The 72,089-nt window shown below is 39.5% G+C and overlaps 2 protein-coding genes across 5 annotated transcripts in view; both read left to right on the top strand.

The window, feature by feature from the left end:
* The window catches only part of cnot1.S (CCR4-NOT transcription complex subunit 1 S homeolog), a 64,655-nt gene extending 38,165 nt beyond the window's left edge, over positions 1 to 26,490 (top strand). For 2 of the 3 annotated variants that reach the window (XM_018260628.2, XM_018260626.2), the window contains exons 27-50: positions 4,271 to 4,357; positions 4,459 to 4,569; positions 4,895 to 4,972; positions 5,289 to 5,541; positions 6,526 to 6,656; positions 7,016 to 7,312; positions 7,585 to 7,725; positions 7,886 to 7,990; positions 11,681 to 11,800; positions 11,895 to 12,089; positions 12,767 to 12,909; positions 13,000 to 13,108; positions 13,877 to 14,046; positions 14,703 to 14,934; positions 16,816 to 17,064; positions 17,357 to 17,520; positions 17,692 to 17,809; positions 17,897 to 17,998; positions 19,691 to 19,864; positions 20,761 to 20,910; positions 21,039 to 21,219; positions 22,116 to 22,248; positions 23,061 to 23,195; positions 25,351 to 26,490. In XM_018260628.2, coding sequence (XP_018116117.1) covers positions 4,271 to 4,357; positions 4,459 to 4,569; positions 4,895 to 4,972; positions 5,289 to 5,541; positions 6,526 to 6,656; positions 7,016 to 7,312; positions 7,585 to 7,725; positions 7,886 to 7,990; positions 11,681 to 11,800; positions 11,895 to 12,089; positions 12,767 to 12,909; positions 13,000 to 13,108; positions 13,877 to 14,046; positions 14,703 to 14,934; positions 16,816 to 17,064; positions 17,357 to 17,520; positions 17,692 to 17,809; positions 17,897 to 17,998; positions 19,691 to 19,864; positions 20,761 to 20,910; positions 21,039 to 21,219; positions 22,116 to 22,248; positions 23,061 to 23,195; positions 25,351 to 25,429 — 3,657 coding nt within the window. In that variant the 3' untranslated portion in view covers positions 25,430 to 26,490. The remainder of the gene's footprint in view (positions 1 to 4,270; positions 4,358 to 4,458; positions 4,570 to 4,894; positions 4,973 to 5,288; positions 5,542 to 6,525; positions 6,657 to 7,015; positions 7,313 to 7,584; positions 7,726 to 7,885; positions 7,991 to 11,680; positions 11,801 to 11,894; positions 12,090 to 12,766; positions 12,910 to 12,999; positions 13,109 to 13,876; positions 14,047 to 14,702; positions 14,935 to 16,815; positions 17,065 to 17,356; positions 17,521 to 17,691; positions 17,810 to 17,896; positions 17,999 to 19,690; positions 19,865 to 20,760; positions 20,911 to 21,038; positions 21,220 to 22,115; positions 22,249 to 23,060; positions 23,196 to 25,350) is intronic. The other variant, XM_018260629.2, reaches the window with a different exon arrangement.
* An 11,354-nt stretch (positions 26,491 to 37,844) lies between these two features.
* Positions 37,845 to 65,526, top strand: mmp15.S (matrix metallopeptidase 15 S homeolog). Of its 2 annotated transcripts, none has more exons than XM_018260625.2 (10): positions 37,845 to 38,055; positions 46,081 to 46,229; positions 50,126 to 50,248; positions 52,018 to 52,322; positions 53,586 to 53,747; positions 54,851 to 55,083; positions 55,671 to 55,809; positions 57,573 to 57,723; positions 59,159 to 59,274; positions 64,158 to 65,526. In XM_018260625.2, exons 2-10 carry the CDS (start codon positions 46,126 to 46,128, stop codon positions 64,589 to 64,591), a joined length of 1,767 nt encoding a protein of 588 aa, XP_018116114.1. In that variant the 5' UTR covers positions 37,845 to 38,055; positions 46,081 to 46,125; the 3' UTR covers positions 64,592 to 65,526. The 2 variants fall into 2 exon arrangements, with proteins under 2 accessions (XP_018116114.1, XP_018116113.1); XM_018260624.2 differs by lacking the exon at positions 37,845 to 38,055 and adding an exon at positions 38,626 to 39,137.
* The last annotated feature ends 6,563 nt before the right edge of the window (positions 65,527 to 72,089 follow it).

Below are 72,089 nucleotides of genomic sequence, written 5' to 3'. Positions count from 1 at the left end.
CCCCGCCTACCTCCTCAATCCTTCATTTTATTATCGAAGAAGAGATGACAAGCCCTACCAATTGCCCATGTGAAGAGAAGGAGCACCTCCCCAATGCAAGCTAAGCACCGTATGAACCACCTGCTGTTTGAACTTGTTCATATTTGAACAATAACAATTATATATGATATTAACTGAACAATGTTAACTTGAACTAACACAGGGAGGGTAGGCTTGTGTCCCCCAATGTAGGACAAGAGAAATTGATTTAACGGTAAGTACAAAAATCTATTTTTCTCGTGCCTAGATTTGGGGACACAGGCACCATGGGGAAGTCCCAAAGCTACCCATGAGGGCGGGACTTTTTACCCCTAGTGTTCAGGAGGGAATAACCGCCTGCATGCACCTTGTATGCACGTACCTTGTAGAATTTGGAAAAGGTGTGTGTGGATGACCACACTGCAGCCCTACAGACCTGTTCTGCTGAAGCCTGGTGGCGAAACGCCCAAGAAGTGCTGAGTGAACAAGTAGAATGAACTTTAACCCGGAAGGGTGTGGCCTTACCTCGTACCTCATAGGCCTTCAAGATTGCTGACCTAATCTATCTTGCAATGGTGGCCTTAAAGCCTTTCTGTGGTACTTCTGGTAAGACAAAGAGATTGTCCACCTTCCTTATGCTCCCTGGTAGCCCTGGTATATTTTCTGAATGAACGAACAACTTCTAGGTTGTGTAACTTCTGTTCCAACTTTGTCTTTGGTTCACGACAAAATTAAGGAACCACCAGGTCCTGGTTAAGATGGAATTCCGACACCACCTTAGGAAGAAAATCCGGGGTAGGTCTCAACACCGCCTTCTCCTTGTGAAAAATCAAAATTGGTGGACAACAGGATAGAGCTGCTAGTTCTGAAACTCGTCTAGCAGTAGTGATGGCTAGTAGAAAAACTACCTTCAGCAGAGGTAATGGAATTGAATCCAATGGCTCGAATGGTTGCTCCTGCAATACGGAAAGTACCATATTGAGATCCCAGGGAGGGATGGGATGGAGGTATCCTCCTCAATGCTCCCTGGATGATGATGATTGTCTTGATTTTGGGCAGCATTGCAAGCTGCTGCTGAAAAAGGATAGATAAGGCTGATACCTGAACCTTAAGTGAGCTGAGTGTCAGCCCTTTGTCTAAAAACCCTCCTGAAGGAATAACAATAATCTACCTTCGTCCCAAGATTGTGGGTCTTTGGCTTTAGATTCACACCAGGATATGAATGTCCTCCATACCCTGTGGTAGATGCGTGCTTTCTGCTAGACAGGCTTTCTGGCCCTTGGTAAGGTCGGTATGGCCTTTTTTTTGGAACTCCTGATCTGGTTAGGATTAGGGCTTCAAGTGCCACGCCGTTAAAGCCAGCCGTGGTGAACTCGGGTGGAGGATCGGTCTCTGAGATAACAGATCACTTCTGTCTTTGAGGTGGAATGGTGCGTCCACTGATAAACTTATGAGCTCTGCAAACCAGGTGCAGCATGGCCAGTAGGGTGCCACTAGAAGTGTTTCTACCCTTTCTTGTCTTATCTTCTTGATAACCTTTTGCAGAAGAACCAGCGGTGGGAAGACATATGCTAAGTGAAACTGCCACAGAACCACCAGGGCCAGTGGGCCGTTGCTTCCTGCGTTGAACCTCAGAGCTTTTTCTTGTACCTGGATGCCATTAAGTCTACTTCTGGAGTGCCCCAACTTTCCAGAATCAGTTGAAAAACCTCTGGGTGTAGGCTCCACTCGCCCTCATCTAAATTCTCTCGGCTGAGAAAATCTGCTATCCAATTGTCCACTCCTGGGATATGAACTGAGGAGATAGCTGTTACTGTGTTTTCCACCCATAGAAGAATTCGCTGTGCCCCTGCAAGGGCCGCTTCACTCCTTGTGCCTCCTTGGTGGTTGATGTAAGCCACCACTGTCACATTGTCTGACTGTATTCTTACAAGTTGATCTCGATATTTGTCTGACCAGTTGAGCAATGAGAGGTGAATCGCTCTTAATTCCAGGATGTTGATGACCAACGTCCCTGTACTGTTAGGTCTCCCAATACTCCTCCCCAACCTTGTAGACTGGCATCTGTTGTGATGACTGTCCACTGGTGATTGGGGAAGGCTTTTCCTCACTGAAGTGGTGTTGGTCGTCGCCACCAATTGATTGAGGTTCAAACTAGTTCTAATAGGGAAATCCTGCGGTTTAGGTCCTCTCGGTTCCTCCTCTGGTGTTGGGAGTATCCGTCTCTGTAAGGCTCTGGTGTGGAGCTGCGTGTATGGAATTGCGGGGGAAGGATGACACCATAGTCCCCCAGCTCACTCATGGCAGATCGTAAAGGTACCTGATCCACTTACTGCAGAGCTGACAGAAGCCCCTGCATTGAGGTGATCTTGGATTGGGGAAGGAAGGCTCTTCCCACTGAAGAATTTATGGCAAGCCCTAAATATTCTGTACTCTGAGAAGGTATGAGTCGAGATTTTTGGAAGTTTATCTACCAGCCTAACCGCATTCGTGTCTGGAGATGAGTTGCGGCCAGTGCCATGGAAGGGGCCTTTACCAGTAGATAGTCCAGGTATGGTATAACACTACCTGCAGTCGCAGGTCCTCTAGAGCCGCAGCCATGACCTTTGTGCATACCCTATAGAAGAGTTTCTAATGAAAATACCAGTTATACACCTGCAGGGCAACAGTACATTCTATTTCTATTACTTAGACACTTTAAGTTTTTGTTGTTACTGTTCCTTTAAGTTTACAAAAAACATTTAAACATTAATAAAGCCAAGGATAGGATAGGATTGTTTTTCCTTTAATAAGGATTCATTCTATATTAATTGGCATTAAAGGGATACTGTCATGGAAAAACATGTTTTTTCCAAAACACTTCAGTTAATACTGCACTGAAATCCATTTCTCAAATTTTCAAAATAAATCGGTTAATAGTGCTGCTCCAGCAGAATTTTGCACTGAAATCCATTTCTCAAAAGAGCAAACATATTTTTTTATATTCAATTTTGAAATCTGACATGGGGCTAGATATATTGTCACTTTCCCAGCAAAAAAACATGTTTTCCGATGACTGGATCCCTTTAATGTAACTGAATCAGTCTCAGTGGGACTTGGCTTTTACTATTAAAGGTGGCCATAGACACACAGATCCTATCGTACGAATCGAGGATTCGTCCGATTTTCGGATCGTGTGTGCCGACATCTTTCGTCCAGCGGAGATCGGTCGTTTGGGCAATCGGTCAGGTTTGATTTTGACCCGACCAATCCCGCCGGAGCCCACGGCACATCGTAATCGGATCGTTCGGCCATACGGCCGAACAATCAGATAACCCCCGATATAACCATTTTTGTTAATTGCATATCGGGGAAAGATTCGATCGTTTGGCGATGTGGCCAAACGAGCGGATCTTTGCATCTATGGCCACCTTAAGTGCTGTTCTTAGATCTTCCAGGGAGCTGTTATCTTGTTTTAGGGAGCTGCTATCTGGTTACCTTCCCATTGTTCTGTTGTTAGGCTTGCAGGGGGGGGGGGGGGTGATATCACTCAAACTTCAATCACTCTTTATTGCGGGACTGCAAGTTGATCAGAGCAGAAGTCACCTGACTGGAGGCAGCTGGGAAATTGACAATATGCCTAGCCCCATGTCAGATTTCAAAATTGAATATAACAAAATCTGTTTGCTCTTTTGATAAATGTATTTCAGTGTAGAATTCTGATGGAGCAGCACTATTAACTGATGAAAAAAACATGTTTTCCCATGACAGCATCTCTTTTAAGTACCTGTACAAAGTACTGTTTTTTTTATTACAGAGAAAGGTAAATTACTTTTAAACTTGAATGAATTCATTAAAATTGCATGTGTGGGAAGAAAGCTTTCCCATAATTTGCTTTCTGGATAACTGGTTTCCAGATAATGAATCCCATGCCTGTAGTAACACTTTTTATGGCAGTCAGTGGGTCTGCTTCTCTTCCTGTGGATTGGCAATTGGTGTACAAGGCCATACTCACAACCATCATCAGGTGAAGAAACTGATTTCTGATGTAATTTGTTTAGAATTTCCATGCAGTTGTCACCATAAGTAAGCATGACGTACGTGCTGCGGTAAGTTACACATGTATTTCCTCGTTGGTGCCAATACTGTTTTTTTTTTTTTTCCCCTGCACTGTAATGAATGGAATCCTTGACACTTGTAACCACGTTATTGAGGAGAGTATATAAGCAACACTCCACATGACTCTTAATGTAAACCTTTGACACATCCCTAGGCAGCAAATGTTACCAATGGGTCAATATACCCTTCCGGCAAGATGGAAGTTAAAAGCGCTCTCCATAGGGAATACTCCCCTTCTGAGGTTTTTTTTTTTCTGTTTCTATAAATCCATTATAATCCATATAATGTTTTGAAGAAAAGTTGAACAATTATGGCTTTTGTCTTTTCACCTTCTTCACCCAGGACTTGGATGTAAAATCATTGCTGCTAGAAGCTTATGTGAAGGGACAACAGGAGCTTCTCTACGTTGTGCCTTTTGTTGCCAAAGTCTTGGAGTCTAGCATTAGAAGTGTGGTAAGTATGGCAGCTGTCCAGTGAGGTGCTTTTGTTTGACAGGATTTTCTAATTGGGAGGATGTGTTTTTCTAGTAATGTTCTTACGAGGTCGGATTCCTCCTCCACCTCCTGTCCACCTTTGCATATTGCTTACTCTTGGTTGTATAAGTAATGACACCAGATTGGATTGGTTTAGAGTTCCCAAAGGGCTGATTAGGGTCAGATGCAGGCCAACTTTATCTGCTTGCACGTCACAACTTTGATCAGTTGGCTACTAGACATGAAAGCAAACTCCTGTTTCTCTGAAGGCATAATAAGCTTTTTTAACTTGCAATTGTTTCCAGGTTTTCCGACCACCAAATCCTTGGACAATGGCAATAATGAATGTGTTAGCAGAGCTTCATCAAGAACATGACTTGAAGGTAATATATCCTTAAAGTAGCCATACAGGCACGTGTTTGGCCAATTGTGGCCTTACTGTCCAATGGCCGGTGAATAACATTGAGTCAACCTGTTTTGCTTCCTTTGAATCGTTAATGCTGTGTCATTTTAAATATTGACACACTGGCAGGGTCAAATAGGCTTTTTATTGTTTATACTCTGCTTACTAAATGTTTGCCTTTTAATAATATGCAAATAAGGGCATAACCGTGTTAAGTTGTTGTACAGTCTAAATTTATGGAAGGACCTGCAATGATTCATTATCACAATTTTAAGTATAATATTTATTTTGATTAGCTAAATCTGAAATTTGAGATTGAAGTCTTGTGTAAAAATCTGGCCATGGACATAAATGACTTGAAGCCTGGCAGCCTACTGAAAGACCAGGATCGACTGAAAAGTTTGGATGAACAACTTTCAGCTCCCAAAAAGGATGTGAAACAGCCCGAGGAACTACCTCCAATGACTAGTGCCAGCGAGTATGCCATTCGAACTGCTGGCAAGCTTTGGGCCTCCGTGGAAAAGCAGGAATCTGATGCAGTTTTTACAGGTACATTTTTTAATGTACAGGTTCATTTTTGAAAATGGTCAGAGTTAGGAGCCTAAAAAACAATGGCAGGCCATAATCTACCTGCCGCTGTGTATTTCCGCTCTATGTGACTTTAGTTTTGGTTAAACCATACTTGATCACTTAGAAATAAAAAGAATAAAAAAAACTGTTCGCTGTAATTCTTTATGGTCTGTGCTTTTAAAGGGGCTGTAAAGGCAAAAAATAAAATCCCATTTTTACTTTAATGAAAAAATAGATCTGCAATTTCCCTTTATCTAAAAATGTGTACCGTTTTTTTAAGAAACCATGACTGTATGCACTAAAATTACCCCTTCCTTTTACTTGCTCTAACTGCTGCAGATGGAAAACGGTCCCTAGCTACTCTGCAGGGAAACGATTATACTTTCAAACCCCCAATCTTATTTCCCAACCGTGCAGAACTCAAACAGCTTTGTTTATTTCACTGTAGAGCAGACGATGACAGTGTCCGTAGATCCAGTGCAGTCTGCATATTGTGATTATTAATCAGTCTTGCTGTATCTGCTTCTATGGCAGGAATTATTTGACTTGTGCTGTTTTTTGATCATTTATGAAGATCCCTAAGCTTAGCCTCCCAACAGCAGCCCTGACCATATTGAGCATGTGCATGGGCTTGGTCTTGCAAAGATGTTTAAAAAAGTTACAAGATGACTTGTAACTTGTGGCCGACTTTGAAAGCATAAATCATTTTTTTAATTAGGCTTGTGTATGTGTGGATTCCACAGATTGGAATGCACTTGCAGTGTAATGCAGCTACACACCTTAATTGTGAAGTGTTTTCTTGGGTTCATCTGCTTTCCAAAGAATCTAAAGCACACATTTCAGGTTCCAGAAAAGTCTTAGTCAGGGTTTTTTTGGGGTTTTTTTTAGTTGTTTTTTTTTTTTTTTTTTTTTACACATGTCCAACTGAATGAGCTTGTGTTCTAACTTTTTCTGATTTTTCAGCAACAGCTACTGCTCCACCACCAACCACAACATGCACTGCAACTGTTCCACCTCAGCCTCAGTATAGCTACCATGACATTCATGTTTACTCCTTGGCAGGCCTTGCTCCTCATATAACACTTAATCCCACAGTAAGTATGCAGATTTAATTGGTTTATTAATCATTGTTTGATAACGAGGAGCAACTTTGAATAATTAAATCATAATTACCATTTAATACCAGTGAATTATTTCTTGACTACAAACATTAAATAGAAGTTGGCCTTCAGTTCTTTGTTATGGTGCAGTTTGATGCTTTTTTTGACTGCCAGTTTTTTTTTAAATTTGTATATCTGAGAGCAATGAGCCACCCTAGACACTATCTGCTATCTGTAAGCTAATTATTAAATTATTTTTGGTGAACCTGTAATAATTAGCATCCATACATAATGGAGCTTTTCATGGGGATCTATTTGTAATGCTTAACATTCTCACCTTCCCCCCACCTCAGATTCCTTTGTTTCAAGCCCACCCACAGTTGAAGCAGTGCGTACGACAAGCAATAGAGAGAGCAGTCCAGGAACTTGTTCACCCTGTAGTTGATCGGTCCATTAAGATTGCAATGACAACCTGTGAGCAGATTGTACGCAAAGACTTTGCATTAGATTCTGAAGAGTCTCGTATGAGAATTGCTGCTCATCATATGATGCGTAACCTGACTGCTGGTATGGCTATGATTACATGCCGTGAGCCTCTGCTCATGAGTATTGCCACCAACCTGAAGAATAGTTTTGCAACAGCTATGCGGGTAAGATTAATGCAACTAGCTTTTTTTCTTTTTTTTTTTTTCTTTTATTGAGCTGTCAGAAAATAGACCCTTTAAAATTCTTAAATGCTAATTCAAGCTTTAAACTAAGACCAAAGCATGAACATGTAGTTACTCACTAATTTCAGTATGCATTCTATGTTCCTCTAAACATTATTACTTAAGCTGCATCTGTACTAGAGTTTACATTAGATCAGACATTGCTATAAGATACATTTATATCCACTAATTTGGTCATGTTTCTTACTTTTAAGGCTGCTTCCCCTCAGCAGCGGGAAATGATGGAGCAGGCTGCTGCACAGCTTGCTCAGGACAACTGTGAATTAGCCTGTTGTTTTATACAGAAGACTGCAGTGGAAAAGGCTGGACCTGAAATGGACAAGAGACTGGCAACTGTATGTTTATTTATTTTTTTTTTTTTAAATACATCCCTTTTCCTCATAGTAACTTTCATAACTAAAGGTGTCGTCATTTGCTTAACCGCAGAAAAGTAAACCTCTCAATCTCTGTTCTACTGCAGCTAAATAGGTTTTTGTTTTGGTTTTTTTTGAGCAGGAATTTGAACTGCGAAAGCATGCAAGACAAGAAGGCCGTCGTTACTGTGATCCTGTAGTATTAACATACCAGGCAGAACGTATGCCAGAGCAGATACGTTTGAAGGTGAGTGTGAAAACATTAAACTGTGCAACCTACCTGTGTTGAAGGTCCATAGGACCTGTTTTGAGGTGCAGCCTTCTCATTGCCCAAAATTACCTTTCTGCTCTATTAAATAGAAAGACTTTAGAATGGCTCACATTTTCCTTTAGATAGTATTTATGGGATGCCTGCTTAGTGTAATGCCATATGCAGTAGTTTCTCATTCACCATAATGGGAAGCTGCAGCTGACAAGAAAGGGATTTATTTTACCTTAGAGACCCATGTACTGTAATCCGAACTGCGCTATTAAGCTTTCATTTAATGAACAGATACTGTCTGTAGTTTATTCTGCTTGTTAGGCCAATCATATTTTATATAACTTCATCAAGCTGCTAGTAATAAAAACCAACACATACATATAAAACAAATCGGATGAACTACATTTAATGACTAAAAAATATATGGTTATCACATGTAAAGGCAAAAAATAAAATCTTTTTACTTTAATGAAAAACAATCCTATCTCCAATATACTTTAATTAAATAGTTTACCGTTTTATAGGAAACCTGACTATGCAGTGAAATTCTCCCTTCATTTACTGCTGTGGATAGGAATTGTCAGATGGTCCCTAACTGCTCTGCAGGGAAACAATCATACTTATGAACAGCAGGGGGAGCCCCCACATTACTTCCCAGCCATGCAGAACTCGAGCAACTTTCTTTGTTTCCCTGTAGAGCAGTTGGCAACTGTGTAGAGGTTTGTATTAGATTTTATTTTTGCCTTTACATCCCCTTTACAGTTTCCAGCTGCAGGGACAAAGATCATGGAGCCAGATTTAAACAGATAAACTGGGATTCTATTTGGAGGGTTATATTGCTGCAGCCATTGGTTCTGCAGAGTTGGAGAAAGTTTGTTTTAAACAATACAAAAATTATAAAATCCACATTAGATTACATGACAACACAGGACCCAGTGCAGTCTGCCGATTCTGATCTGATATTAATCAGTCTTGCTGTATCAGCTTCTGGCAGATATTATTTGAATTGTGCGGTTTTGATAATTTATGACGATCCCTAAGCAGCCCAGACCACACTGAGCATGTGCATGGTCTTTGTCTTGCAAAGATGTTTAACAAAGTTACAAGATGGTGACCCCCTGTGGCCAACTTTGAAAGCATAAATCATGTGTTTGGTTAAGCTGGCCATAGACGCAAAGATCTGATCGTACGAATCGAGGATTCGTACGATTTTCGAACCGTGTGTGGAGAGTCCCGACATTTTTCGTCCGGCGGAGATCGGTCGTTTGGTCAATTGGACAGGTTAGAAAATTTCTGTCGGCTGCCGATAATATCTCTGCGTGTATTGCCGATCGTACGATTTTCAGTGGGAGACTGTCACTAGCTTTGGTTGGACATAGATATCGTACGATTGCTGTCAGGGGCAGAACATTGCTGATCTGTTCTTTAACTAATCTGACTGGTAAGACTTTGATCTGAATGGTTAGTGGCGGGTTGGGAGATGGGAAAGTCCGATCGTACGATGATTCGTACGATCGGATCTTTGCATCTATGGCCAGCTTTAGGCTTGTGGTACAGTGAGTTTGTTTAGTATACAAAATTCAGTTCTTCTATTTTAGACTGTACTTGTTTTCTTCAAACCACATACAGTAATATAGCTCCAGCAGAATAGTGCACTAAAATCTGTTTATCAAAAGAGCAAACAAGGTTTTGTTAAATCTGACATGGGGTTCAACATATTAATTTCCCAGGTGCTCTTGGACATGTCTTGTGCTCATCTGTCGCTCTTTACTGCAAGTAGGAGTGTTATCACCCCCCCAGAACTATATTCATGCTTGTGTTGCTCTACAACTTTCCAAATTATTAATTTTATTTTAATTTTTATATTTTTTGTAGCTCATGGTTAAAAAAGTTTTGGGTTTATATAAACAAGCTGCTATATAGCCATGGGGGCAGCTATTCAAGCACAGGATACAACGCAGTTAAGCTATGTAGTATACAATGGGATTCTCTGTAATATACAATGGGATTCTAAATAGCTTATCTGTTATCCACTGGGTAACCTGTGCCTCTTCAGCTTTTTCAGCTTTGGCTGCCCCATGACAATAAAGAAGCCTAATCATATAAACGATAGTGGACTTTCTGAAGTATATACAGCAGTTGTACAAGCGCAGAGCTACAGTACATCATATTTTAATTACTTTAAAACTATTGAAACAGAGTTGATAATATTGTTTTAACTCTGTGCCAGTTATCTGATTATAATCAGGGCCAAGGGCTGCTCTTCAAAATTTGGGACCTCCTAACCTGCCCAATTAAATATGTGGACAATTTATGCTCAAATAATGGTGCAACAGACCATTGGGAGGGTCAAGTAGGCGGGTATTTTGGCATGTGTATTGCCAAGATATTGAGAGCACTGCAAGTTTAGTTTGTTTGCTAGACCTAATTTAAAGAGGGTGCTTTTCTGTTAAGCTTTTTATAACTTCCACTTTACTAATCAAGGCAAGTCACATGAATCTTCAAAGATGCTGTAAAGATTAAGTGACAGAACAATTGTGTTTCAAATGGAGAATGGGATTGCCAAAAGAGTAATTATGTGATGAGGATAGCACTTTAAAAAAACACTTTACCCGAGAAACACACTGCTTGCTCAGCCATTTCTCCGGCTGGCTTTTGAGTTCTAGGAAAGGATGAAACAAGCACACTAGTCACCAACACATATTTTATACAAGATAGGGGACACAAAGTAAAAATAAAACCTTGTCTGAACATTCATTAAGGTAAAATAAAAGGTTTATCAACATCACTTATAAACACTGGCCAGTCAACCCTGCCCATTTATGGGTCTAAATACGATGTTGATTCAGCCCTTCAAGGCCAGGTTGGAAATTTTTGGCCCATGTACTTGGGACTACCTGAAAGCTTGGACCATTAATATGTAGCAAAAAACTGGCAGAATTAAAATCCATTTGATAAGGATTGCATTAGAATGTTGGTGAGATCCTCTCTGGGTGGGGCTCCATAGACTCTTAGATCCAATTTAGGATCATAGACTTGTAGATCCAATTTAGGACCCAGCTTGAGGATGACCAAATGTTTTCAACGTGTTTGGCCAGCTTAACCCATTTGCAGACAATATAGTGTTTTCTTTAAACAGCCTGCCGCAAGTGAGATCATTAAAACATTGTTGTTAAGCTGTGGGTGATGCATAATGCAAACCGTGTTTTAAATTGATCTTTGAAAGATGGGTTGTTTTTTTTTTTTTTTTTTCTTTGTTTTTTCTTTCTTGCTCACTAGCTATTGTGTGTTGCAATGTGTGCCCATTTTTAGGACTGATAGGTGTAATTAAAACCCGTATAATCAAATTGTGCCTCATGTCTACCCATTAAGCAAGGATGCATGTAAGACAGGGATCCCCAACCTTTAGAACCCGTGGGCAACATTCAGAAGTAAAAGGAGTTGGGGAGCAACACAAGCATGAAAAATGTTCCTGGGTGCCAAATAAGGACTTTAATTGGCCATTTAGTAGCCCTATGTGGATTGTCAACCTACATTGAGGCTCTGTTTGGCAGTACACCTGGTTTTTATGCAACCAAAACTTGCCTCCAAGCCTGGATGCTCAAAAGCTACTGGTTGGGGACCACTGATGAAAGGCATGACTTGACTTTAATTACCAATAATGTTTTCTGTCAGGTTGGAGGTGTGGATCCTAAACAGCTGGCTGTTTATGAGGAATTTGCACGTAATGTTCCTGGATTCCTACCCACGAATGACCTAACCCAGCCCACAGGGTTTCTGGCGCAACCTATGAAGGTATGACAAAATACAGGGTTTTGTTAAATATTTTTAGAAAACTTGTGTATATATTTGTGTGTGTATTTATTATATCTCACCATCTTGTTTCAAGCAACAAGCCTGGGCCACAGATGACGTTGCACAGATTTATGACAAGTGCATAACGGAGTTAGAGCAGCATTTACATGCAATCCCACCTGCACTGTCGATAAACCCGCAGTCTCAAGCCCTGCGAAGTCTTCTGGAAGCTGTAGCTGTTGCCCGAAATTCAAGGGATGCCATAGCTGCACTAGGACTTTTACAAAAGGTAAGAATGTTTAAATTTTTTGTATAGCTGTCAATAAAGTATCTCATTAAAAGATATCGTCCACATTTGTATAATTATGCAAACAGTTGTAATGAGCAACTTTTAATTGAGTTAAAATGTTTAATGTATGTTGGAAGCCTAGGAAACTCAGGGCTGGGACTGGGGTAGACACTAACCTAAGTTGGGGGGGTACAATGTTGAATTTTGAAATCAACTTAAGGAGAAGTGAGGCAATGACGGAGTAACATAGTGAGAGGGGGGTGGAAGTAAGAGAAAATCTGGAAGCAGCAATGGTGACAGTGCTTGCGGGGGGGGGGGGGTTAGAGAATAGAGTGAAAGTGGCTGCAGCTTTTTGTAGTATTGGGGTTATTAATCTGAGCTGGTGGTTGTGGGCCCAGTCAAGTAGTATTGCCTTGGTTGACCATTCTACTTGATCCAGATCTGAGAAAACCCACTTAAAAGGACAATGAAAGGTAAATTTACTGGGGGCTGTCAATATTGGGCACACAGCCCCCCACCCAGTGAATACGACTACGTTTTTACTAGAATGTATAGCAGTTATCTTGTGTTGGTCCTTCTTTCATCAAAAGGGAATTCACTTTACTGATTCTTTTGGTTGTCAATTGTTAACATTTTTTATTTTTCCTGTTTACATCAATGTTCTCATGTTTGGATAGGCTGTTGAAGGGCTGCTAGATGCCACAAGTGGAGCAGATGCAGACCTTCTTCTACGCTATCGGGAATGTCACCTTCTGGTATTAAAGGCTTTGCAGGATGGACGTGCTTATGGTTCTCCTTGGTGCAACAAGCAAATAACTAGGTTTGTAAATACTGAAACTGTTTAACTGATATTTATCTGAAATGTTAAATGTCACTGATGATCTCTTCTTATTTGGGAATTCCTGCCTAGGTGTTTAATAGAGTGCCGAGATGAATATAAATATAATGTGGAAGCCGTAGAACTTCTGATCCGAAACCACCTGGTGAACATGCAGCAATATGACCTCCATTTGGCTCAGGTAAAGCAGCTAAATATGTATAGGCTGTAGATGATCAGCTTTCTCGTATAATATAAACTTTCAATTGTGAGCCTGAGGCATAATTCTTCTGCCTTTCCTTAAGGCAGCCATAAACAGACCATGGGCGTAACAGACCGTTTACAGGGAGCCATACACTGTGTCTGGCATTCTATTCTGATTGGGCAAACAGCCTGAAAGATTGGGCAGCACTAAAGTGGAGGAATTCCAACTCTGTTTCATTTGCTGATGCATCTTGCTCTGGCTGACGTGGTATCTGCAGATTACATTTTTAAATCTGACATATCCCTGAACTTAACAATATGAATACAATTTTAAATTCTTATTGTACTCTTGATTAAGAAAAGGTGTATGTTTATAGGAATACACAGCCCCTTTAAGATCCTTTGCTGAAATTGTAACAAATAGAACTCCTGTTCATCAACTGTGAACAGGAATGGCTGTTGTGAATGGCTGTTGTGTGATCCATGATGTGTGTATATCCACTTGAAGATCTAGCCAGTGCAAGCTATAGCCAGTATTCCACTATGCAAGTGTGCGTATTACACTGTCTAATATGTAATAGTACTCACCCTCCCCCCCTTTCCTGGACCTTTTTATAGTTCAGGAAAGGGACTATAAAAAGGTCCTGTTTTATAGTCCATAAATCTAACATTATACAACAATAGTGATGTGTCCTCTTTATATAAATATTTTTTCTTAGCTTTCCTTACCACACTCTTATTTGACTACATTTATTCTTTTGTGTAGTCCATGGAGAATGGGTTGAACTATATGGCTGTGGCCTTTGCGATGCAGTTAGTTAAGATACTGCTTGTGGATGAACGAAGTGTGAGCCATGTGACAGAGGCTGAATTTTTCCACACTATTGAGACTCTGATGCGTATTAATGCACACTCAAGAGGCAATGCTCCTGAAGGGTGAGTTAAATGTGTTGTGTTTGTATTAACCGTAATAGTTTTGAAATAAAAGTATCCGTGAAATGTTTGATGGGAACAATTTTGTGCATGATCACACAGCTGTTTATAGTAAATCATTTTTGTTTAAGCAATCTGCAATTTTTGGTAGATTTCCTTCAAGGGATGTTTGTTGAAGTACCACTTTTTTCATTGATGTAGCAACCTGATAACAGCAGTGCTAAAAACGTATTTTGGGCTATAGATAGACATGGATGAGTAGGAACATATTGGTTAAGCATCACACAAAAATGGTAGATACTTTTTAGCAATCAGCTAAAATGCAACTGCAATTTTTTCAAAGAGAAGTTGTTTAGCCTTTTTAAATGATATATAGTGCTTCTAACTGGCCTTTATCTCACCTATGTGATGGCTATGCTAAATTTGATTGTGGAGTGGCAGATGTATTACAACAGTGATTCAGTAAGAGCTAAAATTGTTCTTTAGCAATGAATAGTACAGTTCCCACCTCCTCTAATCCTATACATTATGAAGTAATCAATACTATGTTGATGTCTTTTTAGACTAGCTCACTGCATATTCCATTCTTAGTAGATTAGTTGGCCATTGTTAATGCCAGGCAGAACTGATCTGTATATTGGACATCTTCTTAATTTCAGACTTCCCCAGCTAATGGATGTTCTTCGCTCCAATTTTGATGCAATGATGGAACGGGCCCATGGGGGTCCTAACTTTATGATGCACTCTGGCATCTCCCAAGCTTCAGAGTACGATGACCCACCCGGCCTGAGGGAGAAGGCAGAGTACCTATTAAGAGAGTGGGTTAATCTATATCATTCTGCTGCTGCTGGACGTGATAGTACCAAAGCTTTCTCTGCATTTGTTGGCCAAGTAAGTATAAAAGCATTTTAAATTGTGGGAAGTATTGAGTATTCACAAGTGTTCATGTGGTTGATAAAGCCATTCTCTGTAAAGTGGTTGCCTAACCCTTTCAGTGCTGTATAACTTATAGTCTCTCCATGATTAGTTCAAACCGCCATGTTTTTGCACCATCTTTTAAACCTGTGTCATGTTGTAGGCAGAGGTTACGCTGTGGTGCTAAAGAATCCCCAGCTTCCCAGATTTATTTGCTTTCTACTTAGCAGCATAATACTGGGGACTGGAAACAATTTGAAATTTATAAAATTGTAGCACTTCTACTACCTCTAGCCTGGGACCTTGGGTGCTCTGTATTAACAGCATCATTGTTCTGTATTTGGGGTGTAATGCGTTTGTTGGGCAGGTTGTTCCGCTATATGTTAGCTAGATCATCAAGGTCGCACCAGGTGCCCTATTAGATCCTCTTTTCATATTCGTTTATATAATGGGATCATTTTGTTCACTGTTTGTTTCCAGGCCTTCAGTGTAGGAGGTAAGTTTCCCATCCAGTGCACAGCTACTGTTTTTTGGTTTTTTTGGCATACAAAAGTAAAAATTTAAATAGACAAGTGTTTCGGTGGGACTGTTATCTAAAGTGCCCAAGAGGCATATTGTTGCAGTGCCCACATTGGGAAAGGCTGTTATTCGCCAGAAGTTCTGTTACTGCAGACCAAAATCTGTAGGACTGTGGACAGAACCAAATCGTGTGGGGAAAAAAAATCAGCCGAGGTGCTTCTGCATCTAGGGTAGGAGTTAGTAGGTGATGGAAAGTTTAGTATTGAATAAACCTGTCTCTTATTGAAATAAGGGTATTATAAATGTTGTCAGTCGCCTCTTCCATGTTATCAAAGGTGAGTTTGGGGATATGACAGGACTACCATTCCTCTGTTGATCGAAATAGTTTTAGACCTGTTAACATGAGGTTTTTTTAATGTTGACGTTCGTTTAACAGGGGTAGAGGATGTCCTATTGTGAGAGAGAATAGATGAAGGGTGAGTGTGGCAAATTGAGCTTGCAATGCATACTTTAGCTGGAAATATTTATAGACAGGTAGTTGCGGTTTCTGGGTCTTATCTCGAATTTGCGTGTATGACGATCTGCTTGTAAAGGCTCCCACACAGGAGCAAGCCAGCAATCACACCTCTCGGGTTCTACAGACCTTAACGCAGTTGGGGTGGCTGATCAACCACAAGTCCAAACTAATCCCGACACAGAGCATAGAATACTTAGAGTTAATATTGGACTCCCGAAGGAACAGAGCATTTCTACCAGGAGAAAAGATCAACACTCTGAAAAGACGAATTGTATCTATCCAAACAGTATCCACAGTCACACTTCAGTCAGCAATGCAAACGCTGGGAACGATGGTATCAACCTTTCCGACGATACCTTATGCCCAACTCCACACGTCAGTTAATAGTTCTACTCCAGCAGACTTCTACACTGAAATCCATTTTTCAAAAGCGCAAACTGATTTGTTATATATTTAATTTTGAAATCTGATATGGGGTAGACATATTGTCCGTTTCCCAGGTGCCCCCAGTCGTGACTTGTGCTCTGATAAACTTCAGTCACTCTTTACTGCTAACACTGCAAGTTGGAGTGATATCATCCCCCTCCCTTCTCCCCCAGCAGCCCATCAGCATGGTTTCTTTATCTTGAAGCCTGCTATTTAGTCTAGTTTCTAGACAAAACAAAAACAAAAACTTGTTCTGTACAAAATTAAGTAACTCAAGCATCATATTAGTCATTAGTTAAAAGTTAGTTAGTAAAAACTTAGTTTTTTTTGTGTGCATTTCTGTCTGTCCCCTATCTGTAATCTGTTTAATGTAAAGTTTTGTTGCTTCTGATTAGATGCATCAACAAGGGATTCTGAAGACAGATGACCTCATCACACGGTTCTTTCGCTTGTGCACAGAGATGTGTGTGGAGATAAGTTACCGGGCTCAAGCTGAGCAGCAGCACAACCCATCTGCTAATCCCACAATGATTCGGGCAAAATGTTACCACAATTTAGATGCTTTTGTGCGTCTTATTGCTCTGCTGGTCAAGCATTCTGGAGAAGCCACAAACACAGTTACAAAAATAAATCTTTTGAACAAGGTGGGCAACAATTTCATGTATATACAATAGAACCCCCGCATTTTACGTTTTTCAGGGGACCAGAAAAAATGGTGTAAAATCTCCAATATTGGTTAGATTACAAAAAATGGTGTTAAGTGACTGAAATCTTAAAAAAAAGTTACATTTATGTTAAATTTAGTAGTACCTATTTCATACTTGCAAACATTCCCCTTTAAAATGTGAATTTTTGTTTTAAAATTTTTTTTTTAAGCTGTTCAGGGTTATCCATATATACAAAATGCCTGTTCATTAGTATCTATCTTTTTGGCAGGTACTTGGTATTGTTGTTGGAGTACTTCTACAAGACCACGAAGTGCGACAAAGCGAGTTTCAGCAGTTACCTTACCATCGAATTTTCATTATGTTGTTGTTGGAGTTAAATGCCCCTGAGCATGTTCTAGAAACAATCAATTTTCAGACACTGACTGCATTTTGGTACGTTTTTAATAGTGTAATATTTTGCTTTGTTGTAAGCTCCTGTTTGAAGTCTGTAACTTTCCCAGTCATAGCTTATAAGAAAGTTTAGTTTTTGTATTAGACATTCAACAAATAGTCCCAGGAAAATTTTCGTCTGAAAACACTTTTTTTCCTTTTCGTTTTCTTTAGCAATACTTTTCACATTCTCAGACCAACTAAAGCTCCAGGCTTTGTCTATGCATGGCTTGAACTAATTTCCCATCGAATATTTATTGCCCGAATGTTGGCTCACACACCCCAACAAAAGGTGAGTCAACCTGTGCCGGGCATGTGTTCTAAGGTTAGCTTAAGTTTCCATTGTGCAAGAAAGTAAAATGATTGTTTTTATTTGCAGGGCTGGCCAATGTATGCACAGCTGTTAATTGATCTTTTTAAGTACCTGGCACCTTTTTTGAGGAACGTAGAACTGACAAAACCTATGCAGATTCTCTACAAGGTAGGCTTTGTGCAAGATGGGAGGGTATTTACCTGTGAACATCATGTAACAGAAGGTTTGTTATAAATGTGCCCAATTTCCTAAGATTAAGTAGTGCTTGTAGAAACAGAAGTCTGGGTAACTTGGGTACAGTCCGGGCATGCACCAGAAATGTTTATTTGGCCATTCATAAATTGAGAATGTTTCAAAATTTGTATTAGCCATTCAACAAATAGTCCCAAGAATATTTAGTCTAAATCATAGTTTAACTATGAATGGTGAATTGAATCTACATCCTAATTTGCATATTTAAATGTGAGAAATTAAAAAAAAATGTCATCTGTTGTGATCAAAAATTGTTGTGCTCTGTTGCACAGCTCACAAGTCACATTACTTTAAGGGGGCCATGTTCATTCTGGGAGGGGGGCAGTGAAGGTCGATGAATAGAATTGTCAACACCATTGAAAGTGGAATGAGTGTAATTGAGCATCTGTTCAGGTGTTGTAAATATCAAATGTAATTTGCTTATCTTGCCTGAAATTTTTTTACATTTAATAATAATATAAATGTAATAAAATACTTATAAAGGTGCAGCTTTAGTACAGGTATAGGGTCCATTATCTGGAAAGTGGTTATCTAGAAAGCTTCACATTCTCCCTATCCCATAAAATTCATATTGATCTAATAAAGTTTTAAAATTTATCCTTGATATCTCTAATACATTAGTACCTTGATCCCAACTAATATATAATTGATCCTTATTGAAGGGGAAACAATCTTATTGGGGTTTTCATGCTTAAATGATTTAAGTAAACATAGGAGCCTATTTATCATTCTGTATAAAACATTACCAGTGATTTAGCCCATAGCAACCATCAGATATTTGCTTTTGTTTTCTAACATGTAGTCAGGGCCGGAACTAGGGGTAGGCAAAGTAGGCACGTGCCTAGGGCGCAAAGCTGGAGGGGCGCCAGGCGCGTACCTTCCATGCTGCCTTCCTACCCCATATCCGGTCCCCTCTCTTCTGTAGAGTTGGCTTGCGTGTCCATTGACGCATGCGCGCCAGCATCTGTTAGGACATACACGCTAGCGTCCATTTGCGCATGCGCGTCAGCGTCCGTGCACACGTCTGTTTGCGCATGCGCGAGCCAAGTCGGCGCTGTTGCGAGCCAGGTTGCCTAGGGTTGCTGGCTGGACCCAGCTCTGCTTGTAGTTGACTGTTGAAATCTAAATGCTGATTGGTTGCTATGGGCACATTACTGGTAAAGTTTTACACTGTTTTTTACACAGTATGTGAAATAGGCCTTTTAATGTATAATTAATATCATGTGATTACACTTACAAATACTACAGAGTTGTCTGCACTGTGCAGATTCCTGCTCTTTTCTACATGATGAAAAAAAGCAGAAGGCTGGCAGCCACCAAGTCTGCCTGTGTCTCTTCCAGTCCCTGGTGCTGAATAGGAGCATGAACCCTGGAAGCTGATCAATCTTAATAGTCAATTAATTAATAAACTGTACCTTATTTAATCCTTTGTTACCTCATTTTTGTTTGGTAAAACTGTCCAAATATATCAATTCATTTTAATAGTCCAGTCATAATAGACTTCATTACTCTTTTTTTAGTTATGATTCAGTTTTTGCATAATTTGATATGCTTGTCAAGAACATTATCACTCTATTGAATGCTTACCATATATTCTTTGCTATCTAGGGCACCCTTCGTGTGCTTCTTGTTTTGCTTCATGACTTTCCAGAGTTCCTTTGTGATTATCATTATGGTTTTTGTGATGTGATTCCACCAAACTGCATACAGCTGAGGAATCTAATTCTGAGTGCCTTCCCACGTAATATGAGACTGCCAGATCCCTTCACTCCCAATCTTAAGGTACTTTATCATTTTTTTTGAAAGATTATAGAAATGTTCTTGAAAAAAATAGTACAGATTTAAAGGAAAGTCTTGTTATTTTTAATTAATTTCATCTGCTTATGGGATATTTTAGTAATTTATAATAGTATTTGCACTGAATCATTGGTATGTCCGTTATTTACTCTGGTTATCTGAGATTAGTTTCCACCATGACTACCTGCATGTAGTCTTTCATACATGCAATTCTGTTTTCCACCAAATATCAGCAGAGATATGTTCAATTCTGTAGCCAGATAAATCTTCCCATGCTGTTATGACCCGTTTTATACAGAGTTTTTCCTTCACATAAAATGTATTAACGAGGAGCACAAATTCTTGATTTCCAAACTGATTCCCAGCCCTGGTATGGGTCCTGAGAGAATAGGTTAAATTATGATCACAAATCACTAATTTTGGCATGCTTACCCGTCTATTTACTGTAGAACTTTCAGAAACCATAACACAAAAAAGGTGGTTTAAAAAAAAAAAAAAAAACTTATCTTGCTCTGGTACATACTGAGTTTAACTTCAGAAAATAGTTTCTATAAACAAGGCAGCCTTGTTGTCTGCAATTTTACACTTATATATTGGAAAATATTTCTGTACAGTATAGGGTTGTTTCAGCCAAAATTTATTTAGAACTACTAGGCAAAAGTTAGTGTTAATAAAATATTTTCACTTGCTGTGTTACTGGCCTTTTGAATGCAATGGCAATATCTTAATTTTCTCTAGCATAGTAGTGCTCTTGAAGCTCTTTTCTATACAAAATGTTATAATTTCTGAGATTTTCCCTTTAGAACATTTAATTACTTTTTCCATTCTAAATTCTTGTTTTGTTTTACCGTATGGGTTCCAACTTTCTTCATGTTTAACAGGTGGATATGTTAAGTGAGATAAACATTGCTCCACGTATACTTACAAATTTCACTGGAGTAATGCCTCCACAGTTCAAAAAGGATTTGGACTCTTATCTCAAGACTCGTTCACCTGTTACATTTCTCTCTGAGCTCCGCAGCAACTTGCAGGTAATTCCTTATTATATGCTGCTATAAAAAAAAAATATTTTAACCATTTTGCTTGAGTGATTTCTCAGTACAGATTAGGCCCTTATTTCTGTTTTTGTTTTTCTCCTCTCCATCTACTCATCCATTAGGTTTCAAATGAGCCTGGTAATCGCTACAATATCCAGCTGATTAATGCATTAGTACTATATGTGGGGACTCAGGCTATTGCTCATATTCACAATAAGGGTAGCACGCCATCCATGAGCACCATTACCCACTCTGCACATATGGACATCTTCCAGAACCTGGCTGTGGACCTAGACACTGAAGGTGAGATGAGAACCAAATAAAAGCAATAAACTTATATAATGCATAATAATCAAACAACCAACCAGTGCTCTAAATCTGTAACACATGCAACTCATGTCACCTTGGGAGCACAGGAGCTTCAGATTATATATGTTACTAAGAGTCAGGACTCATAGGCTAGTGTATTAACATGCCACTGCACCTGTATAATGAGCAACATTCAGCCGCTGTTGGTGACGTGGATGAGTTTTTAATGGTATAGCTTGTGTTTTAATTTAGATTGTGAGAATTATTTGCACTGTACAGTTGTCACTAATTATTGGTTTACGTGGTAAATATTTAATGTATCAAATACCAGAACCATTTTTTTATAATTTGTATGTTTTAAGTTTTCACATTACTAAAGTTAATACATGCTTTACATTTTTTGTTGTGAATAGTGATGAGCGAATCTTAGCCATTTTGCTTTGCCAAAAATTCATGGAATGGCGCAAATTCGCTAAAATGCATGTCTATGGGCGTCAATTTTGTCACTCAATGCGTCGCATCAATTTTTTTTTTTTTTGCTGCACCATTTTTTTCACCCATTGGGTGTCATTTTTGTGGCTAAACTGGGCAAAAAATTTCGCTCATCGCTAGTTGATCTAGTTTATTCTGGACAGGGAGCATTATTTACTTGTGAATTGTGTAGTTTTGTAAATGGTAGTAACCACTATGCTATTGTCTGGCTAAATGGTCATGTAAAGTATTAAAATAATTTGTTTTGGCTTTCCAAAAGAATATTAACTTTCAGATAGGAATCTTTCAGCCATGGGACGACTATTGTTCTATTCAAAAGCACTGGAAAACCTGCTTTTTCTGAATTCAGAACTAGTCTGCAAAAGTCTTTAACACAGCCAACATCTTGACTTTTCCAGGACGCTACCTCTTTTTGAATGCTATTGCCAATCAACTGCGATATCCCAACAGTCATACTCACTACTTTAGCTGCACAATGCTTTATCTATTTGCTGAAGCAAACACTGAGGCGATACAGGAACAAATAACAAGGTAATGTTGTCTGAGACTTATTAGTTGATCTTTTAGTAACATTTAGTATGCTTTGTTCTTAGCAACTTTACAGTTTTTATTTCTTTTTTTTGTTTTTGAATTATTTGCTTTCCTCTTTCCTGTTGGAAACTATTGCTCTGAGACAACAATATGAGTGTTTCTCTTTTTTTTTATTTATATTCAGACTTATTCATGTCTCTCAAAGTGCTGCCTTGTTACTATGGTACATAGGATCCCAGATAGCTGTTGCAATATCAAACTGGACAGCTACTGAACAAAAACTAAAATAATTAAAAAAAAGAAAAAAAAAACAGAATTGGAAGACCAATTGCACATTTTGAGAATGAGTCTACTTCATGGTTAATTTTGATGGTGGACTGCTTTATGAGGGGAGTCTTCTGCTCACCAGATTGTTTGGTTCAGTGTGATGCAATCTGCAGATTTTCACTATTCCACTATCAATCTGTCTCTGAATGCATATTGACTCCTGTGAAAATAGACTGAATTCTCAGAGGGCAATACTGGAAAGTAACAGGACAGAGATTCTACAGAATTTGTAATTAGTTATATACAGTATGCTTCATCTCATGGAAAAAGTATTTGTAAATATAACATTTTAATATTCTAAATAGGTCCTTTATTACCTTTTCTTGTAGAAATCTGTGCTGGAATTGTAATTAGGCTGTTTATCTGTAACTTCATATTCATAATGGCCCCTAATGTATCAGCTGGCCACATTTTCTCTGTAGTATATAAATGTGTATAGATTTTTTTAACTTGCATATTCAAGTTCTCTGTGCTTTGGGTTTTAGAGTTCTTCTAGAAAGGTTGATTGTAAATAGACCACATCCTTGGGGACTCCTTATAACATTCATCGAGCTTATTAAAAATCCTGCATTCAAGTTCTGGAACCATGAGTTTGTACATTGCGCACCGGAAATTGAAAAGTGAGTACCTTTCACAGATGTTTTTTAAAATTCCCTAGCATTTTTTGTGGAGTTAAACCTTGAAATTGAAGCTCCTACATGTATGGTCCTTGCATGATAGATAATCTCTTCCTTCACTTGTCACTATCTTGTAAGCGGGAGTCCATTATGTAGCAGTATTATCTGTGCACTGGTAATTCATCTACAGCTTCAGCCCCTAATGATTATATACCACAACTTAAATCCCAACAAGTTAAATAGAACATTGTAAGGCTATAGATACACATGCGGAGATCCGGCGCGTCGCGTAAATACGCATATCCGTTTTAGGCAAAGGTAACTTCTGCTAGCGTTTTTAAAACCTGTGGTGAAAACGTGGCGGATCTCCGCATATGTGTCTGGGTATTGTATAAAGGATGAAAGCTCAGGAAATGTGTGTAAAGAGACAACTGTGGCGCACACAAGAATACAGAAATAGGACATGGATGGAACTAAGGAGGATTACAGAGTATTAATTTAAAGTAGAATAGAAATCTTAACTTGCAGCGGCTGCATGCAGAATTTAACTTCAACTCTGTGTTTAATTAGATATGGATTCCAAAGTAAAGGAATGGGCAATGTGCTACTGCCCAAACAGACATACATATTTAGGAAGGCACCAGTTAAAATTAAAAAACAAAATACAACTTTTGCAAGCTTAGAGGCCTGTCACAATATTAGAATGTAGGGTTGCCCTCCTCTTCACCCTTCTGTCATGGATTTTAAACACTGATGTGCTTACTATACCAACTTAATATAAGCAACTTAATTTAAGGCGCTGCACTAAGTGATGGCAAAATGACTGTATAGCAAATAATCTGTTTTGCGCAGTGCTGCAGATGAGCTGCCAATAATCTGTTTGCACTGTGACTCCTGAGGGGTTGTTACCACATTTTTAAATTGATTGCAATTTAAATTATGGATTATAAAACAAAAATGTTATTTTATAGTAACTAATTATAAAACGATTTTATTACGTGTAGCGAGACACATTTTACACTCTCGCTACACCTAATTATTGATGGTTATACACGGTTATTTAAGTATAAAACACATTTAACCGATGGAGCTAGTTAGGAGCTAGTTAGAGGCCAGCACAACTGTAATGGCAAATGCCACATAAAGGGGATGTAAAGGCAAACAATTAAACCCATTTTTACTTTCTTTAATGAAAAAGAAACCTATCTCTAATATACTTTGATGTAAAATGTCTACAGTTTTATAATAAATTTGACTGTATGCAGTGAAATTCCCCCTTCCTTTACTCTCTCTGACTGATGCGGGTAGTAAACTTCAGATGGTCCCTAACTGCTCTGCAGGGAAACAATCATACTTTCAAATGGCTGGGGGAGAGACTGCCCAAAACTCTAACAGCTTTGTTTCCCTGTAGAACAACCGGTGACCATGTAGAGATTCATATCTGCAGCAGTCAGAGCAAGAAAATGAAGGGGGAATTTCACTGCACACAGTCATGTTTCTTATAAAAATTGGCCATAGGTTTCTTTTTCAGTTGAAGTAAAAATGTGATTTTATGTTTGCCTTTACATCCTGTAATGTTTACAAGTCCAGCTGCACGGACAAAATTCATGGAGCCAGATTTAAGCAGATAAACAGGGATTCCATTTGGAGGATTTTTTTTGCTGCAGCCACTGTTTCTGCAGAGTTGGAGAAAGTTTGTATTAAAGAATACAAAAACTATAAAATCCACATTGGGTTACATGACAGCACAGGACCCAGTGCAGTCTGTATATTCTGACTATTAATCAGTCTGTATTGGCTTCTGGCAGATATTATTTGACTTAGGCTGTTTTGATCATTTATGACAATCCCTAAATTTAGCCTCCCGATAGCAGCCCAGACCACACTGAGCATGTTGCATAGTCTTGCAAAGATGTTTAACAAAGTAACCAGATAGTGACCCCCTGTGGCCAACTTTGAAAGCATAAATCATTTGTTTAATTAGCCTTGTGGTGCTGTAAATTTGTTTAGTATACATAATACAGCATTTCTAGCCTTATTCTATTTTAGACTTTAGTTTCCCTTTATTATTGTTTTAGAATTTACAACTGGCTTGTGTTTGGTTTTTGTAAAAGCCTTAAAATGTATGCCCTTTTAAACTGCTCTTTTCTGTATTCAGGTTGTTCCAGTCTGTTGCCCAGTGCTGCATGGGGCAAAAACAGGCCCAGCAAGTCATGGAAGGCACAGGAGCCAGCTAAGAACCAGGGATCATTGACTTTTTTATCTGTGCTGGATTTATGCTGATAGAGCAAACCCAAGGAACCAATTTCTGCAATGTGAAGACTGGATTTTGTTTCTTGCCCAACAGTTGTATCCGTTCATGGCACAAATTCCCGGCTGGGAGCATAATGTTTTAACATATCTTGTTTTGATGGGAGATTTCCTGAATTTGGCAAATTATGGGGATTTTTTTTCCAGCTCTACATTTTGGCCAAAAAAACACAAAGAACATGTGAATATATATTATATTTTTTTTCTGGATCTCTTGTAAATACTGATCTGAAATGCAACTCCAAAAAAAAAAGGAATCTAGTCTGGCCTTGTATTTTTCATTGGTGTACATGTCATTTTGAACTGGGTGGGTTGTTAAGGGTATTAGTTACTGATGTGGTTTTCTTGGTTCTTTTGTCTGACTGGGTAGGGCTTCTGGATACCAAGCACTTGTGTGGAAACAGGGTGGGATAGGGAATAGCTGTCATAACTCATGGTTATTGAAAGGTCACACAGCTCAGATCTGTGCAGAGCTTCTGAACATAAAGTGATTTTTACTGTACATTTCTCTACTCTTTGTTTACAATCTGCATGCTATATGAAAGTTGGATGCTACCATTCTTCTAGTTTTCTAGTGGCTTCTAGTTCTAATGCTAGAGAACGTGTACAGTCCTTGCTTTGCAACACACTTGAGAGCAAAACTCGTGTAAAGACTGTTTCCTTGGTGTTTCAACCATTGTAAAGAAAGAATCCCTTTTATTTTTGACACTTGTAAATAATTTATCCAGGAAATGGTCTACGAGAGGTATGAGCTGCTGCCCCTTCCTCTTTAATCCCCAGCCTTGAGTTTGTAGTAAAAATTTAAAATAAAATAATAACAAACGTCTGGACCAATACAGGCAATTTTGTAAGAAATTTGAATGTTTTGTAAATGTATTGGTCCTGTGTTGTATTTGTAGGCTTTCTAGTTTTTATCTGGGCCTTCAATTTCTCCCACATGTATGTATGGTTTCTGTAGTTACACATTAAAGTCATGACATGCAGCAAATGCCACATCTCTTGTTTTTTGCACACCTTTTGGGTTGTTCTTTGGTTTCTCCTAAAACTTGCATTACCTTTTTGTTGCCCTTTACTACAATAGTTCAAGCGGTTACTATCTTGTACAGTCCATTAATGTGGTTAGAAATTAAAATTGTCCATGCCTTTTGTCTGGCTTCTCCTACACTCTCACCTTTCCTGTTGCCTTCTAAGTTTCATCCTTTGTGACTTCTTGTAAAAGAAATGTACAAGTGCCTTCAAAGATGCTTCGAAGTTAAGCAAATGGCCAAATACGCATTCATGGTGTCTGGTCTAGGCAGTGTCGGACTGGCCCACCGGGATACCAGGAAAACTCCCGGTGGGCCCAGGTGTCAGTGGACCTCCTGCTTCTAAACATTTGGCCTATTTCATGGTAATTAACTATTTCTATGAGAACAAAGAGGCTAAATAGATGCAATAATAGATTATAGTATGTAAAGAAAAGAGACTAGAAGAGACTGAGGAGAGGAAAAAAATAGTGCGGAGAGTGGGCCCCTGGTTGAACGTTTTTTGGTGGGCCCCTGGTGTCTCAGTCCGACACTGGGTCTAGGCTATGCTTAGACAAAATGCCAGGAATTGAAGAATGGCCTCACTCTTATGGCACGCACATGCAATTATAAAATGCAGATGGTTACCCTTTGGTGGAGATGCTTTGATTCTAGCTTAGTCTGTAGCTTAACTTCAATTTCAGACAGGTTTACATTTTTGTAGTTTATTTTTAGTTGCTGAATTGCATTGTTTCTGACTCCATGTATTAAAAAAACGGCAATTTGTTTTTATTTTATTTTTTTATAAAAAAAAGGTTTTGGTTTGCCACCATAATGTGGATATGGTCTAACATTTTTTTTTTTGTGATAAATCGCCCTCCACTATGTTTGCCAGAAAATTTTTGGCCCTAGAACCACAGAAGTTGGACAGCACTGCTCTAAGGAGACTTGTTTATCATAATAGAAGAATAATCCCGTGTCATGTAATACATTATTTCTCAATCCACAACAGCGATGAAGCATCAGTTCATTCATCGTCGCCATGGTAAAAATCTTGAAAGACCAACTTTGATTAGACATGTCGGTCTCTGGTACGTATGAAGCACTTCAATAGCTGTACCCTGTACCTCATTCAACATGAATGATCCCTTTAACATTAAACCCAGTTAACTTCTTGTCTATGAAGTTATAATAAGTAAAATGCATAGATCTATTCTCACATGTTTAAGCAGGTATATTCATGTGGCATTTCAAGATGGATCCAAGCAACTATTCAACTGGATTTTTATGTCCCTCCAATATATCCTTTAAATGCTCCAATTCTCAGTATGGCTCTCATTTTATATGTTTGGATTACCCTGGGAACTTTCCACTGGTCTCTGAACTGCCTTAATACTATTAGTACAATGTATCTGCACTGTCATTCCTGCTGATAGCCTGGCTTACAAAAGCAAATACATCTTAGAGTACATCAACCTGAGAAATCTGGAGCAGTATGCCTCCATATGGCCTCACTATGTAACAGCATAAAATACAGTTGTGTAAAGAATAGCAGTGTGTTTAAAAAAAGTGAATAAAGCTCAAAATTCTTGTAAAAATCTTTATTTCTATAAACCCAAGATGTTGCTCGTTTACTGGTGTTTTTGGGGTCTTGATTCCAATTTCAAGGGCATTTCCTCTTTGGCATAAGGCAACATGACCTCTTCAAGTATTTTGATGTATTGAAACTGATCCATGATCCCTAGTATGTTATAAATAGGCCCAACACCAGAGTATGAGAAACATCCCCATATCATGATGCTTGTGCCACAATGTTTCACTGTCTTCACAGAGTACTGTGGCTTGAATTCAGTGTTTGGGGGTCATCTGACAAACTCATGCAGCCCCTAGACCTAAAATAATCAGTCCACAAGATATTTTGCCATTTCTAATTGTCGGTTTATTTATTTATTTTTTTTCAACAATGGGATTTTTCAGGGGCTTCTTGCTGATAGTTTGGCTTCACATAGGCGTCTTCTAATTGTAACAGTATCACAGGTAACTTTAGACTTTCTTTGATCTTCCTGGAGCTGATCATTGGCAGAGTCCTTGCCATTTTGGCTATTCTTCTATCCATTCGAATGGTAGTTTTCAGTTTTCTTCCACATCTTTCCGGTGTTGGTTGCCATTTTAAAGCGTTTGAGATCATTTTAGCTGAGCAACCTTTTGTTTCCTGCACTTTGTGTTTTCCCCTTCAACCACCTTTTTAATCAAAGTATACTGTTCTTGTGAACAATGTCTGGAACAACCCATTTTACTCAGATTTTAAGAGAAATGCACTATAACCAGCATGCACAACATTTATTGCCTTCATTAAATAAGGGCCATAATTGACACCTGTTTTTTTTTTTTCACAGAATGAATGAGCTCACTAATTTAACTCCACGCTGCTATTATTTGGAACAAGCTGTTATTTTGAACAAACCTTTATTAAAGATTAAATTACACAGAATCAGCAGCATTACATGTCATACTGTAACTCTGATTTTGTATTACCCTACTACACCTACTAGTAAATTATTTGCCATGTAGAAATATAATTTTTACCAAAACCAGTGATTTAGCAGGTTAGTGATGTCTGACTGCTATTATTCTGAACACAGCTGTATTTACCAAAAGGAAACTGAACAAGTGCAACATTGGTCTTTAATCCCATTTATCAAAGGCAAAAGAACCTCAAAGATTTAGATGGATGTAAGGTTCCATCACTATGGTTTGCCTGGATGATATCTTTCTCCTTGCCACCATGTGATGTGTGTCAGAACCTGGTAAAATGTTAATATTTCTTCTGGTTTGCCACTTAAAGGGATTCTGTCATGATTTTTATGGTGTAGTTTATATTTCCAAATTACTCTTTACACTGCAAACAATTCACTCTACACTTTCTCTTGTTTCTCCTTCTCGATTTAACTGAGGGAGTCTCAGTGGAAGATGGATTTTTACTGTTGAATGTTCTTCTATCTACCAGGGAGCTGTTATCTGGTTACCTTCCCATTGTTCTGCTGATGGACCAAGGGAGGGGTGATGTCACTCCAACTTGCAGTGCAGCAGTAAAGAGTGACTAAGGTTTATCCATGCACAAGTCACATGACTGGGGGCAGCTGGGAAACTGACAATATGTCTAGCCCCATGTCAGATTTTAAAATTAAATATAAAGAAAAATCTGTTTGCTCTTTTTAAAAACTCATTTCAGTGCAGAAGTCTACTGATGCATTTTGGATGACATATCCCTTTTTTCCACAGCTCCATCATATTAGTTTTATCTGTACTATGTTTATTACTAGTTACTACCCCTTTTGTTAGAGCTAAACTACATGGTATATTTAAATCAGATTTTGTGGGTCAGATGTTATCTGATCTTGACAAACAACACCACAACACTTTGTTGGATCCTACAAAATCCAGTTCCTATAACTAATGTAAAGTTGGATCGGACAAAGTCCGATGTTGAACAAATGAGAACAAAAAGCCGAATGATGCCACCAGATTTTATCTCCTCCGCTGAAGACATAACATGCAGTGTTTGCATCTGACAGTGTTGCCATGTAGTTTCCACATCAGACCCATTATATTTTGACCCATAGAACTACATCCAACTTGTAGAATGCGTTCTGATATTATGACACCTTCCTACAAAATATCCAGTGTAGTTTAGCCTTTAGACAAAACTGGCTTTATTGGGTGAAGGAAGAGGAGTTGTCTTTGAGTGCCCTGCCTCCTGGTGGTGGATGTTATACCTCATGCTCATTGTGTCTGTATAGAAAAGGATTTAACAGTGTCTCTCACAAACTCCCTTTTTATTTTCTTTGCATAATGAAAGATGTAATTTTCAGCTGCTTTCTAATATGTATTATTTGAAATGGTACATTAAATTGCAATTAAAAGCAGTTTGGCCTTTCTGACAGATTGTAGAGACCATGTCAAAGAAATGATCCCCAAGGCTTGATTCCAGTTCCAGCAATACCTTCATAACTTGAGAATTGAGGTGTTGGCTAGAGTTGCTATTGATAGTAGTCAAGTAAAAAAGCAATTGTAAGAGACAAACTGCTTTCAGTTAGATCTGCAAAAAAAATTGATGAGTTAATGTCTTCTCAGCTGCTGCATAACCACCACATTACCTGCATATGATTTGTGGTAAAAGCCGCAAAAATTACACATTCTGACAAATTTAAAATGTACAAATGTCGCTTTATTCCAAATAACGAAACTGCAAATCTACGCTGAAGTTAGCCGTTTCTGTAACATTTCTAAAATTAGCCATTGAGCTTGCACATTATAGTATCTTTTTCCCCCCCCAAAAAATGTTTATTTTCTTATGCTTTACAAATGAAATAATATAAAGCAAATGAATTAGAATAAAATAAACAAACAAATGTCAAGTACGAATCAGCTGGTGACAAACATCTCTAGATCTTGCCAAAGTGACTATAGTTTTAAAACAACTTTATTGGTTTACTTCATGTAGTTAGTGAAGCTAGTTACTAGTGTTTTATAGTTACAGCAAAGGACTTGTGAGCAGTCTGTTGAGGTAATGATTCCTGGGGGGGTTCCCACTGTAGTTCGTTGTTTTAGATTTTCTGCACTCAAATAGTTGTTCCGCTTCCTGGACAAGTGCGGGTCCCTCTTAGTAGTTCTGATTCATACCAATTGGTATGTTGGAAAGTATGTGTAACATTATAGTATCTTATCTCTTACATATCACTGTAAAAAAGATAAAACATACTATAAATACGAATGCCAAGGGGTCTTCAGAACAGTGGCAAATCCAAAAGGAATTTTTATGGCTGCAGAATCAACTAGGGATGCACTGAATCCACTATTTTGGATTTGGCCATCCTTTGTGAAAGATTCAGGCAAATACTGAATCCTAATTTGCATATGTAAATTAGGGGTGGGAAGGGGGAAACATTTTTACTTCCTTGTTTTGCAGCAAAAATTCACGCAATTTCCTTCTCCCTATCTTAATTTGCATATGCAAATTAGGATTCGGTTCGGCTGGGCAGAAGGATTCGGCCGAATCCTGCTGAAAAAAAAGCTTGAATGCTGAATTTGGCGCATCCCCAAAATCAACCCATCATGCTTTTTATGCCTTATAACAGACCCAAGTACAAAAAGTAAACACCTACCACTCTGAACCTATTACTTTATTTCCATCTGTCAGAACAGGATCTAAGGCCACGCCACAGATGACGAGCAAAATATTTAGCTGGGAAAAAAAAGGCCATAGACTATAATGGATAGTAAAAAAAAAAAGTTACCCTGTTTAAAAAAAAAAAATGCAAACGCCCATTCACTTCAGGCAATTTTTTTTGCAAATTTTTAGTAAGATTTTGATGTATAGTATTTTAATAATATACCTCCACCCTCTTACAAGGGTCTACAATTCTTTTGAGCAAGCAGACAAATAATCCACGTCAATAAATTAATCTTAAAGTGATTATAATGCATAATAAATCAATGGATTGTTACACTAAAAACATTTACACCAAAACAATATTTACAGTTAAATGTTTGTTATAGTCTACATTGTTGATACTAGGCCCTTATTGCATCTCTGTCTGGGTCATCTCCTGCTCCCAGGCTGCTTCTCTCTTCATCTCTCCCCCAGGCACCTTCCTCCTCCAGGCTCCCCTTCACTACTGTCCAGTGTTTTGGGTTTTGTTTTTTTTTTTTATCCCGATTTGTGACTCCTGCCCCCACAGCTCCCATCTTACATGCGACAATAAAATCCCCAACTTGCCCACATCCAGCTGGGTGAGTTCTCACATACAAAAATGGGTTCTATGGCTCCAGTAGCAACACACGGCCCCTTTTCAACACTAGGAAACTCCTATGTATAATTTGGGTAAGGGTGTGGCTTGGAATGTAAGTAGTGATGGGCGAATTTGCATCGTTTCACTTTGCCAAAACATTTGTGAACTTTCTGCAAAACGGCGCCGGCGTCTCGTTTTTGATGCCGGCGTCAAATTATATTCGCCAGCGAATTTTCGCAGGTGTTTCGCAAATTTATTCGCCGCTGGCGAATCGCGCAAATTAGCAGCAAATTCGCCCATCACTAAATGTAAGCCATACCTCCGAACTGTCCTGTTTTCAGAGGGATAGTCTTGCTTTTGACAGCTCAACCCGCAGTCCCGTGTTTGTACTGGAAAGTCCTGATTTTCTCTGCACTGAACAGCTAAAAAAGATACAATTTTTTTTTTAACTTAATTGGCCTTTGGCAGAGAGCCCAGAACAGCCACAGGTGTAGATAAGATACTTTTATAACCAGTTTCAGATAAGCAAATAAGTATTATCACTCACAGCTTAAAGGGCAATTCACCTTCATTAGTAAAACTGTAATTGAAAAAAAAAAAAACATGTTCAAACTTTCATAACCTGCCAAATGTTGAACATGGTAATTAGGGGGTGTGGCCAGAAATGGGCATGGTCAAAGGTATGTGTAAACTGCCTGGAATAACTGACTCTATAGTCAACCCGCCATATACAGTGGATGACACATAAATACAAATATGGCGGCAAATGCATAAACATAACATAACTATCCTGACTCCTGTATGAAGAAAGGAATAGTGAAGATTTCAGAAACTGTACAGAATTTCTTATTGATTATGTTTAGAAAATGTCTTATTTTGGTACGATGAAGCCTATATTATTAAATTGTCATTTTCATGACCGTTTCCTTTTAAGAAAAGAGAACATTTTAACAAGTGAGAAACGAGCTGTCTGTCTATAGGAAGCGCATGTATCGTCTCTGTAAACAGCACTGCCATGGATGGATGGATGGATTACTTTGTCTCAATCTGTGTTTAGTTTGCCTGGAATAAAAGAAATGTAATTACACAGAAATTTAGAGACTATTAGAATTCCTTTCAGAATGTGTCTTGACAAATGTATTGGAAGAAGACTATGGCTGTTTCAGCATGTGCTGGTAAAGAAATATCTCCAGCAGCTGATCAGGTGGTTGCTGCTACTCATAGGAGGTGCCCTTTCAGTTGGGATGTGCTGACAGTATCCAGTCTTTGAGAAGTTTTTTTTTTTTTTTTGGCTGATGTAAATGATTGGCAGCAGGTTAGTAATTTGAAATGCAAAGAGAGGGATCTGCTTGATTCTGTAATGTTTTATATGAATGGAACTACTTTGAGAAAGCTATTGTTTTTCCCATTCTTATTGTACTTCAGTATGACCCGGGTTATGCTCCCTAGTCCCACCTAGTGGTAGACATGAGATTAGCACCCAAGTAGGAACAAGTAGGGTTTTATTAGCAATGCAAACAAATCCTTCAGCAGAGGTGTCAGAGAGCTGGTTAGCTGCCTGCTGTTCTGTTGATAGGCTGCTGATGGGCAGGAAGGGATATCACTTAAACTTGGATTATAGCAGTAACAAGTGACGGTATTCAAACCACAAGTCACATGGTCAGGGCCACCTGGGAAATGGGCATCATGTCAACCCTCATGCCAAATTTCAAAATGAAATATAAAACATACCTCCCAACTGCCCTGTTTTGAGCGGGACATTCCCGCTTTAGAACATCTCAACCCGCTGTCACGGATTTATACTAAGTCCCGAGATTCTCTTCTCTTTGAGCAATTAGGCAGAGTTACTGACATGCTCCCTGATCACCAGGCCTGGATTTGTGGAAAGGCCACCAAGGCCCGGGCCTGGGGTGGCATGCTGCCCAACCACACCTACATTTGTTCAAAAACCCTGGGGATGCGCTGGAGATACATTCATTTTTTTACATTTCCCGTGCGCCAATCACCCATTGCTCCAGTCCAGATGATAAAAATTTGCACAAATAAAGGGAAGGGGACAGGGGCGACGAACGGCAGCGGGCCTAGGGGTGCCTACTATGTAAATCCGGCACTGCTGATCACATTCCAGGAACTACCAACCTTCATACAGAGGGTGACAGTTTCTTTAAAAATCGTTCTTTTCCAATTCATTTGATTGCTGAATTACTGCAAAATTCAGACTGACAAAATATTTAGAAAGGTAGGTCCAATGACATCACACTACACATTTTACATTAACAAGAAAGTGAATATGACAAACATTTGAACTGTTTCTCTTTCATCACTGTACTTGACAAACTAGCTAACCCTCCCCAACCAAGATTCATTAGAAGTTAGACAATGTGAATGGTTTATTTTCAAAAGCATTGAGAACAAAACTATGACTTCAGTCTATATCTCCCATAAATCTATGAATTAACTTTTTTTTTCATCCATCAAAAACAGGAATCAATATCAGATAACAAGCTTTTGTACCTGTATTGATTGTGATGTATGTAACTCCATAAGTTCTATGCATATAATTCATGTGATATAGTTGTATAATCACATTTACTTTACAGTGCTATGCAATATGTTGGTGCTATATAAATACATGTTAATAATAATCATTGGCCCACCCCTCGCTGTCTTGCCTCTAAGCCTTAGAAGGTGGCAACCCTAGCATTAGCAAATATAATGATGTGCCAAGGCAATGCTGTTGGCAGAACATATGTGTGTCTCTGCCTAAAATGTTGTTGAACCAAATGTTAACTACAAGACAGTGCTGTATGCCACAACTCATGTGTGACATTTATTGTATCACAGCAAGTCAAATCTCTGCCAGGTACCCAGGCCCGGATTTGTGGCTAGGCCACATAGGCCCGGGCCTAGGGCGGCACATTTTTGGGGGCGGCATGCCGCCCAGTCGCTCTGTGGGGAGCCTGTGCTCTGGTGCTCGCACGCTGGCACTTTTGCACCAGCGTGTGGTAGTGCGGGCGCTAGGACCACGCGGAGCGCACGGCCTAGGGGCGCCTGCCCAGCGAATCCGGCGCTGCAGGTACCCAATCGAGCACAACTGTACAAATGAGCAATTCATTGCCAACAATATCAATAATACAATAACAGAGCACTTGAGAAAGGGCAAGTGATGCCCAAAACATTGAGTGTGGACTCAAGGCATTCTGTTAGTCCTTCCTTCTCAACTTCTGCTCCATCTACTCTGTCATCCAGTTTTCACCCACTAGAGGTCACCAAAGCCCCCCTAAAAATCCATTAACAAGCATAAAAAGCATTTTGTCAGCATATCCAACTGTCAGTACATTAAAGAAAGAAAGAGGTAAGATAAATATTGGCACACTTAACAAAAAGTCCAACAATAATATGGTGGACCATTTTTGGGGTTATTCCAGCGAGCAACACAGAGTAATTGTCTTCCTGCTTCTTCTTTCTTCATATATCCAGGGGCAGACGCATGCACAGTAGAAAGAAATAGACGACTTCTTTGTAAAAGTTCGGCTTTTCATTCTACTGAGCATGCTCAGTCGCGAGAAGAAATAAGAAGCAGGAAGACGACGATCAATTCATGGTGCTCGCTGGAATAACCCTGGCTGGTGCAGTTTTCTCCTAATACAAACAATGGACCGGGGTTTCATTTAAGTAAATACAATTATTTGGGGGTGCCTAACTTTTGGCACCCCAAGTATAACATGCCTTTGCCTTCCTTTAAACACTAGGCTTAGCCATGTCTGGTTACTTTAAAAACTGAATTTCCATATCAAACTGAAATTCATCTCTTCTAGTGCAAGAGGCTTAGCAATGGAGCTGGTGCTGTACATGTGAATATGTCCTTGGTGCTTTATGTACATGGGACAAACAAGGGTGTGATTAAAAAGTACTGTTAAACATTACTACCCAGGGAATGCGGAAGTAAAGATAAAGAAAAATATAGAAGAAAAAAAAACTTACCAGGTGAGGAACTTCACTGAGAATAGACAAACATGTGGGTGTCTAGCCTAGAGATGGAGAATATGATTACAAAGAGAAGCTTTTTGGATCCGGTTACTTAATTACTTAAACAGCCTAATGCTTTGCATGAAAATTAGAACCAAAATGGTTTTCTGAACAACATTGTTGTATTTTTCTAGATATGGAGTTGTTGGGAAGAAAGAAACATAAATGTTTGGGTTTTGTTTCGATATTTCGTTTTTTAGTGGATCAGTAGGGGTAGCGGGAGTTAGTTCAGATTACCGAAATGCTGATGAAGTTGTGTTTTCACTATATTTAATAATTCTTAGTAAAAAAGACACAAAGAAATACACTATAAATACAAGTTTCGGACGTCGTTAGAGAAAACGTTTCACTGTTTCTGCTGCATTTTTTTTTATTTTCCCTGGTTCACATAGGGGAGGATTTGTTTGTATTCACCGGAAATACTATATAGACTGCAGCTCTCCCGCTGGCTTTTAAAGCACAATTAAGGTTGCCACCTTTTTCTGGAAAAAATACCAGCCTTCCTATATATTTATCTTTTTTTTCCCTATTAATAACATTGGGATCAACCATCATTTTTACCAGCCAGGCCGGTGGCAACCATAAGCACAATCAGGGCAGTTACTGAGCAGACCCTAACTACAGGCCAGTTTATTCCTTATCGGGGCTCATCAAATCAGCATGGCTAATGAGTAATGGCTACAATTCCCATGATCCCTTGTGAATCCACATGTTAGATTTTTATAGCTTCTATCTGAGAATGAACTGATGTCCATTATAGTAGACATTTAGCTTTGAATTGTAGCTGCCATCATATATATAAATATATATATATATTATATATAAAAGTCACATGCTATAACTCAAGATCGCTTTAGTTATAAAGTCTGTATAAGTTTGCAGGCTGACACTTTATCATTGTTAAATTGGAGTCTCAACATGAACTGTTTGTTTAAGAAAAAGATGTAGTATGGATTGTCACAAGGGATCATGGAAATTGTAGTTCTTTCAATAGATTGCTACAAAGAGCGTTTGTGCTCCACAGGTTTGAATTGATAATCATGTGTATAACTACACTTTATATGGCAGTACTATAGCACTTTGAATTTTGAGAGTTGTAGTCCATCTAAATCATGTAAATCCACAGAAAGAAGGCATGGATTCTGCACACTGACACCTCATCACTGTTATACTGGAGTCTGGCCATGTAATCATGTGCCTAAATATACTAGCAGGCCGGAACTGAGGGTAGGCACAAGACAAGAGGCACGTGCCTAGGGCGCCAGGCACTTCCCTTATATGCAGCCTACCCCTAGTCCGGCAAGTGTTACCATGTTGAAAACTGGGTGCGCACTGGAAAGTCGAAGTGCTTTGCGCACCACCACGCACGCGCAGCCGTTGCGCACGCGCGTCCTTGGTTGCGCACGATTACGCACGTGCGTCCTCGGTTGCGCACAGTTACGCACAATTACGCGCGCGCGTCCTCGGTTGCGCACAGTTACGCACGTAAGTCCTAGGTTGCGCGCTGTTGCGCACAGCTGGGGTGGGGACCGAAGTTGCTAACGGCCAGCTGGGTTGCCTGGTCCAACTGACAGAACTGGCCCGGCACTGTATACTAGTAAAATGTTTAATACCACAACACCATTGTTATTTTTTGAGAGTTGAAGTCCATCGAGATCATGTTGCCCCACAGATAGAAGACCCCCCCCCCTTTTGCACATGGATTTAAAGGGGTAGTTCAACTTTAAGGTAACTTTTATTATGTTATAGAATGACCGATTCTAAGCAACTTTTCAATTGGTCTTCATTGTCTATTTTTTTTTATAGTTTTATAGTTATTTGCCTTTTTCTTCTGACTCTTTGCAGCTTTCAAATGGGCGTTCCTGACCCCTTCTAAAAAACAAATGCTCTGTAAGGCTAAACATGTATTGTTATTGTTACTTTGTATTACTGATACTTCTATTAAGCCCCCTCTCCTATTCATATTCCAGTCTCTTATTCAAGTGAGTGCATGGTTGCTAGGGTAATTGCACCCTAGCAACCAGATAATGAAAGCCAATTGCAAATTGTCTCAAAATATCTTTCTCTACATCATACCAAAAGGTGAACAATCCCTTTAAAGGTTTGTTACGCCGAATGTGAGGCTTGATCATAAGGGCTGTTGTAAAGGCCGAAACGTCTCGTATTTGTGGTGAATAAAACACTGCTTGTTCACTACATGAGCGTGCAGCGAGAATGGAGCTCTTAGGAGCGATACTGGGCTTCCTTCCCAGGAAGGGAGGGCAATACCAAATGAGGAGGGTTGTGTGGGGGAGGAGGAGGCGGCAGGGGGAGGGCTGAGGACTCATTGACGGGGACTCATGGCAAACTGTTCCAGTGGCTGAGCGCCGCTATGTGCTAAACTCCAGCATGACCTAATATGTTCGCTCCTTTGCTCTCCGCCATAAGCCATGGCCATAGTGACTATGCACACTAACAGTGCGGGCTCTCTAATGGCTGCTGAAAGTGGATTGAGCCCTGTGCAAGGAGATTAAAGACTGGGACTCTGAGCGCTGACTGGCGGAGAAGAACTGCCCTTTGCTACTCTGGATCGTGCTCAGTCACTTCTGGCTTAGGGAGTGTCACCCAAGTAGCAGCTTCAAGACGGGGCGAAGAAAAACAAAAGGGGAGAAAGTGTGCCCCCCAAAAATATGGCAGATGGTTTGTTCTGGGGGAGACCTCGCTGGACAGAGCGGGGAGGGGCTGCAAGACTTCTGCTGGGATGGAGCTTTCTATTCATCTGCTGTCAGCAGGGATGCGCCGCTTCTAGTGACTGGGATTCAAAAGCTGAGGTATTATATGTGCATGGGATGTGCTACTGGGCAAACGTGCTGTGGCTACAATTGTGTAAATGTGCCCCCCCCACCCCAAATACTGCTTTACTGTGTTGGCTGCACAGGTGCATTGGTCCTTAGAAGTCAGGTAGTTCCTTGTCCATCCCAGTCTCCACTCCTGAGTTGTGTACAGCTAATAGCATGTCATCCTCTGGTATCACCATTCCATCAGCAACACTCTTCATTCACAGTGTCTTCATTCACAGTACAAACTCTGCCTTGACACATGAAAATATGTTGCACTTAAATGCAAGGTTACCAACTTGCAGTCATTCTGTTCTTGCTAAATGACAACACTCCTGACAATAGCTGCAGACCATTTGTGTCATTATTCAACTTTGCGACCAAAACATATATATACGTTTGCAATGGGAGTGAGACAAAACTGATGATTTTTATGATTTCAACGTCTCGTATATATACTTTATTGTGTGTTTAACTAGTACTGCTGGTGGATTGCTTCATGTTTAAATAGCCCAAAATTACGTCTTGTCATTTCCTAAAGAACAGACTGGCTTTTGCTATTATGGTTTGTTATCTTTCATATGTTTCTAGATTCATATAGCACCAACCTTATACTCTGTACTTTTACAGACAATGGGGCTCATTTATCAACACTGGGCAAATTTGCCCATGGGCAGTTACCTATAGCAACCAATCAGTGATTAGCCTTTTAAAGCCAGCTGGAAGTAGAACAATGAATGCAGCAATTTGATTGGTTTCCATGGGATACTGGCGATGGGCAAATTTGCCCAGTGTTGATAAATGACCCCCAATGTTTGGAGTTTACCTGGAAATTCAGGTAACCCATTGGCTGGCATTTTTATTCAACCTACAGGTGCTGTTTGGGCCTCATTATACTTTTATATAATTTATTAGGAATGTCAATTTCATACATGATCTGAGACACACCAATGTGCCCACGGTTGGGTTTGTTTCATCAGTGGAATTCCCACATTTAAACAATGGAGCATTGTGCTTCCATGATTGGGTGCTGCAACTTATCTTTGTCCAAAATAAACACGGCAGCTCACTAAAATTCATCTTTATTCTTTGATCATTGCATATGAAAGTTTTAATGTTTTTTCCCTTATGGATCATTGGATAGAATAAAAAAAAATACTCATTAGTAAACCAGAACATAAAGAAACTATTAAAAAAAAAAACCTGCTTTAAATAATTCATAATTCTGGGAGGGGTTTCTGAATTTGCTACCAGCTTATTCAGCATTTTCTGTTTTAACTCCTAAGCTCAAGAACAACCCGTCATGCTGAGCCCACAGAAAAAAAAAAACGTTTTTTTTGCCCTATCCCTTGAAAAGGGACATCACAGCAGCATTGGACACTGATAAATCCTAATGCTCCATCTTTTTATAACCTACCATATTATGTATTAACATAGTATGCCACATTCATTGACAAATGTATTTTCAGTGAGGCTCCATACTTGGGTGTAGCCAAGATTCACAGGCATCTGTCTTTCCAAGTACCTTCCCTAATAAACATGAAACCGATTCAGTGGTTTTAAAGCTATATGTAATTGTGATTGCAGAAGTGATTCTGCTTCTGACTCCCAAAACAATGTTGCAAGCCAGCTAATTGAAAGACATAGAGAAGAACTGACTCCTCTTTCCATTGTTTGAGTCCCAGAAAACAAAAAAGTGTTAAACAAATACGGCTTTTAATAGCCATTCCATTTACCAATAACTTTAATACCACTGGAAATCTTTAATGAATGCTTGGAATTGCATTTTGTTTGTTTCATTATGCATTTGTGCTAGTTTTGTTGTGTTGCTTAGTTTTGGTACAGTATATCTTTTTTTGTAGGAAAGGCCCCTTTCATCAGTTCAAGATTTTTTTTCTAAATCAGGTTTGGGCCATTTTAAGACCACCCATATGCTTTGTCATGCCAACTTGGGGGGGGGGGGTTAGTTATTATATGTTCACTAAGGCTGGGGATGGAATTGACTACTGTAGCTATAATAGAGCTCTATAATCTACTTGTATTTCATTTGTCAAGATGTTACTGGGCCTCACAGCAAAACCTTTTTATGCCTACCTACATCAGCTTCCACGGTACTTGAGGATAATCTGTGTGAAATCCACCAGGGCCCTCACTGTACCCTTTTATAACCAGTAGCCTGATATCTCTGATATCCCCTGGCGGTGAGCAAGCACTTTAGGGCTGAATTAAGCTCCCAAATAGGCGTGTCAGTTGTTAAGGGTACTATATATTTGCACTTGCTTTTTTGAACAGGTCCATTTCTACCTCTGGTTGTTTTTTTGTATGTTATCTGTATGTTCAATATAAACGCCTATTTATTGTAGAACTGGCACTTTATAAATGTGTTTAAAATAATAATGATACATAAAAAATAGTTTCTATATATAAGTGAAGCGAAGATCAGGGTGTGGTGGCATCTAACACTGCTGCTGTAGGCTGATACACACAGTTCTGGCAGCTGTCTGAATGCCATACTTATAAGAACTCTGTTATATGTCCTGCCTTGCATCATTTCAGTATAGAAATCAACAGAATATTGTCGTTTTAGAAACACAAATGAAATGGAGGGAATGTCCCAACTAGAATAAAAACACAAGGTTCCAGGTGCAACTCCTAGGCTAAGCTAGAGATGGGGATTTTAGTATGGTTGATATGGTTGATGGTTTTCAAGAAATTATTTCATAAATTGCCCTGCGATACCTCAAAAATCTATATAGCAAAACTAGTATAAAGCTGGAAACCAGCCCCTTCATTACGTATTTAGCATAATTTACGTGCACTAGGAGTGTCTGCTGCATTGCTCCCACCCTGTGTCCTTGGTTTTTTCAATGTGTTCTTATCGGAGGCCTAGCTTGGAAAGGGCTTCTATTTCCAGCTGCAGCTCCTGACTTGGGAGAGACTGACCTTAAAGGGATTCTAATGCTTCGTTTGCTCTTACATGAAACAGCAATTTTAATGTTCAGTTTGACATGAGTGACAATCATGTTAGAAGCAGAATGGTTGGTATGTTACCATTGGCACCCAACAGATTGGACAGCTCTGAAATAAAGTGTTACTAGTATTGTGGCCACGTTTTGTTAGAGATTACATTGGGCGGTAGGGAGAATGCAATTCACAATGATGTAAGTGACAAGTTGTGCCATACGGGGGAGAAGCAGGGCAAATTTGGCAGGGATTTGGTGTGTAGAATATAGTTACGGTAATGCAAGGGGGAAAGAGGGGATTGAGGCAGGCTGGGGGGGGTAATGACTGGGAATTACAACTTTATCATTATAATAATAATTAAGAAACTGAGTTACCATCAAGTACAATGTGCTGTTAATTTACCGGGAGACTGGCCTGCCTGCAGTTTTGGATATCCGGTTTTTCCTATAAGAGATCCCATACCTGTACTGTGTATTCGATGGTATAGCTACATATGTTGCTAAGGAGCCTTTTTATAGGGTTAATATGTGTGTAGGGAAGTTGCTTACTATTCCAACCGTAAACCAGTCCTTTTGTATAATGTTGCTATATTATACAGAAAGCTCTGAATTATTGGAAGGCTGTATCCCATAGACTCTAATTTATCCAAATACAGGTATGGGATCCGTTATGGAGAAAGCGCAGAATTACTGAATGGCTGTCTTCCATAGACTCCATTTTATCAAAATAATCCATATTTTTAAAAATTATTTCCTTTTTCTCTGTAATAATAGTAGCTTGTACTTGATCCCAACTAAGATATAATTAATCATACCTCCCAACATTTAGGAAACAGAAAGAAGGACAAAAAGATTTGGGGCGCGTAGCACGTCAATTTTTTGGCCAAGCCCGTTTTTGTGGCCACACCCCTAATTACCATGTTCATTTTACATAATTTGGCAGGTTATGAAAGTTTGAACACATTTCTGTGGTTTTTATATTTTATTACAGTTTTGCAAATTAAGGTGAATTGCCCTTTAAGCTGTGAGTCTTCTTATCTTATCTTATCAAACTGTTACAAAAGAATGTTAAGTATCTATTTTGGGCTGTCTGCCAAGACCCAATTAAGTTAGAAACGTTGTATCTGTTTCTGGCTGTTCAGTGCAGCAGAGCAAAGAGAAACTCGGGACTTAGTATAAATCCATGACAGCGGGTTGTGCTGTCAAAAGCGGGACTGTCCCACTCAAAACCAGGTCCCAAGCATTTTGGATAGCTAAGCATTATGGCCAGCTTAAGTCTAGGGCAGACAGGGCCCAAATAAGCCTACTAAAATCCGCGGGCTGCTAGCGGTATCCTCTTCTTTTTTTGCATCTGGAAGCCTTGTGTCTGCTCCAGCACAAACTCATTCAGTGGATTTCGCTGAAGAAACACAAGCCTATGCATTTCATGCCGAAAGCCACGTTTTTGCACTTTTCAAACTGAGTGGGGCATTAAAGGAATGACTGCAGAATTCTACGCTCCTTTTCAGATCACAGGGACATGTGAGATGACACGTGGCTGCAGTGCCCGGCCAGTTCTGTCAGTTGCCCCAGGCAACCAAGCTGGCCGTTAGCAACTTCGGTCCCCACCACAGCTGTGCGCAACGGCGCACAACCTAGGACTTACGTGCGTAACTGCGTAACCGATTACGCACGTGCGTAATTGTGCGCAACCGAGGACGTGAGTGCGTAACAGCTGCGCGTGTGTGGTCGTGCGCAAAGCACTTCGACTTCACAGAGCGCACCCACTTTTCAATATGGTAACACTTGCAGGACTAGGGGTAGGCTGCATATAAGGGAAGTGCCTGGCGCCCCCAAGCTTTGCGCCCTAGGCACGTGCCTCTTATGCCTACCCCTAGTTCCGGCCCTGCGTGGCTGACTCCCATAGTGTGCACTCAATCTAAGAGGGGTAGGTGGGGGTAGGCCGATTGATGTCCACCTCTGAGTTGTGTGTCAAATGCACAAGTTAGGGAGCATCATGAGACACAGCCCACATCAGGGCTCTGTCTTTACTACCTAAGAGGTCCAATGTGGCCCCCTATTTTGCAAATCTGTATATGTATCTATGATTTCAAAAGGTTATATTCTAAAATTAGATTCTACTGCCATCCTTTCTGACTCTTGGCATAAACTTAAATTGTTACTTGAATAACCATGATAAGCTCTACATTACTAATTTATTTATTTATTTTTTTAAAAATGTTACATTACTATTTCGATTATGAGTACATATTGTTATGTAAAATTTCTCACTGATTGGTGGGTTTGAATATTTAAACTGTATGATGATTTCTCATGGACATCCTGAAGTGGATCTAAGGAGGATAGAAACATGTTAATGTGTGTCATTGTGAAATAAAATAAGGTCTTTATTGCACATACATGAGTCCTTTCGTGTATATGACAGGTGCTACAATTTTTGCTAGTTTGATAAGTGTAATTCTTTCCATTGTGCTCCCATAACTAGTGGTCTGCTTTGAATGTAAAGTTGTAGCCAGTTCTTTCCCAAAAAAAATAATCAAAAATCTGATGCAACATATCACATTCTTTATATCTGGGGACAAGGCAGAACCCGGATTAGTAGCATTGGTGCCCCAGGCAAAAACCAATTTGACCTGGTGCTCAGTTGTCACCCAATTCATCACCACCACTTGTGGCCCTGCTGTTTGGTTCTTATTCAAACCCCCCCCCCTGATGATGCTCCCCCTCCACCTGCTTACCTGTTGTTGTGCCCAAGACACATGTCTACCCCTAGTTCTGGGGCAAGAACTTCTTAATCCTCTGGCCTTTAAGAAAAAGAGTATATATAAAATGTGTCTTCAGCAATGGTTCCCGTTCTCTGGGGCTCCCTTCGTTTGTGGCCTTGGATATATTGCAAGAGGAACTTAACCTTAATGGCAGTTAGGCAAGGGTAAGATTTGGCATCAATGCCTATTTATATATACTAAGTCAATTCCAGCTGTACAATAACACTACCTGTAGTTCATAAAATGGTCCAGACAAGCTTACTCTCGGCACCCCTGTTGTTGCTTGAGAAAAGGTGTTTGACATGTATGTTTTGCACGGAATTAAACGTTTGCAGCATATTTTTCGATTGTAAGCTCTTTTGGACAGGACAATTTTTACCTCTTTTATTGATCATTTGTTGTTTTTGTATGTAAATCTGCATGATTCATCTGTACACCCATTTATTGTACAGCAGTGTGGAACTTGTAAATAAATATTGTACATAAATATTTTGGGTGACCAAAGGATCACAAGGGATCTTGCTTTTGACTTTCAGTTTGTTATGGTGGCAACAATATAAAGTAACTTGAACTCCACTGGACTCTTGAGTTCACTATTGCCATTATTTCCGGGTTGGTGATAAAAGTTTTACCGTAAATAGAAATGCATCTACTCTTCACACCCTGTGGTTGTAATGTTGTAATTGTGCAGATCAATAGAAAATTGCTCCATGCTAGGAACACCTTTAAGGGTTATGTAGATAAATATCACCTGGTACTTTATTCCCTATAGATTCTTTCCCCTCCATTATCTACTATATATTCATCCCCCTCCTGGCAAAGATAAAGGTCCTCTTTATGTCTATTTGTCTTTACTTTTCTCCATGTCCAAAAGCCATGGAGGTTGGATCAGGGGAGACACCAGAACTTATTTCCAGCACCATCACTCTACAGATGGTGTCCAGACTATGTCACACCTTCAGGGTGTATACTAAAAGCTCAAGACAGAATTGTTAGAGAAATTAGCATACTTTTGTGAGGAGTAAAGGAGGAAACCAAGATGCAATATCAAAAGTTCAATCCAAAATTGGAAATTTAAATCTTTATATTTGTATGTATCCCTAAAAATGAAAGACTATTTTGAAGTGATACATTGAATTCCAATTCAGTTTTATCTTTCAGTCACTTCCTGCATTCCTGTCATTTATGAAGCTCTTCTCGTTGTTATAGGCCTGGCTGCAGCTCTATGGATATCTTCCTCAGACCAGTCGTCAGATGTCCACCATGCGGTCACTACAAATCCTCTCCTCAGCTATCTCTGAAATGCAGCGATTTTATGGAATCCCAGAGACTGGAGAGCTGGACCAGACCACTACAGAGTAAGGTCCACATCATTCCTCACCCATGGACTTACTGCAGTTCTTAGGTCTTCTGAACTGGTTGATCTGGTTCACTGTTTATGGTCCCTGTTTAGAAGGTGAAGGAATAGCTAGTAACCAGCTAAACAGACAATCAACCTGTACAGATGGCCTGGGCAACTCTGCTGCATGCATCTTAGTTAAACTGCAACTGTATTATGTCTTTGCACATTGTCCAGATAGCAGATTCACCTACAATACAAAAAGGGTATATATAAATCTATCAGTCCCTACTTGGTATTCAGGAACTAAGCCATGTTCAGGACGAGTAACTTAAAAGGCCAGAAACACATTTACATTTGATGTTCAACTATAGGATGGGCCTCACATTTTAAACCAAGATGCATTCTTGAGAGTTTTTAGGCCCAAAAACCTCCCCATATGCACAGTGACAGGTGAATGCCATAGATGGTGCTTAATAAGGTCATGGGGTAGTATTGCCTAAGCCTAATGACAGACTAGACTGATTTCAGCTGCCATAAATAATCCTGAAGTCGCCTCCTGTCACTCATTATATTATATTAAATATTTAGGCTCATGCTATACTTTTGCATTTTTAGGTTAGGTTCCAGCCAGGTTGGAACAATTAGCTGTAGTGCAGGCTGAAAATCACCAGCATTGAACTCCATGAGATATGCTGGGCCAATTTTGGGAGCCTTTATGTCTGCTGAAAAATACCAGTTTACATCTACCCCAAGAACTTGACTAATTGTATGCAATTAAAGGAACAGTGTGTATAAGAAACGGATCCGCACACACGCTGATTAATGCAGTCGGGGAATATCCCCTTTTATTCAGCCACCAAACATTCAACGTTTCGGGGGGGAGCACCCACCCTCCATCAGGATACAATTATTTGTGCAGTAACCAATTTAAACCCAACTTCCCACGCATTCTTTTCCCATCATGCAACTTGCTACAAAAATTAACCCTTATGTGGAATACAAGAAATGTATCCCTTATATGAAATACAAAGAAACAATCAATTTTGATAAAACAGGTTACAAAATGGTCTTTTTCTATCTCAAAGTGTCCAATAATTATTATATATAAAAATATTGTATCAAAATTTTTTTTTTTTTTAAAAAAAATTCACATACATTAAACACCATAATGTAAAATTACATGTGTTGTATAAATATTATAATACCTTACTGCCCTGGGTAATAACCCTTAATATTCTAAGTGATCATTCAGCAGTTCTTATCTGTAAAAAATAGAAACATGTAAGAAGGTTAAAAAAAGTTATCTCTCATTAGAAACACGTATAACTAAAATTCTCGTTAAGGCCCTTTGGTGTGAGTGTTTTTAACTGCCAAATCCAAAAGGCCTCCCGTCTTAATAATGACCTCTTATCTATCTCACCTTTCTGCCTGTGTATTACTTCCAATATTTTTATTATTATTTTATTAACATGTATTTATATAGCGCCAACATATTGCGTAGCACTGTAAAGTAACTGTGATTATACAACTACATCACATGAATTACATACATAGAATATATGGAGTAACAAACATCACAATCAATACAGGTACAAAGAGGTGAGGAAGGCCCTATGCATAGGCATACAGTCTAAAGGGAAGGGAGTAATACACAAGGTGTGGGAGTGGGCAAGATCGAAGTAAGTGGGTGAGAAATGTGGTGTTGTATGTGGTGTTGCGTTTGGTAGTTAAGCAGAGTGAGGGTAGGCTTCTCGAAAGAAGTGCGTTTTCAGAGATTTTTTGAAAGCAGAAAGGTTGGGAGAAAGTCGGACAGATCGTGGGAGAGCGTTCCAGAGGAGGGGTGCAGCCCTTCCAAAGTCTTGAATGCGAGCATGTGAGGAGGTAATGAGAGAAGAGTTGAGTAGCAGGTCAGTAGAGGATCGTAGTAAGCGAGTGGGTGAGTATATAGAGATGAGTTCAGAGATGTAGGGTGGAGCAGAGTTGTGAAGTGCTTCGAAAGTCAGTGTCATTAATTTGAATTTGATTCTGAAAGGTAACGGAAGCCAGTGCAGGGATTGACAGAATGGCGAGGCAGAGGATGAGCGGTTGCTGAGGTGTATGAGCCTCGCAGCAGTGTTCATTATGGACTGGAGAGGTGACAGTCTCTGGAGGGGGAGGCCAATTAAAAGAGAGTTAAGGTGGCCATACACGGATAGATCCGCTCGTTTGGCGATGTCGCCAAACGAGCGGATCTCCCTCCGATATGCCCACCTTGAGGTGGGCAATATCGGGCTGATCCGATCGTGGGCCCTAGGGCCCAACGATCGGATCCTAGCGTTCGCCAAACGGGCGGTCGGATCGCGGGACCGCATCAACGAACAGATGCGGCCGCGATCCGACGGGATTTTTAATCCCATCCGATCGAGATCTGGCCGACTTTCGGCCAGATGGTTTCCACTAAGGTGAGAAGGTGAGAAGAGGCCAGAAGCTTTGAGACTTCCTCATCAGTGACAGGGGTGAAGGAGCACAGGAGAGACTGGGCAGTGTGGAGGGAGGGTGGTGGAAGTCTAGGGGGGTTGAGTAGTGTAATGTCCCTTCTGATAGTGTCAATTTTGTTTTTGAAGTGCTCAGCAATATCTTGAGCAGAGACAGATGTGCATGGAGGGGGTGGAGAAGGGGAAAGGAGAGTGTTAAAGGTGGAGAAAAGTTGTGCTGGTTTTTTTTTTTTTTAAAGGGAGTTAATGAGTGAAGTAAAGTATGTTTGTTTGGCTTGGAAGAGGCTGGTGTTAAAGGAGCGCAGGGTGGATTTGTAGCTCGAAAAGTCTGATTCTGAACGGGATTTGCGCCAGCGACGCTCAAGTGCACGTGAATGTCTTTGGAGCGCTTTTGTATGAGCAGTATGCCAAGGTTGAAGTGGTTTGGGTCGAGAACGTTTAGTTTTTATAGGAGCAAGCTCATTTAGGGCAGTGGTGAGAGTTGTGAGAGTTATTTGCCATCTGAGTTGTGAAATGTTATGTTTTGCCTCGAAAAAATGTTTCGCCAGTTGGGTTTCTCTTTTTCTTTCTCTTTTTTCTGACCTATAATAACCCCTTCACCTTTCTCTTCAGGTTTATAATTCCTTATTCTACTCTTATGTTCATTCATCCGAGTTTTAAACGCTCTGAAAGTCTGTCCCACGTAACATAGGCCGCACGGGCACTTTAACAAATAAACAACCCCTTCTGTATCACATGTTGCGAATTGTTTTAATTTAATGTCGTGGCCCCTTTAAGTCAGCTAAAATACTATGGCTAGAAAGAATCGGAATAAAATCTATTCCCTCCATGCAACTAGAAAAAGTGTCTATATAATTCTTTAAAAAATATATAGCAACACTAATTTATAAACATTGGTACTTTTATGTGTATGTATATATTTTTATTTTCAGATATATATACAGGAAATAAATACAGCATACATGTGTCAATTCAAATTCAGTATTTACATGTAATTTATATATTTAGAATATATTCGATTACATGTATTTTTTTATGTTACTGGTCCCTTTAAATCCAGCATTTAATTAATATAACCCTTCCCTTTTATTTGATAACATCCTCACATTTGTTTCACACTGGTTACATTTAATTTATTCCAATACTGCTCAATCAAAAAGTTACTTTAGTGATATCAGTGTTTAAGGCACTGGCTTCTATCTGAAACGTTTGTCTTATGTCTCTTGTTTCATATGTGCTCAGCTTTCACTTCAATTAAGCCAGCACGCCTACTGCATCTATCTCCTTGTCACCACTTCCAGACAGCAGCTGTCCAGAACTCTCTTTGTAAAGTACAAAACCACTCAGCACCCACAATCCTACAGCCAGCGTGTCATACCTGCCCTTTCTATTCAAAATTCCTATTTCCTCAACTCCTGCTTCTCCTTCTTTTTTATAGATGGATGCAGAAACCTCGTTGTGGAGTGCCTGATCAGTTTGGGACCCGAGTCAAGTCAAATATGAGAAGGAAACGGTATGCTCACACAGGACGCAAATGGAACCAACAACATCTCACATACAGGTGAGCTGCTTTAGTAAGACTTATCCACTGTAAATATATATATATATATAATAAAGTACCCGCTATTGTAAAATGTAAGGATATTAGAAGTAACCTCGGAGTTCCATGACCATATAAAAACACGGGTACTTTATTTAGCCTTCGATGTGTGGACATCACTAAACTCTGTTTATAACTGATGACGTCACTAAGAGCCGTTTATAAGGATATCATTTACAAGATATTCATGGATTTTGTGTATTATATATGACATGATAATGATTTGACATGATTATATAGCATCTTAATCCGATGTTGGGGACTTTTCTCATATATATTAGGGATGCACCGAATCCAGGATTCTGGCCGGCCGAACCGAATCCCAATCCTAAATTGCATATGCAAATTAGAGGCGGGGAGGGAAATCGTGACTTTTTGTCGCAAAAGAAGGAAGTAAAAATTTGTTTGTTTCGGTATTCGAATCTTTAGCGAAGGATTCTGGGGTTCGGCCGAATCCAAAATAGTGGATTTGTTGCATCCCTAATATATATATACAAAAAGACAAATACAAGATTCCTCTGCACTCAACCCATTATCAATATATTTAAGACAGAGACATTTTGTGCATACTGCTACTGAAAAATGCCTTACCCTTTAAACAAAACAGGGATTGTATATATATATATATATATACACCAATAGTTTCCAAACCAGCACTCCCTTTAGTGATCCTTGAAAAAGGTCCCAACGGGGACCGAAACGTTGGAAGCAGATACTATGTAATAATAAAAATTACATTTTTTCACTAAAGGGAGTGCTGGTTTGGAAACTATTGGTGTATGCAAAATTACCGTGCACCCCTCTCTTTATCTATATTGCCTTGGAGTGCGGATACTCATTGGAGAATAACTTTGCTTATTTTAATGCCCCTTTAATGAAAATATATTGCATGGTTTGAAATTAACAATGTTGTGTTCTATGTTTGCTGTTCTGTGAAGCAAACTATATTTATAGTCCTATTGATCCAGGGAAAAATATACAAAGGATCCCATTGCTTGGTTTGGTATTCATGAGTCATAAGAGGAAAAATTCCTACACCAGCCATTAGCTTAGATCAGGGGCAGATCTGTTTGTATATTTCACTGGTAACAGCATTAATCATATCTGCTCTATCACAATATTTTGCAACAGTTTATTAGCACTTAGCTGCCCATACACAGGATCAAAACCAACATCTATAGATATCTAGCTGTAAGTTTCCAGCTAACAACTACTGGAGGGCACAAACTGGATCTTCAGAATATGTCACATACACAACTCTTATGGTAAAGAGTGTCACCTCTGGACCAACTGTTTCTAAGACAGTAGCTACAATGTATTTAATATACGTGATTCAATGAATTCACTTAGTTCAGCAATAGCAAAATTGTAGCATTGCTGGTTAAGGGATTATTTTCTTTTACATGCCTGCTTTAATGGCAATATTGATGTTTTTATCGCAATTTTTACATTCTCTGACCCTCTGTTCATTTCCTGTCATTTGCTAATTTTTATACTTATATATAATCATTAAAGGACTAAATGCACTTAAGTAGCTCTTAATCAACTATATCGAACCCACAGATCAATATTTGTCCCTCTAATACTTAGGGAGCATAGTGGTTTTCCATTTATTCTGTTTAGGTTAGTGATGCCATACATTACTCTTAATGGCAACGTTATATACCTCCATACATTATTTATGATATATATTGTCTTTCGTGTTTTTGAAATCTTCCATGAACTGGCAGCATCCAGAATTACTCTGACAAACTGGGAATGTACAACTCTGTTGATGCCATACGAAAAGCCTTCGATGTGTGGTCAAAAGCAACCTCGCTGACTTTCAGAGAAGTTCCCTATGAATCTGTGCGCCAGCGTCACTCCAGTGCAGACATCCTGATCCTTTTTGCCTCTGGTTTCCATGGTGACAGCTCCCCTTTTGATGGCCCTGGTGGCTTCTTGGCACATGCCTATTTTCCTGGCCCTGGCATGGGAGGGGATGCCCATTTTGACTTGGAGGAGCCATGGACTGTAGAAAACATGGATCTGGCAGGTGAGACTGAAGCAAGTGATTTGCAGAACTCTAAAGGTGGCCATAGAAATGCAGATTTACCTTCACATCGGACAGACAATCGTTCGGTCCCATTTCCCAACCTGCCACAAACCATTCAGATTAAATAAAGTAGTAAAAGAACAGATCAGACAATCTTCTGCCTCTGACAGCAATTGTATGAAAGTTATGACAGTCTCCCACTGATATTGTCAGATCGGCAATACTTGCAGAAATATTATCGGTAGCCAACAGCATTTTTCTAACCTGTCCGATTGTCTGACACTCCACACACGGAGATTCGTACGATCGGAACTTTGCGTCTATGGCCAGCATTAGGAAGAAGCTCAGCATTGTAAAAAAAATCTGAATACCCATGTTCAGGTGGGACCTATGTGTATTTGATTCCAAAAGCAAGTATGCAAATATGTTAGCCTCTTTGATCACATTATATATTGATTTGGGAGGTTACACTGGATCATGCAGTGTCACTGTTCTCAGATACAAGTAACTTGCTGCTTTTGAACAATGTTCAAGTGTTCCTGGCAGCACAAGGATTAAGAGTAGGTGGTTGCCATCTCTTTATTGTATGTGCTTGTTGCTAGGTAATAAGGTTATAAGTCCAAAGTTTCCCCTGCCTGAGCCAGGGTGTGATTGTCCTACTTCTTACTGCTGGCTGCTGATTTGTCACACACAGTAACAAAGAATTAATTTCAAACAGGGTATAAGGGACATATAATGTTTCTTTATTCCTTATGTGATTTGGCTTCTTGTTAGGTAATGCAATTTTATGAATAGAAAGCTGTCTGGAAGCAACTGACAAGTGTTGATGCATGCCAAGAGGTGTCACACATGTAGGGGGTTACTTATAAAAATCCAAATTTATCTGAGTTTTTAAAATAAAGTCCGACCAAACTACAATCCACAATTTGACCTTATTTATTATTAAAAAAGAATGATTTAATCGGATGAGGGAAAAACTAAATTAAATCTAGCAAAAGCCAGAATCATGCATTTTTTCCGGATTTTTCAGACTAATTCCAGTGCAGACCGCAGAAACTTCAAAATAGAATAGGGACCTCTCCCATTTACTTATATACAACCTTGGCAGGCCTGAGATGGCATATTTTCAAATTTGGACCTTTTGCAGCCTCGGAGTATAATAAATCTCGAAAAAATTAAAAAAAAATTCCCACAAAAAAAGAATGTTTCGAGTTTGGAATTTAATAAATAACCCCCTTAGTGTTATTTTTGTTTCTCCTATAGGGAATCACCTGTTTCTAGTAGCTGTACATGAGCTGGGACACTCTCTAGGGCTGGAACATTCAAATAACCCTTCAGCCATCATGGCTCCTTTCTACCAGTGGATGGATACTGAAGAATTCCAGTTGCCTGAGGACGATAGACGTGGAATACAGCAGTTGTATGGTGAGAATCTAAATGCTAGCCCTGCTGTTAACACAGTTTCGCTGCCAGTGTAGCGTTGCCACCCGGCCAGTATTTTTCCGGCCTAGCCGGTAAAATGCCTGCCGGGGCCAGTATTACAAATTTACCGGCAATGTAGCTGCCGGTAAATTTGTAATACGATTAAAAAGAGCCCTCAGCCTGTCCCCAATCCCCTGGAACTTAGCTTCTCTTTTGGCGTCCGTCGTGCGGCCCTGCCCCTTTGATGTCACGGCCCGCCCATTTTGACATCACAACCCGCCCCTTTGTGTCCCCGCCCCCCACCAGCCGGTAAAGAATTTTTAAAAAGGTGGCAACCCTATTCCAGTGGGATGCTGGGAGTTGCAGCATAACAGCTTATTATATGGCTTTTGTCTATATTTTTCACCTCTTCTGTTGACTGGGGAGGAGCAAATCGCTGCCCTGCCCCTGTGGTCAGAACATATAATATATATATATAAACTAGGGCAACATGGTGGCTGCCTTGCAATGCTTGGGTCAACAGAGTCTGTGTCAGTGTGGATTTTGTCCAGGTGCTTCAGATTCCTATCACATAGGCAGGATTCCTATTCCTATATAACTGCCTGCTGATGAACTTGACCATAGTGTGAATGATGATGTATGGTGATCTCCATAAGGGCTGGGACTGAATGAGGAGTAATTTCTGTAAAGCACACTATAACATGTTGGCACTATGTAAATTATATATCACAATGACCACTGCCACCAGTGCTGGCAATCCTATTTCAGCAGCAGCTGGAGGGGTGCAAGTTAGACTGTCTCTGGTCTATACAAATTAGGGCTGATCCTATTTTAGTTGCACAGAGAAGTCGTTGTTTTGCTGCTCAAGGCTGGAAGTGTCACCCATGCCCGGGGGAGCAGGAATAAATTAATTCTCTGATTTGTTCCTCAAAAGACAAAACCTCATGTGTGGCCCTGGTGCTGTGAAAGGCAGAAAGGAATTTTTCCAAAAGAGCAGACACTAAAGCGATTGCCTAAGAATTTCCATTTACTAAGCAAGAGCTTTTTTCACCGCCCAACAGAAAAAGTAGGATTATGTTAACCCTTCCGCTGCCATTTTATTTCAGGACCTCCAGTGGATCAGATTCCAAGCACCCTGTCTCCATTACCAACCCCAGGCAAACCTGAAATACCTGAAAAAAGACCCCCTAAACCTCCTCCAAGAGGTAAACCAGAGCGACCTGGTAATGCACCTCCTCCTCCTCGCAGTCCCTCCAATCCTGACCAGTATGGACCCAACATTTGTGAGGGCAACTTTGATGCTGTCAGTGTTCTTCGAGGAGAGATGTTTGTGTTTAAGGTATGGAGTTTATATCAAACAGTAGAATTGCCTCCCAGACACATGGCAGTGAAACATGTGTATAAATGACTCTATCTTTTTTTTATTGTGACAGTTTGGTAAAAATTAGATATACCTGCAGAAAATGAATGCTTCTGGGCTTACTGAGGAGTACAAAAAAGTTTAGTTATTTTAAAAATTAGCAAGCAGTGTCATGCTGTTCTGTGAAATGATGAAATAATATCTCCCTATAAATATACTGTGGGTGTTTCCAGGTGTCCATGAATTTCAGCATGCCACATCTCAAAGTAATAAATATGGAGTAATCACAATGGAAGGCAGTTCTATAAACGACTACTATTTACTGCATGCACAGGGATCTAGTTCATGGTCCACAGTACCACACAGAAAACTTTTTTGTGTTCTATACAACATATTAGTGACCTAGATCATTTTAAATTTATGATGTCATACCAGGAAGTGTGCCAAGCCCATGGGCAGCTTGGGAGTAATTAAATGGCTCCCATTGAACAACACAGTGCTGTGTGAAGTTGAAGTCTGAACCCTGATCATTTAGTGCTATAGGCTAATCTACATCCTTCTGACAGGGTGCCTGGTTTTGGAGGGTACGACACAACAGAGTCCTGGATAACTACCCCATGCCAATTGGTCACTTCTGGAGAGGACTGCCTCCTAACATTACTGCTGCCTACGAGAGACATGATGGGAAATTTGTCTTCTTTAAAGGTTAGCAGTTTTTTAAAAAAAATCTTCATTATTATGACAAATAAATGTATTCAGTAATTTATTTATTTACTTATTCAATCAGTTCTTTAAATTATGTTTTCTAATGAATGTCTGACCCTTTGTGTTTTCACATTTTGACTTAGTCTTTTACAATGTCCTAAACAGAGGTCGGATATAAGATCATTGCTAATGTTTTCCATACAGGAAAACCCTTCTCCTAATCATCAAGTGCATCAGAAATTAAAAATGGAAACTACACAATAAAAAAACCTGGAAGGTGAAGAGGCCTTTTGCCAGGACTTTATTCATTGGGTTTTTAGTCTGCAGATAAATCACTATTGTCAGAAACAAGAATTCATTGTTTCCAACCTTCTTGTATATTAGGATGAAAGATTTAATGTGGTGTTTCTACAACTAGTTGATGGATTTAAGAATACTTTGTGTTTACAGCAAAGGGACAGTTTCCATATTGCTCTCACTCAGATCGCAACTGTCTTTGGTCTGATGTAATGCTTTCCTTTTAAAAATAGACAATATTTTATATGATGCAATTCCTACTTTTAACAAAAGCCAAGCACAATTGAAGGGAAAACACTTAGGGGCAAATTTATCAAGGGTCGAATAGTAAATTTAAATTCTAATTCTAATTTTCAAGTTTCAAAATTCACATATTCAAATTTGAATCCCTCTTTTCTAATGTAAATTAGAATGTGAGATTTATCACACCTCGACCATGGAAACAGTCCTAATTCAAATATTCACCACTCATGTACAAGTCAATGGTAAAGGTCCGTTGAGCCGTTTGAAATGTTAATAGCCTTCCTGACATTCAAGGTTTTTTTTCAGGAGAAAATATGATTAGAATTTTCAGGTCAGAACCATTCGATCAAATATTAGACATTACGTTGTTTTTTTAAATAACCCCCCAGTCGAATTGTGAGTATATTCGAATTTTAAAAAATTCACATAATTCAAAATTCAAACTTTGATAAATGGGCCTCTTGCGGTATATTTAGTATATTGCCAAAATGTGGGGCTTATGTTGCTCATTTTTTAATTTACCGTAAGTAAAAGTAAATAAAACTAGATGAATTCGATCACTGAGCTTTTCCCAAGCCTTTCAAGAATTGAATGAACTGGTCCGTGAGTATTGTCTGGCCATTTTACATGTCTATCCCAGCAGTCCCTCAGGTACACTTAAATCTTACTCTGCACTAAGGACAAATGGGAAGACAGGTAAGATGGCCGTGTGGCACTGTGTTAGAAAGTTCCCTGGACTGCGGAATTTTTTTTTGTAAAAGAAGTGCTTTAACATATTGGTTTCCCCCATGAAAAACCTTTAAATATAATGTATATCTCCCCTGATCTAGAGCTTGAGAGGGCAAGCTAATTTGCATTTGCTCTTAGAGTAACATGGTTTTGGAATAATATTTGCCTTACTAGAGCTGAGATAGGTCTAACAACCTCAGAATATCTGCACCTGGTAAGTAACCAATACCACTTACATTTGGTTAGGTAACTGCATGTAAAACTATGAAACAAATACAGTATTAGATTGGTTGCCACAGGATATTGGTCAGGTGCAAATTTTCCTAGTGATAGTAAATGGGCCCACTGTTTCATTAAAGTTTCTTTTGCTGGCTACCCACATATGACCCCCTAGTCATTCGCCCCCTTACATCTGACAAGCTGTCCCACATCCTTCCAGGTCATTCTATATTACACTAGCTCTCACTGACTTTATACTGCTGGATAATTGGCAGGAGAGAAGTACTGGCTGTTCCGAGAGGCCCATCTGGAAACTGGTTACCCGCAGCCGCTGACCAGCTTTGGATATGGGATCCCTTATGACCGAATTGATACAGCCATATTTTGGGAGCCTACAGGACACACATACCTCTTCCGGGGAGACAAGTAAGAAAATAACAGTGTGCAGTACCATCTGAGCTGCATGACATTTGGACCATTTAAAGGTTTTCTTAATGGCTAGTATGGCTGGATACTTTACCATTATTATTGAATATTACCAGGGCAATTGGATCTATGTACTGTCACAAATATGATAATAGACCACCCCAATCTTAATATCCTAATATCTCTTTACATATACAGAGACACATAAAAAAACATTACTGTCAAAAGGTTGACAGTGGTAATGCAAGTTTGGAAAATGGTATTTGTTTTTTTTATTTGTTTTCTATTGTAGCATTTTACTTTTAGCTCAGTGCCGTTTGTGTTTCCATTCTGCCATCATGTCACCTAGCCACCAAGATGCACTTTGAATGAGGTGTTGTAAGAAATAGGCAATTCCTTGAGCAAAAAGTGGGGGTCATTTATCAACACGGGGCAAATTTGCCCATGGGCAGTAACCCATGGCAACCAATCAAATTGCTGCATTCATTGTTCTACTTGCAGCTGGCTTCAAAAAGCTACTCACTGATTGGTTGCTATAGGTAAATGCCCATGGGAACATTTGACAGTTTTGATAAATGAGCCCCAGTGTTTCCAAAATATGTGATATAAATGTAGCCTGTTAGTAATTCAAATTTAAGATTGGAGGGAGGCAAAGTTCATAGTGAACTGCTGCAAATACTCTATTAAAAGTGAACTGCTGCAAATACTCTATTACTATCTATATATAGATATCCTGATTTTATTTGGCATCTCTGTGTCAAGTATGCTTTTCTTTGCATTTTTTTATGCAAAGAACCTTCTTGATACATTTTCCTAAATACAGACATATATACTGTAACACGTACACAAACTCATAACAATGGCATATACAAGTGCTGAGATATGAAGACGTCACCAGATCATGCATTGACAGACGGGGGGTTACCGGGGGATGTTTAGATAATCGGTTCGGGAAAACAGGAAGACTGTGTGAAATGATAAAAACAGTGTGCAGAGACAGGAAGGTATCTCTGATCTCAGAGTGCTTCTGGGAGTAGATAACACGTGTGCTGGAGGTCACATAGGAGCCAAAAGGAAGACATTAGAAATTTTTCATATATTTATATCTATCTGTTTAGATGTACAGAATTTACAGAATTTGTGGGTGTAAAATACAGCACACAATAAGTTTTGTGGTGTTCTTCAGTAATAGCATAACAAGGGGTTCTCAGCCTTTTACCCCAATTCTTGTGGGGGCATTAAAGTCAACACCCAGGACTCACCCATCGAAAACATTGTTGCAGACTTAAACTATGTCTAGAATAGTTATTTTTGCATTGACAAATGTATCCAGTTGAGTTGTGATGCAGTTATGAATATGGCAAACTGTGTGTTCGCCCTTTGATAAACATGCCCCAACGTTCCTATAACCATTCCTCTTCTCTCAACCCTACAGATACTGGCGTTTCAATGAGGAGTCCCGTTCTGCAGATGTCGGTTACCCGAAACCCATTACAGTCTGGGCTGGTATCCCTGACACCCCCAAAGGGGCCTTCTTGAGCTCTGACTCAAGTGAGTAGCATGTAGAATAAATATGCCTTATTTGCTCTGTCCATTCTCACTTTTGAGCTCACTTGCCAAAAGATTTGATTCAATATTTTCTCATGCTTTTTTTGTTATTGCTTATATTACACAGCCAGGCTATACAAAAGTAATGCAGCCTCTTTGGGTTTGGAAGGTTCTATTGTTGGGAGCTATTATTAAGATGAAGTAATCCTATGTATTTCATTAGTGTTTTAGCCTTGCAAATTGCCAGAAAGACATTATACGATAATAATATACCGGTATATTTTGTAAATGTGTTGTCATTTACAAATCTTGTATTTGGAACTGCCATTTTATTGAACTTATTTTTTTTAATTCTTGACCTTTTTTTCTGTGGGAAAAATGAATTCCAAATGACTAGGTTTCTCCTGACTAAATCTGATATTTTGCCATTGCCTCTCCTATTTTATGGAATTAATCATCACTAATATACTATAGTGTTTTAATACCACCCTATAGTACTATTGGCTTAGGGCTCTTACAGGTTTTTCCTGTGCTCCCCTGTGTTGCGCTTTCTTCCGTTCAGCCTCAGGGGAGCACAGGAGTAGATGCACTTCATTATAATGAAGGGGGGTGTACTCACACAGATGCATGTATGCGCCAAACGCAGGTGAAATGCAACATGCTGCGTCCCACATGCGTCTGTGTGAGTACAGCCCCACTTCACAATAATTAAGTGTGTCTACTTCTACGCTATCTGAGGCTGAACAGAAGAAAGCGCAACGCAGGGGAGCACAGAAAAAACTGCCCGTGTGTAAGAGCCCTTAGACTGACTGCTGTATTGCTTTTATAATTCAGTTTTACCTGGGAAAGAAAAAACGAGTGCAGCTAATCAGATAGGCTAGCTTGTTACTGAACTACATAGCAGATGCCTCTCAATATTAGCATGATTGCTTATTTAAGTTAGTGCGTCATGCTCAGCTCCCCACCAGAGGCATGATTATTATTTAAAGACAATTGAGCACCATACAGACTTTATGTCTCACTTAATTCACTGTTCTATGCCTTTAGAGTAGTGACTTGCACTTTTTCTCTGATAAATATTTCAGCCTAGCTGAGATGGAACAATATTCCATTTGATACGGGATCAGTTTGGAAAGAAATAAAACTGTGCTATGTGATACATTGTGTGATGGGGTGTGACAGGGCTATTTTGGGGCTTAGCAACATGCCTCGTTCTTTTCCTTTCAATACCAGGGTATGCTTGGCTTGCAGCAGTGGGCCGAATTATTTTTTTGACACTCTTTCCACTGTAGTCAGCAGAAGATACGCCATAGAGATTCCTTGCAGATTGTAAGCGCTATGGTGCACCCATCTATTTAGAAATGCAGAATATGTTGGCACTTTAGAAATGTGTGTTAAAGGGGATCTATCACGAAACTGAAAATATAATATACAGTAAGCTTCATCTTGCTGAAATAAGAAACTTTCTAAATATAATCAGTTAAAAATTCTTGACTATTCTGCAAGCTGGAAACTGTCCAGTAACTGCAGACCTAGAACCAAGTTTGTAAATACTTCCTCTCCTTGTCCTTTTTCTCTGCAAATAAATATAAATAAAAAAAAAAAATAATTCCTTACTATTTTTATAAAATAATAAAGCAACTCTTCACTCTCCCCTTCTGAGCAACCTGTCGGTGGGTCTAGCCCCATACACAGCATGGGTAGTTTGTAACTTGTTCAGTTTAAATATAATCCTCCTCTCTGTTTATTTGAAATTTTCACACATGAAATTTTTGCAGATATACACACTCATACCAACCAACCTATCTATACATTTACATATATTAACTGTATATACCAATATCTATGCATGTGATTTGGTATATTATTTATAGAGATATAGATATATTTGGAAAACTTAAATACAAAAACGTATAAAATCATGGTATCATATATGCAGGGTATTGATTGCCATCATTCACATCACTCAAGACATGGCAAATTTTAAACACGCCTAATCTACATTTTAATTTGTTTTTTAAATCATAGTAACTCCTTGTGCACAAATGATGAGTTTTTGTGCATCCAGCAAAGAGCCTTTATTCGCTATAAGCAGGCATAAGTATTGCCAAGCCAGCTTCTAGTAAGATAGATGGATTTTAAGTGGCTCTGTGTCAGAAAATCTTTCAACGTCTTGGCATATCCTTCCTTGTGCATTAGTCTAATGTCTGCTCCTCACGGCTTCCTGAATGGATCTAATGTTGGCTGATCCATCATGCTGACTGTTATTATTTCTGGGCTCATAGACAGGATTCCAATACAGTGGCATTCCAGTGCTGGGCATGAGAAAAACCGTTTCTTTCATCCTGAGTTATACTGAGGCAGCAAAATAGATTAAAGTAGAACTAAACCCCCTACTATTAAAAATCGCTACCCGCTACCCCCACATAGCCCCCCTCTCTGCTCCCCCCCAGGTGTTACCTCCTGTAATTGCCCCAAATTCTTTACTTAACTCTCCTTGCAGAGTCAGCAGAGCTCACGGGAATGAACAAGTGACAGGTCCCCTTTAAATTAAAAACTCGGGCTATAATGCAAATAACAGGATGTGACCTAGCTGAAAGTCACAGTCCGGTAGTCTGGATGGTTAATAAGCACACTAATTCCATTTGTATCAGTAAGGTTCCTTTTGCGAAATTCCTCTGCCATTGTGAGATGAAGAAGGAGGCGTTTCTTGCGTAAATGCTTATCGTCTTATTTACTATGCAGAATCCTTTGCCTGTGGGAGTTATTAGAATGATTTTGTAGTTTATTATTCTCACTAGGTACAGTTCAGCAGGAGGGAACCTTTGCAGCTGGGAAATAAAGGAACTTCTTCAGAGTTTTCCCTAGGAGGATGTTTATTGCTTTCATTTAGTGATGGGCTAAGAAATGCCAGATTGTTAATGGAAATAAAGCGTTATACATGTATCTACAGAGTTAAATCACAGTAATGTACTATAATCATCTACCTCATACGTTAGTAACACTGCTGTAATCTTGATTGGCCTTTATTTTTGATTCCTGAACTGTTTGAACTGTACAGCAATTTCCCACTATTCACATCTATTGAATGCAAACACAGTAGGGACCATTGATCCTGATCTGAGAATAACCCAGGCTGATGCCAAGTCTCCATCCCGTGCCAATGTTTTAAACTGCATATTGCAAAGAAAAGACCTAGTTGTACAAATGCACCTTTTACCCTTGTCTTGGGTCATGTTAAGGGTTTTGTTCATTCTCAGGATGAATAACAAAGCAAACAAGACCAGTTCTTTGCTGGCTTCTATGGCTTTGTTAATCAGTTGAATAGCTTAAAGGAAAACTATGCCCTTTAAAACAAATACTTATGCAACAGATTACATCATATTTAGTGGCATATTAACGAATCTTACCAAATTGAATATATTTAAGTAAATATTGCTCTAACGCATCTTTCTGTTGAGCCCCCATTTTATCACATTCCCTGTGCTGCCTCAGAGATCACCTGACCAGAAATACTACAGCTCTAACTGTAACAGGAAGAAGCGTGGAAGCAAAAGACACAACTCTGTCTGTTAATTGGCTCATGTGACCTAACATGTATGGTTTGTGTGAGTCATAGTCATAGTTTTATACAGACCTACATTCTTCGGCATGTTGAGTTTGGACATTTTACTTAACATCTTACTTGTTACCCAACACATAATATACTTGTTACACATAACGAGTATATTCATTTGGCTGTGACGTTGAATAATTTCCTTGGTCTAGAACACATCTTAGCCTTCTTTTTCAATGTGCCAATGGAGCTATATTTATTTTGCCAGTGTAAATGTTAAAAAAAAAAAAAGTAAATTTTATTGCAATTATTTGGTAACTTAGCAAAAATGCCTCTTTTACTACCATCGGCTCAGGATTACAGGGTGTGCATTATAACTGACTAACTATAAAGTATTTGTCATACTGAAATGGGGTTAGTCTTATCCCTGGACTTTGTGTTTCTGATTTCTGGGAGTGGAACATTAACCTACTAAAAGAAAACAGCCTCTGGCCTGTGTTTTGCTACCATACCCTTATTATAAAATACTTTAATTTACATCAACATGAAGTCCCTGATCTAAAGATACTGTATATGAAATCCGTTCCAGCAAGCCTTAAGTTGGAACCACAGTTGTGGTCAAACAGCTTTTTTGCTTTCAGTCATTGTGCTGCATCATCCATTAAAATGACGTGTCCTAAGCTGCTCTTTGCACTTCCATATAGTTGTGCTCAGTGTTGCAGCTTGTTCCACGTCTCGTTCTGAATTGAGTGAAAGTGTCTCTATTGATACAGGAAAACCTTGGAGCTCAATAGATGCAGAATACTTGCGCCTTAAGCAGGTCTGGACTGGGAGTCAAAACAGGCCCTGGCATTCCAATTACACAGAGGCCCAAATAGCCCCACCAGCCCACTAAATAGTGACTTTCAATGGTATCTTACTGCAGCTCCTCTGGCATTTGCCAGAACCCACCGATTGCCAGTCTGGGCCTTGCCTTAAGAACAAGATGCACATATCATTTTGCTGCTGAGCGGCAGATGTGACGACATGCTGTATTAGAAATTGCATCCGAATTGTGTCACGTTCAAGTGCACCTATTTAACACATCTGCTGCAATTGCATCCAGGGCTTTCCCACGTTGAGGCCACAGTCACACTTGAATTATTGCAAAAAATGCTGCATTTTAGGTAAAAAACATGGTGACTTGCTCTTGAAATCCTACACACTGCACTTGTGCTAATAAAGCCCTTTAATGTTTTATAGAATTTTATGCATAGGCTTGCACGCTCTCTACCTAGCTTTAAATGAGATGATGGTGAGTTTGACGGCATATTTTCTTTCTTCCTATCAGCTTACACCTACTTCTACAAAGGTGCCAAATACTGGAAGTTTGATAACCAGCGGCTAAAGACAGAGCCAGGATACCCTAAATCCATACTGAGAGACTTTATGGGCTGCCAAGAAGAAGTTTTTCAGGATCCAGATGTTGTTCCACGATGGCCAGATGTTGAACGTCCCCCATTTAATCCTGATGTTGAGTCAGAGGATAAAGATGACAAAGACAGTGACAGTGCTGGACGGGAGGACCCAAACACTGGACGTGATGTGGACGTTGTGGTCCATATTGATGAGTACACACGGGCCGTTAGTGTTGCCATGGTAATTGTGCCACTACTACTACTACTGTGCATTCTGGGACTTATTTATGTTATTGTGCAGATGCACCGGAAAGGACCCCCTAAAGCCTTACGATACTGTAAACGTTCTTTACAGGAATGGGTCTGATTTTTGTTTTTTATGGCTGCCATTTTTACCTCTCACATCCACCTTTTTCCTTTGTTCCCACTTTATTTTTCTATTCACAACTCATTTTGTGTGGTGTTAACATGGGGGAGGCGGCATTAATGTTAATATTTGTCCAGCCCCCTCCTAAGTTTCCATTCCGCTGTTTCTTGACTATGTGGGCAAAAGAAGGAATATTGCATTTTCAGACACTTTAAAGGGTGCTTCATATTTCCTGATGTTCGTATCAGATTCATTGGTCCACCTTTGTGATGCAGAGATGATTTACTCAGAAAACTTTGCATCGTGTAGTTGAGCCTCCAAGCATTGAGCATTCTGTTGGTCATCTTTATGCTGATGCTCAATGGCAGGGAATTAATGACCCTGTTAGTTGGTTATTCTATAGCCCTAGCACTGCGTGGATACAGTTGAATGTTTCTCTAGCATTTAGAATGTTGAATATTTATACCATGTATTTTGCACTGGAGTCTGGAGATATCCAAGGGTGGGTGCAGATCTGCAAAGGAATACACAGACCTTAAATGGACAGAAAATAAAAATACTGATTCTACCTGCACTCTGGCTGCTCAGTTATCATTAAAGGTACATCAAAACTAGGTAATATCTAAGCCTGGCATGAAAGGGTCGTGTTGCCTTAATCACCTATGATGATCCCTGTGCCGTTCACATGAGAGGCAGAGTCTCAAAAAGAGCCGAGATTGAGATCTGTTTCTTTGGGTATTGAAGGGAGAGCGTTGTTCCTGTGGAATGCCGGTATTAGTAAGTTAATAAGGAGATGCTTTCTTGCACTCGTATTGCTCATATCGGGCTGTGCCCATGAAGTTTATGGTCTTAGTTTCTTCAGTCTCTGTACAGTAGATGTTCACCCAGATGTTTTAAAAATGTGTTTGTTTTTATTAAAGATTTTTGTAACAGTGTCTTGTTTGGTGTTAGTCCATGCAATTAAATACCACCATATACTGGGATTTTAAATGTATCAATGGAACTCTGTACTGCTACATAGTACCCTATTAATACCATTGGCATCAGACATTATTTTTACTGGCCAGGCTGGTTAAGAATCAGCCAGGTGGCACCTCTACATGTAATACTGGACTCAGTATTTATTATTACAGCACAGTCAATAACATTCTCTGAGCCTAGTAATTCAGAATAACCAAGTCCTTACTTAAAGGTACTTAATTTTGTAGTAGGAACTTAATACATAGCAGCACCTTCACTTAATGGAATATAATGGATATGGAATGTCACAGTTTTGCTCCAAGGTACAAATTCACGTGATTTCCATCTGGCATATAAACCCATAAATCCATGTGTGAGCTACATGTCCCCCCAGCTCCTTATTGTTCTTTTCTATACTCTCCCAAAAAGGAGAATTCTTTAGTGTAAAACTGAAGGCCAGTTGCACAAATCGGCCCTTTGTTAGCTAGAATGCTTAGGTCTGCACCTTATACAGGAGACTGCTTATACCCCTCCCTCACCGTGTCATGAACTTTTCTTTGGACTTCACACTTCATAGACATGAAAGCTTTGATTATAGATGTGTGTGGTCTGCAATGCTTGTTAATCACCCTGACTCCCTCCTTAGATTTGCTTTAGCTTCTTAGTATTTTGATCCCAACTAGGAGCTTCTCTCAAAGTTGACACCTAAAGGTGGCCATAAACGTAACAATTATGATCTTTCTCAGAAAAGATCTTTCCAAGAAAGATCGTTCGTTTCAATACATTAGCAACTATTGTATCAATTCTAACAGTTGCCTTTAATGAAACTCAGGGATTCTGCTCAACAGGGACAAAGATAACAAATGTATCTACTAAATGTATCAATTCAGAACAGTTTACAGGGTCGATGACCCCCCCCCCTTCCCAGAGCTGCTTTAGAAGGTGAAAAATTAAACCTTACACTTCTATATATAGACGGTGGCCAAAATCAGCCTGCTGAAATCCTCAGGCCAATTTCAGGCACTGTCCGCTAGCTGAATCCTCTTCTCTGTTTGCCGCTGGAAGCCTTGATGGATTTCTGCTTGAAATGCTCTTCTCCAAAATCTTCTGTATGTGTTTGCGCCGTCGCTGACTCAAGGATTCTGCTAGTGGTCCGGGGCTGAAATTGGCCTGCAGCAGACAGATTCTGGCCCCTTCTGTCCCTAGCCTAAATCTCATCTGTTCTGCTGTCATTGTCCTTTCTTGTTGAATGTTTTGTTCTCTCTTTTCCTTCAGACTCCAGTCTTCTCCTTCCTCTAACATTTTCCCTGCTTTTTTTTTTTTTCTTCCTTTCCTTAATGCATTACTTTGTCCGTGCATTTCTTATATCCCATTTCATACAAGGGAAGGAAATGGCGGTAGTTCAGTCATAGAATGCATATACCGTAATGCTTCGGTGCACGGAGAGGTTTTCTGGTGAGTTAGGGAAAATGGGAAAAATTAGAAGTTTTATGGAGGGTGAGGCATTGTTATAGGTTATTGGATCTGGACAGGAAATAGCAGTAAACCAAAATAAAGGGATAAAAATCCCACCAAATTGTTTGTGCCTCTGGTCTGTACCTCTAAGCACTGACAAGCAATTCTAGCCTTGCTTTGTCCACACAACATTATCACTGTGACCTGTCTCATGTGACACCGTATCTAGATATGAATTAGGCACTGTGAAAGGGCAATCTACTGTTTCCCTTCAGACAATGACATTGCTGGAAATCTTGGTTAGCCATCAACATACTGTATATATAAATATGCTCTCCCTGTTCCTAGCAGAGGACAATAGGGTTATTCTGTCAATGACCTGCAGCAAATTGGATTATGGTGTCTGTGGGGATGGCAGGTAATTCATTATCCTCAAGCTGATTCACATACTCCTTTAAAAGTACTATAATGTCATGGATGTAGGCACCTAATTGGTTTATCTCTGCAAATGTAATTGAAAGTATTTACTGAAATTGTTTCCATAGTTTCTTTAGAAATTGCTGTTAAATCTGATTTGATGCTAAAATGTGCTTTTTTCTAAACCAGCGGTGACTAAATAAAATGTGAATGCTATGTCACTGTGCATATAGTGAATAACAACAGGTTTTTTGTAATGCTAGTTTCTTGCTATACACCTCGTACAGGTATGGGACCGGTTATCCAGAATGCACTTTTTCGGATAATGGATCTTTCTGTAATTTGGATCTTCATACCTCAAGTCTACTAGAAAATCATGTAAACATTAAATAAACCCAATAGGCTGGTTTTGTTTCCAATAAGGATTATTTATATCTTATTAATTATATCTTGGTTAGGTTTTATTATTACAGAGAAAAGGGAAGTAATTTTTAAAAATTTGGATAAAATTGAGTCTATGGGAGAGGGTCTTTCCTTAATTCAGAGCTTTCTGGATAATAGGTTTCTGGATATCAGATGGCATACCTGTACCCAGAAATCAAATGAGTATTTGTTATAGAGCAGGCAGATAAACGCTGTCTTCCTGTCTAAGGCATTTTATTGTGTACTGGTACTATCATTACTGGGGATGGTTTAACTAAACTAAAAATCATGACTAGAAGGCAATCTCGGCTCTCCCCTCAAATAAGACTCCTGGCAACAGCCTGGTATAATCTGCAAGGCAACCTCCTAATCCAGCAACTGTATACATTTTATGAATATGCAATCGAACAGGGAACTTTTAGGAGGCAAGCATATAACTAATTGCCAAAGAAGGGAAGGACCCAGAGTCCTGCGACTCATACAGGCCCATCTCACTCATTAACACAGATGCTAAAATTTTTGCTAAGATCTTAGCCACGAGACTGGCAAAGATTGCCCCTCAGTCATTAACTTGGACCAAACAGGCTTTATGCCTGCAAAATCAACTGTCTACACCCACCTCCAAACAAGTCACACTAATATGGGCTCTAGAATCATAGAGTGCCAAATTGGGAACTGGTGGACTACGAAGACTGCCCATCTACACTGAATACCCCTTTTAGAGCTTGGAAAGTTGCTGTACACTTGCTGGGCATGTGCCGCCAATACTTTCTCCCTTTCTACCTCTCTGATGGAACTGTAACCTTCCCCATTTTAAAGCCCTCCAAGATTTCTCATACTGGCCACTGAGAGGCTTGAATTCATGGGGGATATTCTGATAGACCAGTCCTTCCCTATTTATCATCATCTTAAATTAAAGCTTGAAACCCCGCACCTATAATTGTTGAGATATCTACAATTAGGCCATGCTTTCAGGGCTCAATTTTCCTCCCTAGACATATCGTATACCACCCCCTGATGGAACAGATCCTACATAATCCAGAGACCCCCAAATTAACATCAAGGTTATAACAGGCACTGATAGGCATAATCACCCCTCCCTTCACCAAAGCTCAAAGACGTTGGCTGTATTCTCTCCCAGCCTTCAGTGAGGAGCAATGGGAAGAAACCACTGATTGGCTGTACAGTGATTTAATCTCATTATGAGACAGGTTGATTCAATTTAAATTTGCTCATCAATTATATGTTACCCCAATAAAGATTCGGAGGATGGACAGACAGACTGCAAATGAACGTCCACAGTGTGGGGAGGCAGAGGCGTCCTTTTTGCATCTGGCATGGAGTTGCCCCCCCCCCCTTACATAGATTTTGGGAGGAGGTTATGAAATACTTAGCAAACAAACTGAGCCCACCCCGAGTGTGTTCCCCTGAGGTTTGTCTACTGGGGTTGGTAGAGGACCTGCTCCCCCTGAATAGGGCACGATCACTCATGAGAATACTGCTGTACTATGCTAAAAAAAGTGGTGGTGATGGGCTGGATGGGAAATGAAACTCCAATAATTAATGTCTGGGTCAAATTAGTAAATAAAGTGTTACCTTCCATTAAATTTACATATGTTGCTCAGGGCTGCCCGGCAAAGTTTGAAAGAATATGGAGCCCGTGCTTAGACATAAACCTGGTGGAGATTTCAGAATAAGTTCCCTTTGACAGAGCAGGAACTAGCCCCATCCTTCAGCATAAGATCCTTAGTCCCCAGGACAAAATGAGAATAATGCATTCTCAACACAGGTTAGATGTGACATTGTACTATGGTATATTGAGACAGTGAGATAATGTATGTATAACCCAACTATGCTTGTGAACCATGTTTTGTTTTGTTTGTTGTTTTAATCCCCTTGTACCCCCCCTTCCCTGAAAAATGTAAAAATAAAAACTTTAAAAAAAAAAAAATCATGATTAGAAATGCTGTATTTTACATACTGAAATCCCTGTGCCAGCCCAGAGGTTCAGCAGCCCTCTAATAGTAATGATCCATGTCTTCAAATTTGTGAATAGCAGTTTCCAATCTTCACATCTTACTAGCCAATTCTTTAGTGTCAGTGGCACTGCACATGCTCAGTAGACTCTGGGATGCTGTTGAGAAGATAAACTTAGGGGTCGTCACAAATCATCAAACTATTAGCAGGAAGTGGGGTTATGTGAGTCCTAGAAGCTAATGCTACTGTGCTGGGTATCAAATTCTGATGGAAAATGTACTGGGTTCTATATTGCTATGTAATGTTTCTGAATTAACTAATGCTGCTCTCAAATTGTTTCTAGAAAGTTGAACAAAAGACATTTTATGTATATTTCTTATATTAAAAGATTAAACGCCAGTGCATTGTGCTACCAGCAATATGATTAAATATTATTTACATTGCTCTTTACTGGTCAGGGGCCTGATGTGAAGTATAACTATCTAATTGCTGTAAGACTGGGCTTGGTATCGGCATCTCTTGTGGACTGTTGGAGACCCACTTTGCCCTGCAAATAATACTGTCATAGCTGCTACTTTGGCGTAGAATTAAGTAATTAGGAGAGAACAAGGTGCTCCAGAATTAAATGTAAAGTAACTCACCAAACAGTGAAAGTGGTCCGGGTGCACCAGTCACTGACCCCCAGCTTTAGGGAGTGGTACAGCAGAGAATATGGAAGCAGAGCTGACCGGCTCTCAAACTGATCCACAGGACCAGAGGTGTTCAGTTAAAAAAATATTTTATTTGTAGAAAAGTTAAAAATATAGCTGCATCTCCATCCACCCTACGTGTTTCGCACCCCTATAGGGCACTTAGTCATGGGCTCTAATGACAGTCACAGGATATGAGCATTTATACACAAGACAACCAATCAAAAAAATGGAAAGAAAAAACAGAACAAAAAAATCATTAGAGACAGTACCTCTAGATTTCTTCAAGAGGTTAAGTATTACAAAAATATATTTAAAATTATTTGTTTTTATATAGAAAATATATAAAAAGTATGGTAGAAAAAGTAGTAGAAAAATATAAAAGTAAAACAGTGTGTTGCTATACGTAATAGTCTTGGGGAATGCACCAGACAGGAAAGTACATATAATATATATATAAATATATATATATATATATATATATATTTCTAATACATTTTTCTAATTAAATGGAGTCAATGTAGACAGTTTCTCAAGAGTAATAGCATGTTACATCAAATTCTGAATTCATGCCACAAGATATTCTAGTTTTAAGGTAAAGGATCCAGTATACTTCTCTTTGAGACAGAATTTTGGATAGATCACCTCCCCGACAATTAAGGGTAAGGCCAGACGAGGAGATTCGGGGAGATTTTGTCGCCTGGCGACTTATCGCCACGTCTTTTGCGCGACTATCTCCCCGAACTACAGCGCTAAATCGCCTGCGCTAATGCACACGCGGCAATGCGTTTTCAATAGTCGCCCAAAGTTGCCTCAGTGAGGCAACTTTGGGCGACTATTGAAAACGAATCGCCGCGTGTGCATTAGCGCAGGCAACTTTTCATTCTAGCCTATGGGGAAAAAACACTGAGGCAGTTCGGGGAGATAGTCGCTCAAAAGACGTGGCGATAAGTCGCCAGGCAACAAAATCTCCCCGAATCTCCTCGTCTGGCCTTACCCTAAGATGTATATCTGCTACTTTGGTGTGCACAGCTCTTGCAACTTAGTTCTCCATCTTCTGGGTGTCCTAAGCACTGCATTTCAATGAACCCTGGGTCAGTGCAATTATTACCATTCAAGCTTAGCGGCCCAAGACTGTAACTACTACTACTAACTACTACTAACTACTACTACAACAACCCATTGCACCAGCAAATTTTTGCAGTTGCCTTAATTTTAAATCATTGGATTTAGTACGATCCATGGGCTATAATGTGTACTACTTCACCAGGACTAACAATAGAGAGAGACAAATAGTAATGTCATAGCAACTACTTTGGCGTAGAACCAGCAGTGCTGGTCATATCTGCTACTTTGCTGTACGCATCTCTTGCAACTTAGTTAAATCATTTTTCAAAGTTTAAATGCCTTGTGGGGGCATATGCATGTTATTAAAAAAAAAAAAGCCAGTCCTCCATATACAGTATATGTCTTTTGGGCTTGTTAATGTTTTATTAGGCAACACATTACTGTGGTTATGTTGTTGGTGTCTCTGGGAGACTAAGGGTTAACTGACAATCCCTTTTCTCTTGCTGATC

Source organism: Xenopus laevis, chromosome 4S (assembly GCF_017654675.1).
Source record: "Xenopus laevis strain J_2021 chromosome 4S, Xenopus_laevis_v10.1, whole genome shotgun sequence".
Taxonomy (NCBI): domain Eukaryota; kingdom Metazoa; phylum Chordata; class Amphibia; order Anura; family Pipidae; genus Xenopus; species Xenopus laevis.
This window is presented reverse-complemented; position numbering and strand designations above follow the sequence as displayed.

Coding starts and splice junctions, on each gene's coding strand:
- mmp15.S (XM_018260624.2), top strand. CDS start 38,997: ATGGCAGATGGTTTGTTCTGGGGGAGACCTCGCTGGACAGAGCGGGGA. Junction 39,138..46,080: donor ACTGGGATTCAAAAGCTGAG/GTATTATATGTG, acceptor TCGTTGTTATAG/GCCTGGCTGCAGCTCTATGG. Junction 55,810..57,572: donor GAAATTTGTCTTCTTTAAAG/GTTAGCAGTTTT, acceptor GATAATTGGCAG/GAGAGAAGTACTGGCTGTTC.